Raw genomic sequence first — 72,089 nt, forward strand, 5'->3', positions numbered from 1 at the left:
ATGGGTCAATCCCCTTTAGATCAGTTACAGACCATCCAATTGCATGTTTGTGTTCTCCGAGTACACTCAAAAGTTGACTCTCCTGTTTGTCAGATAGGTCAGCTGCGATGATTACAGGTAGGGTATCTTCGGGTCCTAGAAAAGCATACTTAAGGGTTACCGGAAATGGCTTTAACTCAAGTTTGGGAGGGGACTCGATGGAGGGGCACTGTAGTGTACTAGAAAGAGTAGGAAGAGGTTCATATCGGACATGCCAAGGATGAGAATTTGTGAGAGACAGATTGTCAAGTAGGACATTGACTTCTTTTATGGCATTGTTTAAATCAAGATTATTAATGTCAAAATGGGCTAGACATGCTTCCAGAGGATCATCTGCCAGAATATAGGAAAGGGCATCTTCTACAAGATCGTCCATTCTGTCTACTAGAAAACACTCATCTTTCCTTGCAGGTTGATCGGAGGCATGGAATACATTCAGTTTGACTTTCATGTTCCCAAAGGATATATCCATCACCCCCGTTCTACAGTTAATACATGCATTGGCTGTAGCTAGAAAGGGACGACCAAGAATCATGGGGATCTGTTTCTTGAGATTGGGCACAGGTTCCATATCAAGGACGATGAAATCGACTGGGAAATAAAATTTGTCGACCTTGACTAGGACATCTTCAATTGTTCCTCGTGGTATTTTAACAGATCGATCAGCCAACTGTAGGGACACCGAGGTAGGCTTCAATTCACCTAATCCAAACTTTTCGTAGACTGAATAAGGAAGGAGGTTAACACTCGCCCCTAGATCTAATAATGCTCGATCAATAGGATTGTCTCCCACCACACAAGAGATGGTAGGGGCACCAGGATCTTTGAACTTAGGAGGGGTTTTGTGCTGAAGGATGGAGCTCACTTGTTCAGTCAAGAAGACCTTTTTAGGCACATGTGTCATAGATTTTCGTTTCTGTGTACAAAGGTCTTTAAGAAATTTGGCATAAGATGGAACTTGTTTTATAGCATCAAGGAGAGGGAGGTTGATTTTGACTTGTTTGAATACCTCCATTATTTCTTCCAACGAAGTTCCTTTCTTGCCAAAGGCAGAAGGTGTATTCAGACACTGGGGGAAAGGAGCCTTCAGTGTAAACGGTGTGGTCGATACTGGACTAGATGACGACACAGACGAGTTCGCGTTCTCTTTAGGCACAGTCATATTCTTATCCTCATTTTCTTTATGTTCTTTTTCTCCAACCTTATTATCTACTATGCGTCCACTTCTTAAGGTGGTCATAGCATTGGCTTGTTCATGGTGAACATCATTCGGTTGAGTCTCTTGAGCCATGTATTGCCCTCTCGGGTTACTCACTGGTTGGCTTGGAAGCTTGCCTTCCTCTCTTTTATTTAGTGCACTCGCTAACTGCCCTAGCTGGGTTTCTAATTTAGCAATAGACTGGGTATGGGAGTGCAACAATTGTGAATTGGCTTCGAGTCCTTGAAGAGCAGTTAAAACCTTTTGCTCAAAAGCCATATCTCTTTGGGGTGCTGGAGGAGGGATATGTTGAAATTGTGAATAGTGAGTAGGAGGGCGGTTTGGGTGAACATTCTGGAATGGTTGAAAGTTTTGGGAATAAGGTTGGGAAGTATTGGAAGTCTGCTGCTTCCAAGAGAAGTTTGGATGGTTGCGCCACCCCGGGTTATAAGTATTGGAAAATGGGTCATTACCCGGTCGGGATTGCGTTTGGGCAGCATTTACTTGTTCTTGCACAAATTCAGAAAATTGAGCTGCCGAAGGGCATTCATGAATAGGGTGAGTCGGGCTAGAATAAAGAGCACAAACTTGTGCTTGGAGAAAGTTTGAAAATTGTTCTCTAGACATTAGCTGGTCCAACTTGCGGGATAGTGCATCTACTTTGTCAGATAGACCTATGGACTGGCTAACTTCATATATGGTTCCTTTTCTTTGAGAACTCGGGGGTGCTTGACGAGCGGAGGAGGCATGGTGGAGGGAATTTTCATTAAGGTTCTCAAACAATTGCCATGCCTCATGTTCACTTTTAAGCATGAAGGTACCCCCACAAGAAGCATCAACCATCTGACGGTTTCGTTCAGACAACCCGTCATAGAAACATTGCACTAATTGCCATTTGGGTATTTGATGATGCGGGCATTTTCGGAGTAAATTTCTAAATTTTTCCCAAGTTTCATGGAATTCTTCCCCATCAGATTGGGAGAAGCTCGTGATAGCATGCCTAAATTGGTTTGTTCTTCCTATGGAAAAATATTTCTTTAGAAATTCATGTTGCATTTGAGCCCATGAAAGAATGGAATTGGCTTCTAATGAATGGAGCCATTGTTTACCTCTATCCTTAAGGGAAAAAGGAAATAGCCTAAGTTTCAGAGCATCATCAGTGAAGTTCTGAATTTTGACAGTGGTACAAATCTCAAGAAACTCATCTAAATGTTTGTATGGGTCTTCATTATTGAGTCCATAAAAAGAGGGAAGCATTTGGATGACACTAGACTTAATTTCAAATTGCATAGCAGCAGTGGTATCAGGTAGTCGGATACAAGATGGAGAGGTATAAATGGAAGGAGTGAAGTACTCCTTTAACAGTTTGGGTTGCTCTTCAGCCATCTCGACAAGTGGTGTGGATCCTATGGTTCTATAGGTCCGGATTTCGGCTCGAAGGGTCCTAATAGAACGCTCTATTTCAGGGTCAAAAGGTACTAATTCGGGAGATTTGGAACGACACCCTAGCATACACTAAGACTCCTTTGATCAGTACAGTCAAGCATGCACTAAAAAGAAAAACACAATTCCTTATGTTCACCCTAAAATCACTAGACAGCTCCTAACTGGTTTGAAGAGGGCACCTAAGCCTCCAATCCGGTCTAATGACTGAGCTGACCAGGTAAGCTCCCAGGTAAGTGGGGGGGTCACGATGCGTTGCAAAGGTCCCACTTAAAAACCACTTGCCTCGAACAGATGAACTGTCTTCCTTAAAGGGACAAAGCTTGCCTAGACATCAACTGAGCCATAGAGCGAAATTGATGCAACTTTCGGTGATTTTCGTCCTATTGAGCTCGAATGTCCCTAGGGGCCAATGTCTAATTGATTTTAATTAATGTGATAGCTATGTGAGAATTGATTCACCTAATTTGGGCAAGAATCTGGTGATGAAATCCAGTTCTTATCTTGTTGGGGTGATTGCCCTTACTATGTGCGGATTAATTGGTGTATGTGTATCAAGCATGCATTCACACTTTTGCTGAATTTAAAATCAAACAATCACCACACAAGGAAATTTAAATAAGAAAGGTTTAGATGTTACCAAAGAAAATTTCTCCAGCAAAAATTTTTTACTCTTAAAGTAAACCTCTACAGCATTCTTTTTCCAGTAGTACCCTTTTGATCGTCCCAAATTTTCTCTTTGATTCCTGATCAAATAAAAATCAAAAATTAGTAAAAGAGAGAAAGGAGATAAGAGAAATAACAAAAAAAATAGAAAATATTTTTATTTAATTTTAAATATATATTTTTTTTGAAAGTTTTTTTTTTATGAAAAGAAAAACAACTATGCTAACAATCCCTGTCAACGGCGCCAAAAATTGATAGTCAACTTTAAAGACCACGCAATAGCACGTATCTAGTAGGATAGTGATTACGGGTATCGATCCACAGGGATTGGGGTATAGTTATTTTTCTTAAAAATAAAAATATTTGAAACGAAGAGAATTTTTGAAGACTATTAAACTAAGCAACTGAATAAAAAAATGCAATTAAAATGATATCAATTTGGGAGAACCTAGGGCAAGGAATTCACCACTAACATCGGAACAAGGGTTATTTATATTTTAATTTATTCTTGGATTAACATGTAAATTGGCTACAAGCCTAATAAGCATTCGAATAAAATTTCACAGAAGTAATTTAGGCATAATCCATCTTTAGTTTAGCATGAAATGTCTACCCTAATCTAAGGTGGTAGCGCATCGCATCTTCCTTAAGTATGAACTATCTTATTTTTACTTCAATGATCATGAAGAGCAGTTGTATAAACTTCATATTTAAAATCACAGAAATTAAATATGAGATGAAATAAAATATTCATTAGAAGCAGAATAAGGTTTATACAACTCCAAGAATAGAAATTAAAAATATAAAAACCCTTGGCCCTTTGTTAGGGCTACATCCGGCCCTGGAGAAGAGATCAGCCCTGCATGGAGTTGGAGACGGCAGCAGCAGCACAGCAGCAGGCTCCCATCTCTTCCTTCATGATTTCTTTCTTTGAAATATTCCCAAAATAACAAAACTCTTCTCTCTCCTCTTATTTTTTATTCTCTCATGTTCCCGTGGCTCACTCCCTCCCCTGTTTCCTCTTCTTCTTCCCGTGGGACTTGCCTCCGAGAGATTGATCGATACCCCAATGAAGAGGAGTCTTCTCCTTGTATAGCCTCACGAAGCTCTCTTGCGGATGGAGTCGAATCGCGGATTACTCGGACGCGTCATGGGTGCTGACTTCGCTGAGATTTGGAGCTGATCCGAAAGTTGGTATGCTGTTGGGATTTGATTCCGAAGCAGAGGAAGGTGAGCTGGTAGTTGATCCGGAAGTCTGTTGTTTGATCTTCGGCTGCAGGGGGTGACGAGGACGTGGACCAAGATGCAAGGAATGCTGAGATTATTCTGTGCATAAGAGAAACTGATCCGTGATCCTTGCTTAGTTGGTTGCTCTCGGAGATGAAGATGAGGTGCCTCTGTTCCGCTGAAGCAGGGGATGTTATTTGGATAAGGATGAGTGAGCCGGATGCGCGGAAGAAGATGAGAGAGTTTGATCTGAAGATCATGGGATCTAGCTTCGGAATGAACATCTAAACTTTATCCTATGGATGACAGGATTAATCCGGAATGAGAAGAAGCTCGGGAATGGCTGGATTTGGCTGTAACAGAGGATTTAAAGCTGTGAACGGCTTGATACGGGATAAAGGCTGGCTATGGAAGTTTGAATCATGGAACATCCGGACGCTGGAGAATGGGAAGACGTTGGAACTGCTGGGATACGAGTGAATCTGTGAAGAAGAACGGTTGGGATGCTGGGTTTATCCGTGGGAAGCTTGAATTCTGTTCGTGGGTCACGGGAGGATGAACTCGAATTGATTGGGAACAGGGATTTGGAAGATGCTGCCGTTGGCTTGGTTCGGGAGGAATCAAACGTTGGCATGCATCGCTGATGGTTGATAACAGGGAGATATGAATCTAGTTGGGATTGGTCGGTTGAAGGTCCTGGTTGGATGCGGGATCACGAATGTGATGCGGAGGGATAACGAGATGAAGCTATATCTACAATCGGCTGGGAGCATGAACAGAGGAGTTTGTTCGGATACGGGAGAAGAGAATGAGGCTTGGTTTTAGATGAATGTCTTGAATGCATGGGAGCTGGGAAGGAGTGGTTCCGGAGGTTAAGGCATTGAAGATTTGCTGGGAACCACCGCACGGGATGCTAAAGTTGGGATGAGGATGTGGACATGGAAAGAATGGGATTGGGTTAGGATCTAGCGGAAGAACATGGCTAAACTATGAATGGGTGTGGTCGGCTGGGTGAGGGGTTGAGCTTATTTTAATGTGATTTGGCTAGGAAGATGGAATTAACCTCATATGGCTGGGAACACGGTTGGGGTGTGGGCTTAGGCAATCCCTCAATTGGATTTGACTTGACCTGCATATATAAAACTTAATAAATAATCCAATCAAACTTTGATAGTTCATAAAAATGCAATGGTGAAGGTAACACATTTTTTAGTTACATTTACAAAATATGTGAATTAAAATAATAATAAGTGCTATGAATAGGATATTAATTTATGCATTATTTAGCACTTATCAGGCATTTTCTGGTCAAGAGGATGAATTATGCGGTAACCATAGTCCATAGGTTTTAGAATGTTGCTTTGCATCTATTCGGCCTATCCGGTCATCAAGTCCCATTGCTAGATGGTTACTTCGATTAGTGCAGGAAGTGTTCTTGTACTACCGGCTTTGGTTTGAACCTGTGAGGTCACACGCTTAGAAGTTTCTGGATTGATCAAATGGTTGATTGACGATTGAGAATCGTCTAGTGGTAAAATAGTCAATGTGATTGACTGATTGCCCTAAGCAATTGTTGCTTGGAGAAGTTAATTGGTGATTGGATCACTGATTAGACTCAATTTGATTGAGTAATAGAGATTGGGCTTGACCAAATTCAAATATGATTTGGAATTGGTAAAACCGTAATTGACACTAAAATTAGTTTGGTGAAAATGTCTAATTTGCCCCAACCAAATCAGATTTGGCTTGAGTCAAATTGGATTGAAATCAATTATGATCCTAGTATGACTAGGACTCGCTTTTCTTTGTGGGACCCACATACTGTATGTGCTAGGACTCGCTTTTCTTTGTGGGACCCACATACTGTATGTGGGATCTACATCCTGCCTAGGTGGGACCCACATACTGTATGTGGAACCCACGTCCTGCATTTATGGGACCCACATATATATGTGGGACCCACATCCCGACCACCTCACCCCTTTGCATGTGTGACATGTGGCGGAGCAGGATACCTCTTTTGCTTGCATGTGTGACATGTGGCGGGCCTGGACACCTCACACTCCTCCTGATGTCATCCATGACCTCATCTGCCTCGTGAGGTCATCCATGACATCGCCTTCCAGGCCACCTCATCTCTTTGCATGCGTGACACGTGGCGTAGCAGGACACCTCTTTTTCTTGCATGTGTGACATATATCCTGGCAGGACACCTCATCGGACACCTCATAGGGACACTTCACCTTCTTCTTGGCCTATAAATAAGCCATCCCTCTTCCTTCTTCTTATGATCAAGAGCACTAGAGAAAAAGAGTGAGAGGAGAGAGAAGCTCTAAAGGTGAAAGCCCAAAAAGGAGTTCTTGTGCTATGAAGGTCCATCTTCTTCCTTCTCTCTCTTTCAGCCAACCTTCTGCCTCTCTGCGAGCTAGCACTCTTCGGAAAGCTGATCATTCCGGAGCTTCGTGTGGACGAGTCTTCGAAGCCGGACGCTTGTGCGGCTGCGAAGCATCCTTGAAGGAACCTCCTTCTAAAGGTAAGAGATCTGATCTCTTTTACGGTTGAGATATGATCTCAATCTTCAAATCACAAGAAGTTGTGATTTATGCATATTTATTTGAATCACACAATCCTCGGGATCTGAGGGCTTTGTGATATTTGGTGTCAAAGCAAAGGATTAGTGGAGACTATCCGATTTCCGGGAACTCTCACGCGTGATTGTGTGACGAAGCGTGGCTCTCCACCCGGGGGCTCATATGATGAGTGCTTTGATAGGCACGCGCGGGTGTCACCCTATGTATTGGGACTGAGCCCGCGCCACATGTGATGTGCAGTTGAAGACTATTTTCGACTGGTATCAGAGTCAAAATATCTAAAATATCAAGCATGTTTTGGGTTAAAATGTTTAACCCGTTCTTTCTGCATAAAATTTTCTGAAATTCATGCTTAGCCCTCTGCACGCACACCATCTCATATAACCCCCACTGGTAGGATGCCAACATATAACCGCTACTAGTAGGGTATCGATATACCAATGCATAACCCCTACTAGCAGGGTGTCGATATATCAGTATATAATTTCTAATGGCAGGGTATCGATATATAGTTAGATTGCGAAATTATTTTGATTCAAACTCTCTTTTTGTAAATTAGTTGCATGATCTAAATTTAAAAATACATAAAACCATCCAATATCAAATTTAATTAGATATAATCCATAATAAAATCAATATCTTCGATCATGCATCAATTAATAATCCATAATAGAAGATGTTCAACAAATAAATACTATGCTTTAAGTTCATGAATCACAAATAATACAATCAATCAAATGAGTTCAATATTTCCGACCATGCATCGTTATAATATTTTAAAATAAAGTAAATTTAGAAATAAAATATTATTTGTCAAATTCATGCATCATGAATAGTATGATTCAAATTTATTAATATAATAATTTTATAATTTGCTGATAAATCTAGAAAAATAGTCACATTACTTAACCTTTCGAGCGCAATCCAATTCAGATCCAATTAATTTCAAAAACTTCTCTGAGAGCCTAATCTTCAAAAATTATATTTTTAATTAAAATTTCAGCATAATTATTCTAAAAATAAAAAGTCTAAATTTCAACACCCTCATATGTCTGAGCAAGTGGAAGTATCCGACATCCCGGTCGGTCTAATCAAGACGAAACTCAATTGATCATGTTCAGACAGGATATAGGTGTTTGATCAATAAAAATTAGGGATGGCCAAATCTAACGGAGTCAAGCAAGGGCCAGGATTGGGTGGCACACCGCCTGATGACCCTAGATCAGAATCCTTTACTAGAGCTAATCCAAAAGTTACTAAGAGACATCCTTAATTGATCCAACAATCCAAGGGAGAAAGTAGAAAGAGACAATCTAGGTAGAGAGAAACAAGAGAGAAAAAGAAAGGGGAAGAGAGAAAAAAAGAGTGAAAGAGAGAATAGGGCCTCTCTATCTAACCAAAAAAGAGGAATGGAGGGAGAAAGGGTTGGCTATGGTGGTGCCTAGGGTCATGAACCCCCAGCAGACCAACAGGCGACCGATGGCGGCGGATGGCCGACATCATCAAAACCAATCAAAATAGGGTTCTAATCCATTAACCATGAAATAGAGATATCCCGGCATCAGGAACTCCGTCCATGGTCGTAAGCCACCGAGTGGAAGCAGAGGGAGACCCCAGCGACAAACATCGGTGGCGAAAACAACTGAAATCGAAAGAAAATAGGGTTGATTTTCGAAAACGAGAAAAAACAGAGTGTTTTCGACTAGAATCGAAGTTCTAAGGAGTCCGGAAGAAAGAGAGGAAGGATCAATCAAGGGTGGAAGGTTCGTTACTAGTTTTTCGGCAGCTTTTGTCCGCACAACGGTACGAACGATGATCGGCACTCAGAGAGAAATATCGAAGAAATCTCTAGCAAAGAACTCCAATCAAGGCTGCAAACTCTGGTGGGGTGGAAGAGAGACCAGGGAGGAGCTCTAAATAGCTTTGGTTATGATCGGAATCCAACTTGGAGTCCGATTCCATTTGATGAACACGAGAGGAAGAAAACTCCCATCAAGAGTCTTTTCCCTCTTCGCACGTGCGCCACACATATGTCAAATTTTTATTTATTTATTTATTTATTTTTTTGGGCCAAATTCTCTGGGCAATCAAGTGGACCGGGCCAATTACTGGGTATTACCATTTGTGCATCAATTGCGACAATGTGAAGATTAGGATTGAGAATTCTTTAGCTTCATCCCCGTTTTGTTGTTTATTTAAAGGCAGCTTGTTTTGGTTTTCTTATTTTTGAAATTTTGTTTGCTGATTTTGAGGAGCTGAAGGCTGTAATTGCTTAAGGAAAATGGGCAAGGGGTCCATGGTCAGCTAGGTAAAAAGTTGCACCTATCAATATTATCCTTTCTCTTTACTAGCTTGGGAAAAAGAAGAAGATAATTGTCATAATACTAATCCGAGCTATAATGCCTGGTATATTTTAGTCATACCGATGAGTTGAAGGTGAAAGAAGAGACAGGCGCACGATTAAGATGCTTCCCATTTGAGCAGAGCCCCTGGGCATGCAGAAGACATACTTCATGACTGGTAATCCGGCAGATGAAATTGCAATTTTTGCGAAATCTTACTTAGTTCTTTGTCTTCACCCTTTTGCAAATCACTAGTTCGAGAGAATATCTTCCTCTTGTTTCACTAATGTATTCATGTAACAATACGCATTTATATCTCTGACCCTTGCTTTTTAAAATTATATAAACTATAGGGTCATATTATTATGTTCTTATGCGTTGCTTCTTGTAATTTATGATGATTCTATATCTCGGGGTTAAAAGGTTGGCACATTAATGACTGGTTGTTAGCATCTAATCATTTGTACATTGTTCTATCGGGTAACATTTTAAGAATGCTTGATAGTCTATGATAAGGCTTATCTTGCGTTGGGCAACATGACAATAACCCAGAAATTTATGACTAAGTCGTTTACTTGTATCTATCGGTTCGGTGATCCTTTTTTTTTCGAGGAATATATTGGTTCGGGTGATCAGAAAAATGCAACGGTAGTGACTATTTTAATCATGCAAATAGGTTGATAACAGAATAAACCAAGAAAGCTTTACTGGAAGATAGAGCAGATCTCTTCAAGGAATCTCTCCCCTGTGCTGTGCCAGAAACTTATTTTGTTATGGATTCTATCATCAATCATAGCCACATATACTGTTGCAGGAGTACGTAGAAATGCAGGTTGACAATTACTTAAAGCAAGCATGCCTGAAATCTAACACCATTGCTGTTGCCTCCTTTTTTTTCATAAGCCATTGCCGGTACCGCTGCTCCTCTGTATCTCAGCATAATTGGATTTATACTTTTTATTTCTCGCCGAGACTTGGGTGTAATTTGCCCGCTGTTCCAAACCGGGCATTATACACGGTATCCCGGGGTCTGCATTAGCCAAGCCAACAATATGCTTGCTCTGCCCACGCTAATCGATACTCGTTATGGGATGCCTTATTACTAATTTTTCAACAAGGAGTTTACTTCTGAGCTAAAACTTCTTCGAAATAAACATTGCTCCAGAAGCCTGCGACAGATGAAAGATGCTGATCTTACATTTGATAACATTAGTTGATGGCGGACAGTATCTTCAGTTCTTTGTTCTTATTAGTTCTTGTTGATCTTGTTCATTAGCTGCAGCAACCAAAGAAAAGATGAGGTAAGCTTCGGATAATCTCGAGCAACGGTCAATATTACGATAGTGTTTTTTATTAAATGACCGAACTTGAAATTATCTAGCTGAGATAGACCATGGATTGGTAAAAAAGGGTAGCCAACCCCTGACCACGTCTTCTATCATTGAAATTTAAGCGTGCTCTATTTAGATGATGCGATCCGAAAGTGAGGGAAGCCTCCGGAAGAAGTTGATGGCCGTCGGAGGCTTGCAATCCCGAAACATGGGGTGCCTCAGATAGTAGAACCCCACAACTGCTGCCACCAACTTGACCGGAACCAAGTAGAGTACCATCGACACCAAGAAACACAGAGCCACGAAGATCCCTGTTGCCCGCGGGTCTCGCCATGTCACCAGCGCCTGCACACGCTCCGCCTGCGCAGCCACGTCCCCGAGCATCGTCTGCACCCTTGCCGCCACCCCGCGCAGCCGGTCATACCTCGCCCTCACCACCTCCGTCCCTCTGACGCTCGGCACCGGGTCCATCTCCTCATCGATCTCCTCCCTGTCCGCGCCCTCTGCCTGAGAAGACCGCACGCACGGGTGCGGCGCCGGGCCCCGTGCCCGCCACCGGTACCTCCATGCGCCCACGGCGAACGCATGGAGCGCCAGCGTCGGCCCCGCCAGCTCCGGGTACCAAACCAGCAGCACCAGCACCCCGTGCGCCAGCATCGTCGAGGTCGGGTTCCGCCATGTCCGCGTGTCCTCCACCCATCGCGCCGTGTCGGCGACCCAGCCCAGCGCCACCACTATCCGGTGCCAGTTGGCCCGCACCTTCCGCATGCTGAAACCCCGGGGCTCCGCCGCGTCCAGCATCCACATCACCACCTCCCTCTTCAGCGACGGCTCCGACCGGGATAGGTGGCCGGCGATGATGCTGGCTGCAGCCAGCCGCAGCGGCTCCCGCTGCGGCCCCCTGATCGGGCGGAGATGGTGGATCAGGGGCTGCATCGGCTGCCCGTACATGTGGAGGAGGTCCAGCGTGGATCGGGCCGGAGTGAACCGCACGGCGAGCTCGATCTCCCCCATCCGCTTCACCCCGGAGGGGAGGACGAGGAGAAGCGGGTAGGAGCCGCGGTAGGCCCGGTCGGTCTCTAGCGTGGAGATCCGAATCCGGATCTTCCCCATCGGGCGGCATGCGGCGTCCATGGAGCCATCGAAGACGGCCACGGTGAGGACGGTGCACGGGTCGTAGACCGGCCACGTGTACTGCTCATTCCAGGCTGGGTCGAAGCTGTCGGCCATGGTGCGGGTGCGGGCCCACTTGGGTCCATATTTGGCGACCGCGAAGGCGTCGGTGGAGCCCTTCCCGTCGACGGTCCGCATGGGGAGGAGCCCCCGGCACCCGATGATCCCAAGCTCCACCAACCCGACCGGTGGCCGCCACAGCTGCCTCGCCGAAGGCCGGAAGTCGCTGCTTGAATGCGGGGGCTCGTCCGCCACGTGGTAACCCCCGTCGAGACAGACCCGCACGTGCAGCCGGCTGCTGGTCATGTGGCGGCTCTTCCTCCCCTTCCTTGTCACCTCGACTGGGAGGACGTCCAGCCACCGGGAGGCAACCTTCCGGTCATCGACGCGGCGCTCGACCGATGAAAGCGGGATCTCGGCGGTCCCGACGACGACTGTGTCCTTCCCGTGGCGGATCTCGAGAGAGAGCACTAGCTTTTGGTCCTCCCCCAATGGTTCGGCCGCCACGAAGATTAAGTCCTCGTTCCACGACGGCGCGCCGTTGCGACTGACGGCGTTTCGGGTCCTGAGCACCTGAAAAGCTAAACTCACCCGGACAGAGATCCCGGATTCCTTGGGTTGCACCGTCAGGGTGTCTTGGGCCTCGATGACGGTGGCCCGGAGGTACCAGAGCTTCGGGGAGACGTAGACCTTCGACCGGGAGCTGGCGTGGCTGGCTGGCGTGTCGGCCTTCCACGAGCTGGCGAACGACTCGTCGGCCTGGGTGCCTGTCCACGTGGCGACCATTAGGTCCGCGCCGCGGACTCGGCCGCCCTCGAGGCGGTACCATTGTGGGGCCAGTGGGCTATCCGGTGGGTCCCGCATGGGCACCTCGGACACGTCGAAGCAGATGCCGCCGAGGAAGTGCTTGTCGTCATCGGCGTTGAGGCCGGATTCAGGCGGAAGGTCCCACACAGAGACCTCCAAAGTGGAGGAGTCAGCCAAGGGGTCGCGAGCGAAGGCAAACGTCTGCTCCCACTCGAAGAAGGCCGCCCTCCGCGCCGTCCTGGTGCTGACGTGCCGGCCGAAGGCCGCCACCCTGACGTGGGGCTTAGCGCCGCCTGGAAGCGACCGGGCACGGACGACACGGACGAACAGGTATTGCATCTTGTCCACCAGATCAAAGGTGGAGCGTTCCCTGGCCTCCAGCGGTGGCTCTACTTGCCGTGGCTGCGGGACCCACTTGAGAATGGCTTCTTTTTCTGCATCCGCTGCTGGTGGCGGGGGTGGTTGGGCTTCAGCACCAGATTCTGGTGGAGATGGCGAGTCGGCTTCTTGTGTCTGTGAGGCCTGATCAGTTGCTTCCGCATGCTCCATGCCATTCTCCGATGATGTTGCTGGAGTGTCCGATTCTGTTGGCGTATCGGCATTGGCATTAGTTTCTGGGGAGGCCGGTGGCGGCGGAACTTCAGGTCCTGGCTTAACGTCCTCAGAGGATTGCTCTGCAGGAGGTGCCGGCTCGGTCTCCTTCGGAGGTTCCGCCGGTGCTCCAGTCTGTGCAGCTTCTGGAGCATTGGCCTCCGGCACCGGAGGTGCTGGATCTCCACCTTCTGCCAGCGGCGGAGCTGCCGGCTCACCAGTATTTGCAGCGGCATCTGGTGGAGGTGGGGACGGATCAGGGAGGAGTTCATCGACATAATAAATTCTCAGGCCGATGTCGCCTCGGATCCAGCCGAAGAAGCTCTTCTTCTCCAACGGGAAGTGTATGAGGGCCTCCTCACCCTTCTTCACAAACTGCCGGGGGTCTAGCCGGACCCGCCCGAGGAAATTGTTCCTCCGGCTGGGCCCCACTTTCTGATCGTGGTACACGATGGCCTCCAACGGCTCACTGGCCACGTCGAGGGCACCGGTGACATTGAACCCCAGCACCTCATTCCATACAGGGTTGAGGTCGCGCAGGATTGTCCGAGTCTTCTTCCGCTGCCCATCAAAGTCTATCGTGACAAACGGGCTCGAAGTCCCCATCCCATCCTTGGGAAGGAGGTTGCGAGCCTCCACAACCTCGACTATGAGCTTCCGGGCCATGGCGGCCATGGTGATGTGGCTTTCTGGCTGGTGGTGTGGCTTCTCAAAGAGTTGGGGTGGCTTTGTCACTCATATATATTAGGTTGCGGGCTTCTTTGCAGTGTGGTAGCGTTGGAGAGCGCTGGAGGTGGAGGTAATTGATATGGGTGATGCTGAGGGAATTAAAGAGAGTGGTAGTGGAATTCTTAGCTGTGCAAAGTATAGTGTTAAAAACAGTAAGCAAGGGGAAAAGAAGTTCTCAACTTCATGTGCAAGCAGGCTTTTTAATTTTGGTTTCCCATGACTTTCCTCCACTGCTTTCTTTTTATTTTGGGTATCATCCTCCACTGCTTTCTTATCACCGCACTTTATGTTAGAGATTCCCAATCTTCTCTGTGTCCGTGCTTGAGCCACCCCTCATCTTTAGGCACAGTGTTTCAAATTATCAAATGCAGAAAGAGGTGCCATCTCTTGCAGCCATGATTCAAAAACCATGCAAAAAGTCTTTAAAGTTGCTTGAATGCTCACCGACCAGGCAAAAGAGGTCTTGCCCTCATTCTGCTTACCTACCCTCTCAAGTGCGTTGCCCATGTCTAGTACTTAATTTAATATTACTGTAAATATTAGTTACATTTTTTGGTAAGATAATGTATTATTTGATTCATAAGTGCTTACAGCTCTATATGAGCTTTCAGTGGTGCTTCACTAAGCTTAGATTAGTTACTCTTTATTAAATCTAAAAATAGTGCTTGCTTTCTGTCTTTAGTCTTCTAGCTTTTGAATTTCAGGGACCTTCGGTAAGTAAAACTATTTCAAATATATGGAGCAACAAACATGTTACTTTGGAAGGAAGGAATTGGGAATTACAGGTGCTTTAGTTGAAATAAAGAAGCTCCCTGCTTTTATATAGGAGGGCATGGATTTTGTGCTACGACCAATTGGATCCATGTAGACTATTTTGGATCCAATGGTTTCGATGAAACCGATCTTTTAGAAGCTTCTAACCGCACCCTACCATCATAACGCTTCTCCTCTCTCCCATCACAACGCCTCTCCTCTCCCCCTTCAAGTTCGAGCCCTCTTTCATTAAAAAAAATATTGATGAAAACTCAAGTGGATCCAGTTCCATCTTCCTCAGCGAAGGTTGGAGCGAATCTTATCGCCTCTCATCCCCTTAAATCTTCCTCAAGCCACAGCATTCATAAAGGAGGCACCACAACCTTTTCCCACCTTTGCCATCACGTCGATGAAGGTCAGAGCCATATTCATCTGTATCATTCATGACATCGCTATTCCTTCCAAATTTGCTGGCGATGCTTCAGATAGATTCATAAGTTTTTTACCATAGAGAAACTATTTGTGGAAATGCCTAAGAGGGATTACATTTTTTTTTTTTCTATTTGGACGTTGGAAGATGGAAATGGGAATGTAAAAACGAGGTGGTAATAAAGACACATAGACATAAGAAAACTCACTTTGTTTCTATGTTTTTTCTCAAATTGCAGATGATGCTATCGAGCAATAGGAAGGTGGCGCCATCGAGTAATAGCAAGATGGCACCATCGGGCTCATAGGGGATCGCTAGGTTGAGATTGCCTCCTTGCTAAAGGAGTATGATGCGAGGTGGAGGTCGGACTTCTTCTGGATATTGTAGTCAATGAGGATCTGACCATCCTCAATCTATTCTCGAGCGAGGGGGATGTGTTGCGTGACTCTTCAATCAACAACCTCTTCACCTGATCTGTCTGGTTTGTAGAGGTAGTAACGTTTGAGTTAGTAATTTTGTGTAGTCCTTCAGCTATCAAGGTGATGCCATTTTGTAATTACAGTAATAAATGGAAACAACTTTGGCCTATATTGTCACCTCATTTTTGGTCAAGCGAAAATGTTTGTCGAACCACCAAATAGCATAGGTCGGTTCTGCATGAAATCATTCTGATCAACCCTTAGGTTGGTGACTTTAGGGGGTTAAAGAATTGAGTTGTCTTTAGTAGAATTTAAAGGCCTTGTTCCCCATTCTCAATTGTGCTCAGATGAAGCCAAAGACTTGCACTTGTTCAAAGGAACATCTCAGGAGCGGATGAATTCTTAGCAGGTTATGGGGGCCTAGCCCCCCATTATCAGCCATGCAGGGACGATGCTTTGGACTTGAAAATCTTTTGAAAAAGCTTTTGTAGATTTGGTGAGCTAATAGCGGGTCATAGAGGCCTCGTCCCCTAAGTTGCTAAGAGTTGCATTGCAGTCAACAAAAGCCTATAGCATTCACTTGATGGGGAAATTTAGTCAACTTCATAATGGTGTGGAAGTCATCATCTCCACCTAGGTTGTCTCGACCTTGAGAGATTGGTTGGCTCATTAGATCTTCTGTATAAGGGCCGAGTCAGGATAGAGGTGTTGCCTCCTCGAAGCCACAAAATGGCTAGCCCAACTTGCACATCGGGCCATCCTGACCTTAAGGAGTCGTTTAGTTCACCAAGTCATCATCATGAGGCCAGTTCAGAATGAAGGTGTTGCTTTCTTAGGTTCGTAAAATGGCTCGTCCAACCTAGGCATTCAGGTTGTTCCGACCTTGAGGGGTCGATTACCTCACCAAGTCTTCGATGCAAGGCCCGATCTAGGATGTGAAAGTGGGTCCTTGGTTCTTCGGTGTTAAGCATGCTGATTTTTTTTTTAAAAAAAAAAACCATTGCTGAACCTGATCGGGTTGCCTACGTACCCCTTCATAAGGGGGATCAAGCCATACGTAGTTCTTTTTAAGTTTTAAAACGCAGCGAAAAAATCGAATCAAACAATTTAATTCATGCATGCTTACAAGATCAAATCTAGAAATTAGCACATTAAGAACACATAGGATTATGCCGGAATCGTTTAAACAATTATGTTAAAACTTTCATGCATGATTAACTATCAAATCTGAAACTTAAAACTCCATTCCAATTAATCTCCGAATATCCATTGAATGGATTCTGGAGATATCTCCATGAGGAGCCCCAAAAGAGGGTAAAACCTCGGAGAATCGGACCTAGATCTTGACACCATAATAAAAGATTAATGTAGGATTAATACCTTTTATGATGGATGAAACTTGTAGATCTGATCCTCTACTTCGCAGCCACGCACACGAATGGCCTCTACGAGAAGTCCACGCGAAGTTCCTGAAGAGATCCAATCCTGCGGAAGTGCTAGCTTGCGCAGAATTTTTTGAGGCTGAAATTTGATCTTCCCAACGCTATCAACTTTTGATCCGCCTTCTTGGAAGAACTTGGAGGGAAGATTTAAAGGGATTGAAGAGGACTTAGATCTGATCTAAAGACTCTTATCAGGGGCTCCTAAAATTAATGGCGCGATGGACTTAGAGGAGGAAGAAGTCAGCTAGATTGAATGCAAAATTTTTTCATGCATGAACTAGGGTTCCTCTCTTTTCTTTTCCCTTTTTTCTTCTTCTTTTTCTCTTTTTTTTCCTTGAATTCGACCACCAGCTGATGGAGGTCCTTTTATTGTTGCTATCCCTTCTAACTTCATGCCAACCATCCCATATTTGTGGAGGATTTTGTGGGATTTTGAATTTTGAATTCAAAATTCAAGCTCATATGCCATTACATGATGAAGCTTGATCTAATCTAAACCATTCATCATGTTGCCACTTTCCTCTTTCAATTTCGAAATTCCCATGCCCCCAATCAGATTAGAGGGTCACGTGGTGATTTTGTGGTGATTAAATTCGAAATTCAACCTTAATTAGAAGTGAGATAAAGATAAGGATGACATATGCCATGAAGAGAGAGAATTTGATCTTATCCAATTCTTTTCATGAATTTATCTCTCCATTTCGACCCATCTAATGATGAAAGAGGTCTCTGATGTTGCCAAGTGTCCCATGGCACCATTAAATAAATTAAATTAATTTTTAATCATATTAAAAATCAATTTATGGCGCCATGCATGGATATGTGACAAGTGGATTTCAAGATCCGAACAGTTTCAGATCAAACCCATTTAGTTTAATTAAATCCTAACAATTAGAATGATCCAATTACCATGGGTTGATCCTAATCCAATTAGGTCAATCCCTAATTAAGCACAAATTTAATCTAATTTAATTTGGTCAACCTAAGTCCTCTTGATTCAGACCTAATCCAATCGGGTCAAAAACCCTGATTGAGCCCAGAATTGAATCTAATTCAATTTGGCTCATCCTTAGTCTAATTACTCAATCCAATTGAGTTCATTAGCAATCTAATTACTAATTAATCCTCCGATAATTACTTTAATTATTTTATAAGATAATTTGCCAATCGAATTGACCAAATTACCCCTGAATGATTCTTAATCATTCATCAGCCTTCTTGATCAATCAGGAATCTTCTATGCGTGTGACCTCATAGGTTCGAACCTAAGCCGGTAGTATAGGAACGACTTCCTACACTAATCAATGTGACCATCTAGCAATGGTACCCGACGTCCGGATAGGCCGAATATATGCGAAGCAAATATTCTGGAACCCTGAACTATGGTTACTGTATAATTCAATCCCTTTGACTCCTAATGCCGGGATGACTTAGAGCTCACTATCAACCCTATAATTAGTACATCCATTATGTGATTAACTTTAGATATCCCGTGACTCCTCACTGGGATTACCCTGGCCAAGGTTTTGCTAAATTAATCACAAGATATTATCTCCTGTTTCCAGGAGGGGTCAATTCCATCTCGACTCACAACTGACTACGCAAGTACTTGACTGCACCCAGTGACCTTTCATCACTGAATTAGAAATTCAGGTAGTCTGGTACCAAAGTACCATGAGTTGCTTGCTAGTCACAAGTTGCGGTCTCAGGTCAGAGGGCCAAACTTATACCCATATCCACTCCGAACATCTCTTGACAGTAGAGCGTTCCGGAATTGGTCACGTTCAGTGAAATATACTCCTACACTTCACCTGTGTGGCACACCAGTGTCTCCACACTCCTTGGTTAAGAGGACAACCAACGTATATGTCACACAACGATCTAATCTCGATAATGCTGTCGTCCTTGTAACAACATATCATTTGGTCGCGAACTAGTTTAAGGACTCGAAGATAAATCCTCCTTTATCATTAATAAGTCCTAAGGACTTCATCATATAAGAGTCCATTTGAAGATGTAAAATGATGAATAATGCCAAAAAATACTTTATTGATTTGTCAATTCATTTACAAAATTCAATCATCAACATGCTGACGATTGACATTTAGGAAACAATTCCCAACAACTCCCACTTAGCCTAAAGCCAATCGGCACAGTATCTAATACCCATCTTCGACTTGTGTTCGTTGAACTCTTTGATGCCGAGAACTTTGGTAAATGGGTCAGTCATATTTTTTTTGTATCAATTTTCTGTAGAATCTGCCACTGTGTGCTGCTTGGAACTCTTCCAGCAGATAGCACCACCTTTAAGAGTAAAGATATAACCCGACACGCTCTTGCTATCATCTCGATCTGATTGAAAACTTGAATCGGTATATCCCTCAAGTTTTAAGTCAGAATCATCGTAGACAAGCCACTGGTCTTTAGTATTTCTCAAATACTTAAGGATGGTTTTTACAACCTTCCAGTGGTTGCTACCTAGATCAGACTGGTGTCTGCTCACTACTCCTAGTGAGTATGCCACGTCTGGTCTAGTACATATCATGGCATACATTATAGATCTCACTGCCGAAGCATATGGAATTCTATCCATACTCTCTCTTTCTTGAGGGGTTGTCGGACAATCCCTTTTAGAGAGATCAATTTCATGGCCCATCGAAAGATAGCCTTTCTTAGAATTAATCATATTGAACCTCTTCAGTATAGTATCAATGTATGTGGATTGGGATAATCCAAGCAATCTTCTATATCTATCTCTATAGATCTTCATCCCTAGGATGTAAGATGCTTCTCCCAAATCCTTCATGGTAAATTGAGATGATAGCCAAACCTTTATTCCTTGTAATGCAGAAATGTCATTCCCGATTAAAAGAATGTCATCCACATATGAAACAAGAAATATGATCACTGAACCATTTGCCTATTTATAAATTCAAGGTTCCTCTTCATTCTTAATGAAGCCATATGATTTGATCACCTTATCAAATCGTATATTCCAACTCCGTGAAGCTTGCTTTAATCAATAAATGGATTTTTAAAGCTTGCACACCTTAGACTCATCTGCAGATATAAAACCTTCAGGTTGCATCATATACACCTTCTCTTCTAAATCTCTATTTAGAAAAGCGGTTTTAACATCCATCTGACAGATCTCATAATCTACGTGTGCTGCTATCGCAAGCATAATCCGAATGAATTTGAGCATTGCCACAGGAGAAAACGTCTCGTCATAGTCAATACCATAATGTTGACGATATCCCTTGGCAACTAGACGGGCTTTATAGGTCTCTACTTTTCCGTCTGCGCCCCGTTTTCTTTTGAAAATCTACTTACACCCTATGGGTTTAATCCCTTCGGGTGGGTCAACTAATGTCCATACATCATTGACCTTCATGGATTCCATTTCGGATTGCATGGCTCCAAGCCATGTATTAGAGTCATGCCTCTGCATAGCATCCATATAGGTGATCGAATCCTCATCATTTTCATCAAGCTCGACAGGATCCCCGTTCCGGACCAAGAAACCGTAGTATCTGTCCGGCTGACGTGGTACTCTACCTGATCGCCTTAATGGTGCATCTAAGATGGGTTCTGGATCTGATCTAATCAAATCCGACTCAATTGGTTTAGTGGATGGTGTCGGGTCTTCTACATGTTGAACTTCCCTAAGTTCAACATTAGAGCTTTTAGTTCCTTCACTAAGGAATTCTTTCTCTAAGAAAACAGCTCTATTGCTTACGAATAATTTTTGTTCTTCAGCAAAGTAGAAGTAATATCCTTTAGTTTCTTTAGGATAACCAACAAAAAAACATCTGTCAGACTTGGGTTCAAGTTTGTCTGTTTTCAAACGTTTAACATATGCCGGACACCCCCAAATCCTAAGGTGAGAGAGCATTGGCTTACGTCCAGTCCACATTTCATGTAGTGTTTTATTTACAGACTTACTTGGAACCTTATTTAGAATGTAGCAGGCTGACTCAAGTGCATATCCCCAAAAGGATATGGGCAGACTCGCAAACCCCATCATGGATCGAACCATGTCTCACAGAGTTCGATTTCTTCTTTCTGATACACCGTTATACTGTGGTGTACCAGGAGGAGTCCATTGGGAGAGAATCCCATTCTCTCCTAAATATGTCAAAAACTCATTGGAAAGGTATTCGCCTCCTCGATCTGATCGAAGAGTTTTAATACTCTTTCCAGTTTGTTTTTCTACTTTATTACGATACAATTTGAACATTTCAAATGCTTCAGATTTATGTCTCATTAAATAGACATAACCATACCTAGAAAGGTCGTCTGTAAACGTAATGAAATATGAATACCCACCTCTAGCATCTGTGCTCATTGGCCCACATACATCAGAATGTACAAGGGTCAATAAATCACTGGCTCGTTCACCTTTTCCGGTAAAAGGTGATTTGGTCATCTTACCAAGAAGACATGACTCACAGGTTGTCAATGATTCACAATCATTAACATTGAGGATTCCCTTTTTACTTAACCTGTTTATCCTGTTCTTGTTAATATGACCTAGCCTATGATGCCAAAGTTAGACATCCGTGACATTATCTATTCTAGGATGCTTACTTGACGTGTACATTACATTAACAGGTTGTGATAACAAGTAGATGCCATTGCTCAATTGTCCATTCATTACAGTAACACCATTCATAATTATATCACAAGAATATTTCTTTATTGAAATTTTATAACCGTTCATGGCCAAAAGGCCTACGGAAATTACATTCAATAAGAATGTAGGACAATAGTGACAATCACTCAAGACAACTATATGAGAATTGAAAATAAGTTTGAGATTTCCTAAAGCTAGAACTGAAACAGATCTTCCATCTCCAACATTCAAGAATCTCTCGATGTTTTCAAATCTCTCATTGACCTGAAGTCCTTGCAACGAATTGCATATATTAAACGGACTTCAGTATCTAATACCCAGGTCGAATTAACACATATAGAGAAATTACAAGGTGTTATCATATAAATACCTTGATCAGCAACTGATTTCCCTTTTCTCTTGCTTAGCCTGTTCGGGTCAAGTGAGGTAAGGTACTGAGGACAATTTCTCTTCCAATGCCCCTGCTTCTTACAATAGAAGCATTTTGCCTGACTTTGGTCATCCTTAATCCTTTTGGTCTGACTATGCTGAGTTTTCAGCTTTCTATACCAATTATTGAAGTTGGGACCAGTCAACTTGTCATTATCCAATAATGAGCGAAGTGACAAACTTGTGGCCATTTCTACATAAAAGAAAATTTGGCTATTAGTATATGAATTGACTAAACACAGTAGACTTGGACTTTAGTCTAAAGATACTCCCACTATTTTATACAAATTGGTAGCTTCTACCTCCAATTCGAAAAATTACTCCTAATTCTTTAGTAGGCACTAGAACCCAATAGATCGCATATAGGCCCGAGTGTGGCTCGGCTAACCCATATGCACCTATTGGTAGGTTCTAAACCAGTTGCTTCACCAAGCAACTTCTAGTGATAATTTTGCCCTAGGTTCTTCGGCAGGCGTGTGGCGCCTCCACCGAATATCCTAGTCAGGTCCAACCATTAAATGATAGGATTAAGTCTAATCAACTAATAGACGACCAAGCCCGAGTGTGGCTCAGCTCACCTGACCGCCTATTGAAGGTACACTTAACTCATCATATATTGAATGACAATTCCAATGCTTGATAAGTACCAGGTGTGTCGCGCCTCCAATAATTATCAAAACATTGGACCCATTATCACCCAACTTAATGGAAGGCTATGACCTAGTTATCCCCATAACCATTTCATTTTAAGGACCTAATAATTTTAGAGGATTTCTTAATTAGGATAGATAAGAAGATCCGGTTAGTCTAATTTCTCCCACTGACTTCACCAAATCAGATTAGGCTCAAACCGGTTAAGGAGGCACCTAAATCAGTCAAACTGATTTTCCTTATAGGCATGGGCTAACTCGAATCATTAAGTGATCCAATCAAAATGTGATTGACCATGTCGGCCAAGTAAGTGAGATCGGTGGAAGGGATATGCCATTAACTCGACAAAGACGAATCAGTGCGAGTAGCTCCCAATTAAAAATCACCGGTCAAAACTGCCAAACTTACCTTAGACACCGACTGGTTAATCAATTTCGATTTGATTACTCGAATGACTCGGGCTACACCTCTGAGCCTAAATCAAGTTCCATCTTGGTCTAATCAAAGACATGGACTTGATCCATCTACAACTATTGTAAACTGACCTAGAATTTTCTTGACCTAATCTAATTACTACTTAATTAGATTTGATCAATTAATTCTATTTGTCCATATATGATTCTAACCTTAGGTCTAACCCAATCCTAGAAACTTGATTCAAGCTAACCCATATGCCCAAATAATTATGCAATGTCAATTAATTGAGTTACAATTCTATTTCATAACACTTAATTCTCAATTAAGTTTAGACTTATGAAAGTTTTGATCATTGCATATTTCTTTTTAATTACATATTAATTACAATCTTTCAGTTCTTAAAACATATTTTCAGATCTGAGTTTTTGTAATTAATCACATGTAATCAGATTTAATTCATGTTTAAGTCATTATATTTAATGTTCATGCATCACATATACATAACAAAGAACCAACAAACAAGAAAGCATGTCAAAACTAAATATTATCCTTGTCTATATAACTTTAGGCATGTTAACGGGCCGAGCTGCTCAGGCTCGGCTCGATAAAAGCTCGGCTCCAACTCGGCTCGTTAGTTAAACGAGCCCGAGCTCAAACTCAAAATGAGCCTGTTTAAAGCCAAGCCCGAGCAACTCATGAGCCCAAATGAGGGCTCAGTCTAATTAACAGATTAATTGGATTCAGACTCAATTAAACTTGGACTCAACCCAATTAAATTTTATTTAGCTTAATCAATTTAAATCCCAATCTGATTAAATCCAGTTGGATTTAGATCAGATCCAACCCGAGCTAACCCAAATTCATTTAATTTCTTTTAATCGAATTGGATTGGTTCAGGTTCGGACTCAACCCGTTAACCTGAACCCAACCCGTTAACTCATTCCCTCCTTTTTCTTTTTCTTTTCTTCTCCTTTCTCTAGAACCTTCTCGACTCCCTTTCTCCCCCTTTCTTTCCCGACTCCTCCTTCCCATTCTAACACGACAAAGGAGGGGAGGAGAAGCCCTCCTCCATTGGCGAAGCAAGGGAGGAGTTCCTTGCATGGGAGGGCTGGGCCACGGCCGGCGGCACCCGTGGCCGACGCCCGTGCTGGTGGCGCTCGCGGCCGAAGCCGGTGGCCGCTGCACGCAACAACGAACTGATAAATCCTTTCTTCTCTTTTCTTTTTTTTTCTTTCTTTCTTCTTTTCTTCTTCTTTTCTTTCTTTCCTTCCTTCTTTCTTCTCTTCTTTTCTTTCATTCTTTTCTTTTTTCTTCTCTCCCTCGCCTGCCCCATCCCCGAACTCAGACTCGGACTTGAGCTTGTAATTGAAACAAGCTTTACGAGCTCATGTCCGAACCTTTGCTATGCCAAGCAAGCCCGAGCTTGAGCCCAATACATAGCTCGATATCGAGCCCGAGCCCGAGATTCTGTGAGGCTCGGGCTCGACTCGGCTCGTTAACAAGCCTATATAACTTCTATAAATGATAACTTCCACAAATGTACCATTCTTCCGAATAGACGCTAAACTTACTCATTAACAATACACTTCAACAAAAGTTCTACAAATTTGGATATGCATTGGGCACCACTTTATAATGGAGAATTTACTCAAAATTACTATACTATAATAAAAGTTCTGCCTATTTGGGTCAACATGCTGGGCATAACCTTCTAATTAAGAAGTTGATGAAGATAGACAAAATATCTTTCAGACTACACGTGGTTGTAGGTTAAAGGAGAGCAGTAACCATTAGAAAGCCAAATTAGAAAGCCATTCCTAAAGGCCTCCGAGATGGGGTTTGGGCATGTCTAACTGAAATATAAAAACAGCTATGTCCTGACCTGGAGGATTCTTCAAAGTCCGAATAACAAACAAACGCAGTAAAGAATGCAGAAATTACACAGATATCACTAGTCAAGCCTTTTCACTATAGAAATGAATCAGAATATTTAATGCCTTATTTTAGGGACCTAGATGGAATCCCTGGCAGTTCCAATAAACCAACCAAATCTCTGGTACATCTGAAATAGGATAAAAAAAAAAGAATTATACCTGACAAGAAGCAACAACATTGCCAGATATTACAGTGGTTTTTTTGCCTTTTTCTTTTTTGAACAATACTAGAAGTCTACTTGGCACATTGCTGGCATAGATCTGAACACTGTGAATATATCCCGCAATCAGATTTTACATCTCAACCAAACCCCAAGAAATAAAACCTACACTCAATGTAGAAACTAAACTAAAATCCCGAACCTTACACAAAATCATTTAAATTCAAATTCTCTGAATATGAATTCTTAATGTCTCCTTGGTTAGCTCTATATGATTATGGAACCCATATAATATAACACATACATAAACTTCAGAGCCATGCACCTGGATTACAGGATTCCTCACCTATCATAACCTTTGATGTTGAAAAAATAATCTCCCTATGCTGCAACTCCTGCACATGTTGTCACCAACAATTAAACATTAGCAAATTAAGAATATTCATTATACATATGAAGAACCAAAGGGCAGAAATTGAAACTCCAGTGCATCAGAGCAGGAAAAGAAAATCTTTTACATTTTCACACTAATTCCGCTCCATTCCTGATGAGGACATATCTAACATGGAACACATGCACGCAAGAATTTCAGTTTTCTGCCAACATAAATTTCCACATATTAGAATCTATGAGAATGACAAAAGAATCTGTAAAAGAAATTATCATGCATACACTCAAGTGACAAGAGAGGAAAGGCCTTGATGCAATGGTATGGTTTCTCCTTGTGATGTGGGTATCACAAATTCAAAACATGAAAATAGCCTCACCACACACAAGGTTAGGTGCACGTTTGACCCTTCCCAAACTCCACAGGGGTAGGAGTTGTTACACCTTTGTTTTAGACTCATGCGACAAGAGACAAAAATCTTGACACTATTACTTGCTTATTCTTAAGCCAATATTTTGCTTCTATATAGTCAGCCATTGGGCATTTCTTTGTGCATTATGTTTTACACAAGTTATCTGAAACACTATAGTGCATAAAAAGCAACTAACAAAATTCCATGCAAATGGCAATATAATTGAAACATACTGCAAAACCAAAAGAGGATTAAATCAAAATCAAACATACATTTGCCAACTTTTTCAATAATAATCCCATCTTAGAAAAAAAGTTTCAGGACATAATGATTAAACTGTTCGAGTCAAATACAGAATATCAAACCAAATTCGAGGGCATACATCAATGCCTCTTCTGTAGAATAGACAGCCCCACAGTCTTGGTGCACACTAGGGCTGAGGTGGATTGGATTAACTTGCTTCTGATCAGGATCATAGCAGAAAATAAATAGGTCCAACCTGAATTGAAGTCATTTGGATTAGACCTGAATGGATATGTGAACCCAAGGACCTGAAAATTACACCACGCTTTTCACACCCCTCAAATTTAAGAAACTAATTTGCTATTACCAATAACTTTTCAGTAGTTAATCAACCGAACTATGTTGCTTATGACAATTTATGTCAACTTAATTGTTAATTGTGTCAAATTTTGTCACATTGTTTTACCATTATTTTCTTGCATGATATGTTTAGCATAAAATTAACTGATTGTTTTAATGGCTGTGTTTGGATTATTCATGACCTAGTTTGATCCTACTCGGGAGAAAGAAAAATTCTCTCAGCTCTCTCAACTCAAATCTCTCAAAAAAAATTTAGAAAAATGTGAAAAAATTGGCGAAAGTAGAGTTCAGGTCCTTTTTTCTTTCAGTGATGATCAATTGATGATTCAATTAATGAATAAAAATTAATATACATAGCCTCTATAATATAACAGAAGTGAGGTATGCTTTTGAACAATTTGAGTCAGATTTCTTTTCTAGTTCGAACAGGACTATCTTTTCAAAAATAAACATCACTAGCAAAAATAAGCACGGAAAAAAACTAAAGTCCTCTAAGAGATAGATCTCGACTCTTATATTAACTTTGCTTGCTGACACTCTGTCTAATTTTTCTCAGATTGGGAGATATGCCGAGTCAATATCTTTCTCAAAAAGAAAAGTTTCAACTTGACCAGCCCATTTCAGAGGCTAAACAATAGAATTTTGGCCCATTTGAATCTTTCTTAAGGGTTCGCTCTACGTTGTCGATCTCAAAAAATTATCTAATTAAGAAAAAAAAAATCATCTTAATTGGGCATCATATGACCAAATTATGATGTCTGAAAATTAGCATGCGATTCGGATTTCTAATATGGCGTATCTCGCTCCTCGACCTTATCCAGCTGCACTCGTAAAAAAATAGTGAAAGTAGGATCTAGATCCACTTTTCTTTTATTAATGATCAATTGATGATTAAATTGATGATTTAAAACAAAGGAATATAGCCTCTATTTTTAGTAATAGTAGAGAGATCCGTCGTTGCATAATTCGAATCGGATTTCTCTTCTAGTCTGAATAAGATTAGCTTTCCAAAATTAAATATGACTAATAGAAATAAACATAAAAAAACTAAAATCTTGCGGAAGATGGATCCCGACTCCTATATCAATTTTTTCTTTCGTCACTCTACCTCTCTGCTTAATTCTTCTAGGATAGAGAGACAAGCCCGATCAAAATCTTTCCCAAAAGGAAAATTTTGACTTGACCAACTTCTAGGATAGAATTTCGGCCTGCTTGGAATGTTTTTAGGGGTTGGCTCTACTTCGTAAATCTCAAAAAGTTACCCAATTTGAGAAAAAAAGATTATATTGATCAAACATCATATGACCAAGTTATAGCCTCCAAAAATTTGGTATGCAATTTGGCTTTCCATTGTGGCAGATCTCACTTCTAGACCCTATCTAGCCCTACCCATAGTGGCCCATATGCTCCACATTGGGTCTAATGATCCTTCTCGATTATAGTTCAACCTCATAAATCTGATGGATTAGTAATTAAATCCTAAACCCTACCTGGACTTGTAACCCGGATGATATGAACTGGATCTCAAATGTGCTTAACTCCAAATCAGAAAGACCTACTTGGCAGCCCTAATGCCAGCAGCTTAATGTTGTTATACTAACATAATAGAAGCTAATCCTTTGAGCCTCCTTGAAGTGTCTATTTATAAGTCAGATATATGTGCCCTTAAAACAACCTTGGCTAGATGTAGCTGAGAATGTTGAGAAAGATATCTAGTTCCAAAAAACAAAGCAGCAGCAAAGGAAAGCTAGCATTTCCTTGCAGATTAACTCGACAATAACTCCACTTCCAGGACCTTAAATTTACGCCCTTAAATTCTTCATATCTATTTTTAAGGTGTGCAAGGTGTGCTTCAAACAACTGTTGCATGCACCAAGTGAAACACTTGGACATAGACAGCATTTCATTCGCCGGTTTATTTTTGGTCATTGCTATCATAAACATAACATCATGCAGCTTAGCCCATGCATGATGTAGGGCGGCTGCAAATAGATTAAAATCAAGCTAATAGGCACTTTTTAATTGGGCAGCACTCACCTAGGAACAAAGTCAGGTCAAACAGATTTTGAAGTTCAACTCAGGAACCAGTCAAGCATGAACATTATGTGCTCGCAAGAATAAATACAGTCCGTCTCAGCTCAGTGAGCAGCTCCTTCAAGCTGGCTTAGATCTCATGCGAGCCAAACTCGAACACCTTATATTAACCTCTATTTGAGCGCAATCAGCCCTTTCATATAACAAGCCTAGAATAAATAGTCTACTACTCAGCTCATCTCAGCTTCTCTCCACCCCTTACATGCCCAGCAAGACCAAGTGCAAAAGCTAGAATGCACCCTGGTCCTAAATATATAAAAATTACTAAAGTGGGAGGGCACCAATGTGAGTTTAAAAGTAGAATGTTTATTGAAGCTGCAATAAAGAAAGCTGGTTTGCATAACCACCAGCTAGCAGTTAAACTCAGAATACCTAGTTAATTGGAACATATTTCATACACGTTGTTTATATTTCCTCAGGAAATAGATAGAATATCCCATAGTTCTTATCCAATGGGTAAAACAGTTTATTCCAATTGTTCGGTATGAGAACTTTTATGATTATTTATAATCTTGAAATTCTAAACCTTGCCTATGTAGTTACAAATTATACAAACACATAGATAGAAAATTATGAAAAACAATTGAAAAACTCTTTGCAGTTATATGTAGCATCTCATCTTTATCTACTTGACTGATCTAAGGTTTGCTCAAGCTTAAATTTCGCACCATGTCAAACTAGGAATGGACTTGGTCAATTTAGATTATGAAATGTTATGCCTGGTGACACTTCATTGCCACCTGCTTCATTGCCACCTGTAATATACTTTTATCTGAAATCATTATAATTATTAACCAGTGTGGAGTTTCTTGTGCAAAATTTACATTTTTATTACCTTATGCCATGTCATCTGCTCAAAAACATGTACATTGCTACATTTTGACAAGCTAAATTATAAAAATTTGAAACATAAATAATACCATTTTCATAAATTAGTTTCCATTTGGAATACCATAACAGTTCAGGAAATATGTTGTTTTGCAGAATGCACATATCCTAGTTACATGACTTAAATATCTGGTAATCATTCTTGCTTGGTATTGCTTGACCAGTTGACTATATATGGTTACAAGCAGTCCTCATGCAATCAGACAATCCTAAAGGACAGATGTGGCATTGGATAGATGAGTATCCTTTTACTATCTTTGGCCATTGTCACCATATTGCTAGATCTCCTTCTACTCCATATGAAAACAAAAGCAGCCTTGCTGCATTGAGCAAACTCTTTTTATTTTGCATCTATATTCATCATTCTGTAATTTCTATCATGTCCAATATATATTGTGGCTTACTAGCACAATAGCCATGCATCTAGTCATGGATAGATGAAAGGTGAAAATGTTCGGAGATGACCTGCTCATGTGCATCACGTTCCAGAGGTGGACCAATAGAGCCTTCAAATTAGCTCGTCAATGGAAGTCATGATAATGAATATGAAGCCATTTCTATTTCAAAGGATAAAATCATGGATTGTGAGATCAATAGATGACATAGAACTATAGCTAATATGATTGTTTATGTTCATGTATATATTTTGCACAAACATCAATTTTGATTCACCCCACTGCCTTAAGCTCTGGGAGAGGAAAGCAAGACCTCAAGCACTTCCTTATTCCCACAACCTTCCCAACCACTTTAAAAGATCCACAGACATCAAAAGATGAAAAGTACCTTTTTCTGTTATATAAAGAGGGAAATAATGCGTCTTACAGGAATTTGGATTGAGTTAAAGAAATTTCTTACCTATATTTGGCTGTCTACTGGTAACATTAGAGCCACCCATATAACCTATAGAGTCCTTGCCTGTGATATCTGAAGCGACATTGTCAAGCCCATAACCAAATGGGCCAGTACCATCAAATTCCGAGGATGCCGATCTCCAAGTTGGGTCTCCATAAACTGAACTACCACCATATAGCTCTGCATAGTTTCCTTCATATCCACTGGATATTGCAGTAAGGGAAGTGTTACCAGATCCAGTTCCACCACTCCTTCCAAAACTGCTCGCCAAACCAAAGCTATTCTCACCATTTCCATAACTCGAACTCCTACTATTATAGCCGGTTTCGACCCCCCCAACTTGAGATGAAATAGGCGAAGAAGATCCACCCAAGTTCAGGCTACTATTGCCAAAGCCACTGAGACTCCCGCTTCCTAAGGTCATGTAGGCATTAGAACTTGCAGAGTTTGTAGTGTAGTTAAGGCCACCATTACCCCATACATTACAAGCCATTGAACTAAAAACTGACCCAGAATTACCACTACCTCCACTGTACCCAATAGAACGGTTGTACCTACTTGAATTCCTGCAATAATAAAGGTTCAACCCTCGACCATATCCAAGATTGTTGCTGAATCTTGAACTTCCTCCAAAACTTGTGCCGAAACCAGGCTCAAAATTCATCCCCATTCCAAAATCAGGACTAAAAGAAGGGAACCCAATCTTTGCACTTGCTGGTGGTCCCAATCTACCATCTATTCTCATTCCATAGCCACCTATTGAGCTTGGATTGTAACCCTGACCATACCCATTAAGAAAGCTACTGACCCTATTCAGGCCATAGTTATATCCACCAACTGGCGACCGCATGTTGGGCCCCGGGGACAATTCTTTAGGAACAGCTCTCTTGACCTCAACCATCTTACCATTCAGCTCATGAAAGGTATTAAGCAATACCTTATCCACAGCATCCTCGAGTCATAAGTGATGAATCCAAAACCCCTTGGCCTCTGAGTGTTGTGATCATACATCACGACAACATCAATGATATTCCCAAACTGATCAAAGTACTTTTTGAAGTCACTCTATTATAGTTGATGGGAGGCCTCCCACAAATATCTTCTTGGTGCGGCCAGGACCAGAAAAACCATAAATAGTAGTGCTGCTTTTGTTGTTGGAAATTGGACCCGGGGACGGCCGTCGGCTGAGAAGGAGGAGCTCCGGCGTAAGATGGCGGGCGGCGGCTTGTCGGCGGGCGGCGTCCTTCGGGGAACCTGCAAAAAGCCGGTGGCCGGGGTTTCCGGCGTCGGCCCTCCGATGCCTAAGTCAGAGGGGGCAAATGTATGAGGAGGGAGAAAATATGTCTCCAGAGTTTCAGAGTCCCAACCCCCTCTAAGATGGAGGGGTTCCTCTTTTATAGAGGGGTACAGGATTACCTGTGATGTGACGGGGCGAATGGGTTACCGTCATGATTGGCATGTCGTATGAATTAATGCACGATCGTGTGAATTAATGCATTGTCGTAGGAGATCAGGCCGGAGCCAATGAGTCGTCGTGGCTGATCGGACGTAGCCGAGCGGGTCAGCTGTTTGCTGTGGAGGGCTTGAGATCCGTAGATAGCATGCGCATTAATTGTTGAGTGAGCCGGAGATCAGCAGAGGCCATGCGCATTGATTGTTGAGTGAGCCGGAGATCAGCAGAGACCATGCGCATTGATTGTTGAGTGAGCCGGAGATCAGCAGAGGCCATGTGCATTAATTGTTGGCAGCGGTAGCAGGGCATGGTCCCCGGTCGAGTTACAGAAGGATGTGACCGCGGCGGGTGGATGGTGAGGCTGGGCTTCCGAGGTCGAGAATGTTGAGGTCGGGCGCCAGGTTGAGAGCTCTGAGGTCGAGCGCCTGGTCGGGCGTCCCGAGGTCGGGCGCCTCTGGTCGAGCGCCTGGTCGGGCGTCCCGAGGTCGGGCGCCTCTGAGGTCGAGCGCCTAGTCGGGCGCCTCTGATCACGTGCTGGTGATGTGCTCACGTGCTTTGGGGCAATTTATATTCCCCCAACACTACCCCCGACTTCCGAGTTCGAGCCATTTGCGAGCTCGAGCTTGGGAAGTAGTTGCCTGATGAGAGTACAATTTTCATACCAGCTTAATTAATATTATAGCTAATAATTATTGATAAATTTGATTAATTAGTGTTTTATTTGTGTTTGAGTGCAAGTAATCCAAGAGATCCAATAATATTGGGTTTGAGCCCAAATCAGCAACTCCCGATTTCCCTCTTCATCGAAGAACAACAGCATCTCATCCGTAGAATCTTCCCAGCAACCGAAAAGAAATCAAATAAACCGGTCCTCTGCTGTACTTCTTCAAAATCGGAAAAATCAGAGTCCAACCGAAGCATTGTTTCAGCTGCTTCATCGTCCCAAACAGCATCCCAACAGCCATCACGAAGCATCCAACCGGTTGATCTCCTTTTCCCAGCGAAAAACAGAGTACCTGCCGTTTCGTCCAAGGGAGTCCAAACGCCTTTCCACAGCAGCTCAACCGCCCGATTTCCTCCAACCAAAAGGACGTCTCAGATGTTTCTCCGTGATAACAGGGAAGTCCAGCCGAATCAAAACCTTCCCATGACCGAGTCCATCGCGAAGCACCCAACAATCTCGGTTCGACTTCCATCGCGAAAACTGGGAGCAAATTAAAATTGTTTCAACGACCGGTTTGATCTTCATTGATTCCCAGCGTCTCTTCAGCATTGGGAAAATCCTATAAAAGGGGGAGGCATTCGGGAGGAGAGGGGGGAAGAAGATTCATTCGGGAACCATTCCAGAGAAGAGAATCTGAACTCGGGAGGAGAAGAGGCATTCATCCATCATTCGGAGCATTCAGCACTCAGCAGAATTCAATCACTTGGAGATATCTGAATTCGGGGTGGATCATCCATCATTCGGGAGGAGAAGATCAATTGATTATTCGGAGCCCTTCCGGGAACAGAGGAGAAAGCATTCATTGTTCCTTCGGGTCAGTCTTCATTCGGTGAGAAGAGAAGAAGAAGAGGAGAAGGCCCAGCCTGTTTGCGGGAAGAAGAAAAAAAGAGAACATCTGTTTTTTTTTTTGAAGGGAGAATGATATTTTTATTCCTTGATAATTCTTTTATGTCTCCTATCATGAGTAGCTAATCTCTCTTAGCTAAGGCTAGGGAATAGCTTAGTTTTTTTTTTCATGTATTCTTTTAATCATCAATTAAATTTTAATATCATTTATGTGCAGTGAATGTTTAGGAATTACTTTAAACTTATACATTTGTTTGATCTGTTATTTCCCCCAGGGTATAGCAGATGCTTAGAAATCCCTGTAGTCTAAAGTAAAATTAATGCAATACTGTCCATAAAGATCCATTTATTTATGATTTTCACCGCTTTATTTTCCAGTTAGGTCTTCACTCAGATCTAACTGAGGTAATAGGTGATTAAAAGAAATGCATGAAGAAGTGCTAAGCTGAATCCCGATGCCTTAGTTATCCCAAGCTGAATATAAATTAGCCTTTAGTTTTTTGTTCATAGTCAAATCCCTGTGGATACGATCTCGGACTCACCGAGAATATTACTTCGCTACACCCTATACTTGGGGTATCCTACTTTTAAGTTTTGTTTTAAAAAAAGAGCAAGATTAAAGTCGTAGCAAGTTTTTAGCGCCGTTGCCGGGGATTTGCAACGTGCGAACAAGAACAAGACTGCAAATTTTATTTTATTTTTTAGTTTTTCAATTTTTCTGTTTTTTTAACAAGGCTGAAATTTTAAATCTTTTCAGGTTCAAAGACAACACGAAGTGGAGATCAACAGCAAAATTTTTGGATTCCCGGAGTGAACGAACTCCGGTAGTAAGTGTTGAAATCAATTTTCTAATTTCAGTCGTGTTATTTTTATTTTAAATTTCTTAGATTAGAATTTAAATCTTACTTAGTTCAATTTAAAATTTCAAAATTAAATATATATAAAAAATTATTTGAATTTCGAATTCTAAATTTAAATTTCAGTTCTCAGAAATTCAAAAATTCAAATTTTAAATTTATAAAATTTATAAGATAATAATAGTTTAATTTGCTTGATCAACTGTTCAGTGTAACTTAATGACATGACAGAAAATATTAAAAATCTTCTTGATTGTTGCATATAGTATAAAGCATTTGCATAAAACATTCTAAGGGTTGAACCCATTAACAAGATAAGGTCGGGATTTCATCACTCGTCCTTAGCCCAAAAATCACTCCCCTGCATAAATATCCCAAGCCTAATTAAAATGAATTAGACGTTAACCCCTAAGGACACTCGAGCTCAATAGGACGAAGACCACTGAAAGTTGCACCAGTTTCGCTCTGTGATCCAGTCGATGTCTAGGTAAGCTTTGTCCCTCTAAGTGACTGAAGGGAGACAGACTCTGTTCGAGGCAAGTGGGTCTTAAGAGGGACCTTTGCTATACGCATCGTGACCCCTCCACTTACCTGGGAGCTTACCTGGTCGACTAGGTTATTAGACCGGATTGGAGGCTTAAGTGTACTCTTCAAACCAGTTAGAAGCTGTCTAAAAATTTTTAGAAAAACATTAGAAATAAGGATGCTATGCTTTGATACTGTTTGATTATGAATAATTTTAGTAGCAGGGTGTCAATATTCATAGCTTTAGGTAATATTCATACTCATCCAAAACTCTAAAAATATATATATATACAAAATAAATAAATAAATAAATAATAATAATAATAATAATAATAACTGGTTAATTGGTCAGTATATGCGGTTGTGGCAAAGGGATAAAACGAAAAGATTATTTCGAGCTGAATCAAGGGATAAAAGTTCAATTAATCAAATGGAGGATAGTCAGAGTAATCATGGAGATAATGAATATCAAGATAACCTACCTAGTAGAACGCTTCGCGATTATCTACAACCTACTAGGACCAGTACTCCATCTTACATGGTTATTCCTACTGCTGCGAGAGCCTTTGACATGAAACCAGGAATAATCCAATTACTCCCAAAGTTTCATGGACTTGACTCCGAAAGTCCCTACTTGCACCTAAAAGAATTTGATGAAGTGTGTTCAACACTTCAATTTAATAATATCAATGAAGAGGTAGTGAAGCTTAAGTTATTTCCTTTTTCTTTAAAGGAAAAAAGCTAAGTCATGGTTACATTCTTTAAGACCTAGGACCATAGCCACCTGGCAAGAGATGACAAGGGAATTTTTAAAGAAATTCTTTCCAACACATAAAACGAACACACTTAGAAGAAATATCATGAACTTCGCTCAAAAAGATGGAGAAACATTTTTCCAGTGTTGGGAAAGATTTAAGGACCTTCTGCTTGCTTGCCCACATCATGGATACGAAATTTGGAGAGTCATCAGTTTCTTTTATGATGGTTTGACCTCCAATATGAGACAATTCGTGGAAATGATGTATAATGGTGAATTTATGAATTAGGAACTAGAGGAAGCCTGGGACTATTTTGATCTGTTGGCAAAAAATGCACAGGCTTGGGATACAATAGATAAGAACAAGAAACCTAAAATACCGACTAATACTAAAGGAAGAATGTATCATGTTAAAGAAGAAAATGATGTAAATTTAAAGATTGCTAATCTAACTAGGAAGGTTGAAGCCATTGAAGTAAGCAGAGCCAATACAGGAAAGGCACCTACTATAGATGAAAGTATTTGTGAAATCTGTGAGAGTAATGCACACTTAACCAAGGATTGTCCTACAATCCCCGCCTTCCAAGAAGTGTTGCATGATCAAGCGAATTTCACAAATGCTTATAAGAGACCATTTCCTGAAACATATAATCCTAACTGGCGAAACCATCCGAATTTTAGTTGGAGAAATGGACCCACTGCAAATGAATCTCAAGGGAATTCCATACCCTATGTGCCACCCCATAAGAGATCTCTTGAGGATACTTTGCAGGCATTCATGCAAGGGCAGACCCAGATAAATCAGAATACCATGCAGTCACTTCAAGAACTTAAAAATTCTGTAGGTAGAATTGAGGCTCAACTCAATGTTAGGGAAAAAGGAACATTTCGAGCCCAACCTCAATCTAACCCAAAGGGTCAACATGAGGTCCATGAAGCAAGTTCATCCCAACCTAAATTTGAACAAGCTAAGTCTATCACAACCCTTCGTAGCGGAAAAATAATTAACAAAGAAATTCCAACGAAGGATGACAGACCTGAAAAATCCATTGAGAAAAGGGATGAAAATAATACTAACAAGATGATCCAATACCTCATATAAAATAGTTGCTCCATTCCCTCAGCGCTTGCTTGCGGCTAAAAAAGGAGTACCTGATCAAGAAATTTTGGATATCTTTAAACAAGTAAAGATTAACATTCCTCTATTAGATGCCATTAAGCAGATCCCATCTTATGCAAAATTTTTAAAAGATCTTTGTACCATAAAACGAAAACTGTATGTACAAAAGAAAGCCTTTCTAACAGAACAAGTGAGTGCTATCCTCAAACACAGCACCCCACCTAAATATAAAGATCCTGGTTGTCCTACCATATCTTGCATCATAGGAAACTATAGGATACAACGAGCCCTTCTTGATTTAGGTGCAAGTGTTAACTTACTGCCTTATTCAGTTTATGAACAGTTAGGACTAGGTGAACTAAAACCCACCAAGGTTACTCTCCAACTTGCTGATCGATCTATCAAAATACCTAGAGGAGTCGTCGAGGATGTACTTGTTCAAATTGATAAATTTTATTTTCCAGTCGACTTTATAGTATTAGATACCCAGCCTGTCATGAATTGTACCACTCCAATACCTGTCATCTTGGGACGACCATTTCTAGCTACTTCTAATGCTTTGATCAACTGTCGAAATGGAATAATGAAAATGTCATTCGGGAATATGACTATAGATTTTAATATATTTAACATTTGCAAACAACCCGAAAATGACGATGAAAATGATGAAATTTATGGAGTTAATCTGATCGACTCCATTATAGAAGATGCTCTTATCCCATCTCTTTCTTCCAATCCATTAGAAACATGCCTGACTCAATGTGGAAATACAGATGCAAACCAAGACTTTAGAGAAATCAATGCTATATTAGATTCAGCTCCTTTGTTGGATACAGATAGGTGGAAATCTCGTTTTGAAGAATTACCTCCATGCAACAATAGTCCTCTACCATCTAGTGTTCAAGCACCCAAACTTGAGCTAAAACCTTTACCATCTGAGCTGAAGTATGCATACCTTAGTCAAGAAGAGACCTTTCCTGTGATCATATCATCCCAACTCGAACAAAATCAGGAATTAAAATTGTTAGAAATTCTCAAGGAACATAAAGGAGCAATAGGATGGACAATTGCAGATATTAAGGGAATCAGTCCCTCAATTTGCACCCATAGAATTCATCTAGAAGCTGATGCCAAACCTTTTTGTCAACCTCAACGTCGATTAAACCCAAACATGAAAGATGTAGTTAGGGCAGAAGTTTTAAAACTTCTGGATGCGGGTATAATATACCCAATTTCAGATAGTAAATGGGTAAGTCCAACCCAAGTGGTCCCGAAAAAATCTGGTGTCACTGTAGTCAAAAATGCCAACAATGAATTAGTTCCAACTAGAGCCCCCACTAGTTGGCGTGTATGCATTGACTACAGAAAACTTAATTCTGTCACTAGGAAGGATCATTTTCCTCTACCTTTTATTGATCAAATCTTAGAAAGGTTGGCAGGCCACAAATTTTATTGCCTCCTAGATGGCTATTCAGGATACAACCAAATTGCAATTGATCCTGAAGATCAAGAAAAGACCACGTTTACATGTCCTTTTGGCACTTTTGCTTACAAGAGAATGCCATTTGGATTGTGTAATGCTCCTGCAACCTTCCAAAGATGCATGCTCAGTATTTTTTCTGACATGGTTGAGCGCTTTTTGGAAGTATTCATGGATGATTTCTCTATTTTCGGCTCCTCTTTTGAAAACTGTGTAGACCATTTAAGGCTAGTCTTAATGCAGTGTGAAGAAGAATCTAATCTTAAACGGGAAGAAGTGCCATTTCATGGTAACTAGGGGAATTGTGCTCGGGCATATCATTTCATCTGAAGGAATCGAAGTGGACAAGGCTAAAATCGATTTAATCACTAACTTGCCCAACCCAAAAACTGTCAAAGATATACGGTCATTTCTGGGTCATGCAGGGTTTTATAGGAGATTCATTAAAGATTTTAGCTCAATATCAACGCCCCTATGTAATCTTCTTCAAAAGGAAAGCGAATTTAATTGGTCTAAAGAATGTCAAAAAGCTTTTGATACGCTTAAAAGCTTGCTGACGTCTGCTCCCATCATACAACCACCCGACTGGTCACTTCCTTTTGAAATCATGTGTGATGCTAGTGAATATGCAGTTGGGGTAGTTTTAGGGCAAAGAAAGGACAATAAGCCTTATGTTATCTACTATGCAAGCAAGACTTTAAATAGTGCCCAAATGAATTATACTACTACGGAAAAGGAACTGCTTGCCGTAGTATTTGCGCTCGACAAATTTAGGTCTTACTTGATTGGATCCAAAATCATTATCTACACTGACCACGCTGCCCTTAAGTACCTTCTTTCAAAAAAAGATGCTAAGGCGCGTTTGCTTAGATGGATCCTTCTACTTCAAGAGTTTTTTCTAGAAATAAAAGATAAAAAGAGGGTAGAAAATGTAGTAGATGATCACTTGTCCCGTCTGACTCTTCCAGATTCCTTAGACAATTCACCCATAAAAGACACTTTCCCTGATGAGCAACTGTTTGAGATCACATCTTCACCCTGGTTTGCAGACATTGCAAATTTTCTAGTCACATGTGAACTACCAAGTCATTGGAATAAACAGGACAAACGAAAATTTCTGACCGAAATAAAAAATTTCTTCTGGGATGATCCTTATCTTTTCAAATACTGCCCAGACCAAATTATTAGGAGATGTGTACCTAATGACGAAATTATTAGCGTCGTCTCCTTTTGTCATTCAGAAGCTTGCGGTGGTCATTTCTCTACTAAGAAAACGGCTGCAAAAATTTTACAGTGCGGTTTCTATTGGCCCACCTTGTTCAGAGATTCCCATAACTTTTGCAAAGCTTGCGAGCGTTGTCAAAAGTTAGGTGGAATAACTCGTAGGAATATGATGCCCCTCAACCCAATTTTAATTATCGAAATATTTGATTGTTGGGAAATCAATTTTATGGGGCCATTTCCTTCTTCATTTGGAAATTTATACATCTTAGTAGCTGTAGAGTATGTCTCCAAATAGATAGAGGCAATTCCTTGCAAGAATAATGGCCATAAAACTGTTCTAAAATTTTTAAAGAAAAACATTCTTTCCAGATTTGGAACGCCTCGAGCCATCATCAGTGATGGAGGTTCACACTTCTGTAATAAGCCTTTTGAGGCTTTAATGCGAAAATATGGGATTACACATAAAGTCGCCACCCCTTATCATCCACAAACAAGTGGACAAGTTGAGGTATCCAATCGAACAATCAAGAATATTCTGAAAAAAACGGTTAACCCAAATCGCAAAGACTGGTCTTTGCGTTTAACTGATGCACTTTGGGCTTATCATACTGCTTTTAAAAGTCCGATTGGTATGTCTCCGTACCGTCTTATTTTTGGCAAACCTTGTCACTTGCCTGTGAAATTGGAGCATAGGGCATACTGGGCTATTAAGAGATTTAATTTTGATATGGATAAGGCTAGTTCACTACACAAACTTCAACTTAATGAACTAGAGGAAATCAGGAATGAAGCATATGAGAATGCTCAAATTTATAAGGACAAAATGAAAGTCTTTCATGATAGAAATATTATGAGAAAAATATTTGAGCCTCCCCAGAAAATCCTATTGTATAATTAAAGACTTCATTTATTTCCAGGAAAATTGAGATCTAGGTGGACCCGCCCGTTTATAGTTAAAACTGTTTATCCGTATGGAACCGTTGAGATAGAGAATCCAATGACCGGTAATATTTTTAAAGTAAATGGCCAACGTTTGAAATTATTTTTGGATAACTTTACCCCAGAGGCTGAATCGACCAATCTGGGAGATCCTGTTTATCAGGATCGATCTCTATATCTGCTAGAGATCCTCATTCATGTTAAAAATATATATATATATATTATATACATGTTTATATTACTAATATGCAAGTTTGGGGTTATTATCCCCAATTTGCATCCACCCTCATCGGAACAACCCATCAGGTATCCTCTCATTTATTTGTTCCATTACTGCTTTTCATTTTGCAACATTGGGGACAATGTTACATTTAAGTTGGGGGGGGGGGGGAGATTACTGTATATCATACTAATTGTCATATCTTTGAAGAAAAAAAAGGGGGTTAAGATTTCAGATTTTTAACTCCAATTCTAATCTTTTTAGCTTGGAATTGCTTGGACAATAGTGTCGACTAAAAAATGATAGCAGTTCTAGTTTGAGTCTTCATTTTCCTCTCTCTTCTTCTAACATGATAGAAGATGATCCAACACTTACACGAAAACATATAAATTATGGGGTGTTAAAACTTATGACTAAGATGAATACTGTTGATCTTTTGGGATAATTTAGAGTTATGTGTATGATGAACACCTATAAAAAAATAAAAAAAAATAAAAAAAATATATATAATAATATAAATAAAAATAAAATGAGTTTATTTAAGTCTTCTCACTGAGTAACCGGGCATCTTGCCTACAAAGCAGCGATATTCGCGTAAAAAGGTGAGAATGACTAAGATAAGACTCTGAGTGACTAGTTCGGCCTTGGAGCCTGGTTGACCTGAGTTATTAAGCCTGTTAGGGTGTCTCTATACCTAGTGCCCTGAGCCATCTGGATTGGGAGTCACTAGTCCAACACTCGCTACATGGGTTAACTAGAAAGCTTAATAAGGCTAGACATTGCACAAGTCACTCGTCTCAGTATTTATTGATATTAAAAAAAAGAAAAAAAAAAGAAGAAGAAGAGAAAAGGGTGTTCATTACCACTTAACTTTAGAAAGTCTTAGAAAATTAAAGTGCTCATGTTAGAAGTAAGTAAATGCCACTCATTTATTTGATTCTATCTTGCACCTCACTACCTTCTTGATGTGTTAGCAGACAATGGGGTATTCTGAAACTTGGGTTAGAAACTGTTAGAGTTATGATAGTTGATAATTGTCCTTGCAATTCTAGGTTAATACATTTATTTCGAGTTAAAAGTTTGAAATCTATAACTATGAAGTTTGTGGGTAACTTCCCTGAAAACCTTCATGAGATAACACTCGTCCACTAGGGTAACCTAGGGGTTTAACGGCTTGTTGCACGTGCTAAGTGCAATCGTAATGCTCTACGAAAGTGAGTATTTATTTTAATTCATGCATATTGACATATATTAATAAATGATACTTTTGCACCCTCATTTTATCATTTTCACACTTAATTGCTAGAGACTAGCAATAAGCTAGTTGGGGGGTGTGATGAGAGCACAAAAGTACAATTTTCATACCAGCTTAATTAATATTATAGCTAATAATTATTGATAAATTTGATTAATTAGTGTTTTATTTGTGTTTTTTTTTTTTGTAAGTAATCCAAGAGACCCAATAATATTGGGTTTGAGCCCAAATCAGCAACTCCCGATTTCCCTCTTCACCGAAGAACAACAGCATCTCATCCGTAGAATCTTCCCAGGAACCGAAAAGAAATCAAATAAACCGGTCCTCTGCTGTACTTCTTCAAAACCGGAAAAATTAGAGTCCAACCGAAGCATTGTTTCAGCTGCTTCATCGTCCCAAACAGCATCCCAACAGCCATCACGAAGCATCCAGCCGGTTGATCTCCTTTTCCCAGCGAAAAACAGAGTACCAGCCGTTTCGTCCAAGGGAGTCCAAACGCCTTTCCACAGCAGCTCAACCGCCCGATTTCCTCCAACCAAAAGGACGTCTCAGATGTTTCTCCGTGATAACAAGGAAGTCCAGCCGAATTAAAACCTTCCCATGACCGAGTCCATCGCGAAGCACCCAGCAATCTCGGTTCGACTTCCATCGCGAAAACAGGGAGCAAATTAAAATCATTCCAACGGCCGGTTTGATCTTCATTGATTCTCAGCGTCTCTTCAGCGTTGGGAAAATCCTATAAAAGGGGGAGGCATTCGGGAGGAGAGGGGGGAAGAAGATTCATTCGGGAACCATTCCAAAGAAGAGAATCTGAATTCGGGAGGAGAAGAGGCATTCATCCATCATTCGAGCATTCAGCACTCAGCAGAATTCAATCACTTGGAGAAATCTGAATTCGGGGTGGATCATCCATCATTCGGGAGGAGAAGATCAATTGATTATTCGGAGCCCTTCCGGGAACAGAGGAGAAAGCAATCATTGTTCCTCGGGTCAGTCTTCATTCGGCGAGAAGAGAAGAAGAAGAGGAGAAGGCCCAGCCTGTTTGCGGGAAGAAGAAAAAAACAGAACATCTGTTTTTTTTTTTTGAAGGGAGAATGATATTTTTATTCCTTGATAATTCTTTTATGTCTCCTATCATGAGTAGCTAATCTCTCTTAGCTAAGGCTAGGGAATAGCTTAGTATTTTTTTTCATGTATTCTTTTAATCATCAATTAAATTTTAATATCATTTATGTGCAGTGAATGTTTAGGAATTACTTTAAACTTATACATTTGTTTGATCTGTTATTTCCCCCAGGGTATAGCAGATGCTTAGAAATCCCTGTAGTCTAAAGTAAAATTAATGCAATACTGTCCATAAAGATCCATTTATTTATGATTTTCACCGCTTTATTTTCCAGTTAGGTCTTCACTCAGATCTAACTGAGGTAATAGGTGAATAAAAGAAATGCATGAAGAAGTGCTAAGCTGAATCCCGATGCCTTAGTTATCCCAAGCTGAATATAAATTAGCCTTTAGTTTTTTGTTCATAGTCAAATCCCTGTGGATACGATCTCGGACTCACCAAGAATATTACTTTGCTACACCCTATACTTGGGGTATCCTACTTTTAAGTTTTGTTTTAAAAAAAGAGCAAGATTAAAGTCGCAGCATTACCTTTATTGCAGTGGTGGGGGCCAGGTAACCTTAAATTATTCCGGCGTTCCACGCGCTTCGGGGCACTTTTAATGAGAGGAGATGGGGCGACACCCTTTCGCCCTTCGAGGCCGCCTCGCGTGGTGGGCTCATGATGGAGCTCCGAGATTCGATGGGACGCTGCCTTGATTCTGTATTCGAAGCGTCGATCCAGATTAAATATGTCGCTTCGGTTTTCGGGGCCGACACGTAACACAATCTGGACAGAAGGCGGGATCCAGTCCCGCCGATCTGGGCCGTCGGGAGGGTCTATATAAACCCCTTAGCTTAGCCCTAGAAAGGTCTTGCTTGGCCGCTTGTTGTTGCTGCTTCCCCTTCTTCCTCCGTTTCTTTTCTCCTTTTCCAGCTGTGACCGAGCCTTCCCGGCGGTGCCCTGAGGCGATTTCCGGCGACCCCTCCGTAGGTCATTTTTCCACGTTGGCTCGGGGATTCTCCTTCTTCTTCTTCTTTTCTTTCTTCGTTCTTTGTTTTCTTCTCCGCCCTTCTTTTTGAAATGGGACTTGGTCCAAATGAGGTCGGGTCTAACCTGACTGAGGAGGAGCTAGAACTGGTCCGTTCCCGGTTCTTTTTCCAGCCCGGGGGACCGGGTGACGAGACCTCCTCCAGGTCGGATCGGGGTGTACGTTGAGACACTCTGGACCGGCCTGCGGTTCCCTCTTCACGAGTTCGTGAACGATTTGCTGGTGGAGTACCAGCTCGTCCCAGCACAACTCGCTCCGAACTCATGGAGGACCATCGTCGGATTCCTATCCCTTTGCCTTGCGCACGGAATTCCGATCTTGGTGAGTGTCTTCCGCCGATGCTTCTTGTTGAAGTCGAACCCAGCGGACGGAGAGTGGCTTTACTTCGCCTTTCGGGGCGGTATGTCACTCTTCCGAGGTGCCCCTTCCTCTATTCATGAGTGGAAGGGGAGATTTTTCTTCCTTTCGTCCGAGGTCTCGTGGGGATTTGACCCGAGGTGGGGGCATCCCCGGCTGAAGGCCCTCAACAGGCTCACCCAGCTTTCGGCGGATGAGCAAAGGATTTTTGACGCTCAGCGTAGTCTCGGGAGGGATATCATTGTGACCGACCTCCTGAGCGAGGAGGCCTTGGTGAACGTTGGCTTGAGCTCGGCGTGCCCCGAGGGTAAGAGCAGTCACACTGCTCCTCCTTCATTTTGCTGTCTTTTGCCTTATTTGCTTTTTTCCTTCTTTTCTTAGCGCTGATCTAACACTTAGAATTTTTCTTCTTTTCAGACATTTCCAACATGGTGACAAGCAATACATCCCTTTTCGCCCGACTGAAGAGGAGGGCAGTCGAGGCTGGCGGGGCTCTTCCCAAGCCTAAAAAGAAGGCCAGGTCGGCCTCCACTTTTGCTCCTGCCGAGGCGAGGGGCTCTGGGGCCGGAACATCCAGGTCTGTCCGGAAAAGGGCCCCAGCCACCGAGCACGCGAGCTCGGATTCCGGGGGGGCATCGGACTCGGCGCCTCCAGCTTGCCCCGCCCCCATCTCTCAACGGGCAAGTCGACCAATCGTCCGTCTGCAGCACTCGAGCCCCGAGCCGAGCAGAGGCCCTGGGGTCCCGAGCATGTCCCGCCCCGCTGTCGTGAGTTCGGGTGGGCCGAGTTCGTCAAGGGCCGGAGATCGCTCCGGGAGGGGGTCTAATGACCCGGAGTCCCCGATCCGTGAGGGCAGTTCGGCCCTCCGAGATAGCGATGTCGCGCGCGCAGTATTTCGCCGCGCGTTGCTCCCGGCCGACCGGGCTGAGTTCGAAGCCATCGAGCTCGGGGATATCGTCGATCAGACGTACTGTAATGCTGCCTGGGTAAGTCGCTTTCTTTTTTTTTTTTGCTTTGGTTATTGGTATTTCCTCCACTTTTACTTATCGTTGTTTCTCTTGCAGCATCTCCACGAGATCGATACACTGGTATTCATAGCCTCTGGATGCCAGAATGAGGCTCGGCGATTCCAGAGGCAACTGGAGATGGCCGAGAAAAGGCTCGCCGACTCTGAGGCCGCACGGGCAGAGGCCATCGCGCGGATGGAGGCTGCCGAAGCCGAGCGGCGATCGGCAGTCGATCAACTTGAGGAGGAGAGGGCCGCGCACACTTTAGTGAGGTCAGAGTTGTGCGCCTCCGAGGCGCGTCTGGCCGAAGCCCGTGCCGAGGTCGCCGGCCACAAGTACGAGGGCGGGGTTCTCCGCCTAAAAGTCGAGCAGCTCGAGGCTCGAGAGAAGAGGGCGCTGGAGCAGGCCCAAAACGCAGTGGAACTCTTCAAGGAGTCGGAGGAGTTCCGCGACATGTTGGAGGAGGAGGCCATGGATGGGTTTCTCCGCGGCTTCGAAAATTTTTGGAGGCAGATACACAGGTTCTGCCCCCAGCTCGACCTCGGGGGTATTCGGCCTAGGTCGGGGATCGGCGAAGAGAGCGAGTTCGATCTTCCCGCATCCCTTGAGGCCGAGGAGGAGGTCGCCGAGGCCGGGACCGGCACGGCCGAGCAAGCAGCTCGAGATACTCCTTCTGGGGAAGTTGCCGGGGGCGTTCCCGAGGCCACTGGCGAAGCCCTATCTGAGGCTGTCGCGGAGGGTCCCGAGCCAACCCCTGCCGAAGACCCCCCAGTGATCGTTGTGGATGACCCCGATGTTGGCGCCGATGAAGCCGCAGCCTCCTAGAGCTTAGCCTCCTCTTTTTCTTTGTTCTCTCTTTTTTGTAAACAAGGTCGGCCATTGAAGTCATTGTACGGCCGGACCTTGATTTTGTACTTAGCCTTTGGGCCTTTATCAATGAAGAGCTTTTTTCTAAATTTGTGCTTGTCTCTTTTTTGCATAGTAGGTAAACTTTTACCTTGGCTGCTTAAGTTGAATTCCTCTCCCACGAATTTCTCTAGGTCTTCAATCTCGGCTAAATCCATAGACCTAGATTCCGGTAGCATTCGCTAGATTGTCAGGCTTAGCTCTGATAGGAATCGCGTTAAGGCTCCGGGTTTAGACTTTAGAAAAATTCGCTAAGTCCTTGAGCTCAGGCTCCGAAGAAGTCCCGCTAATCCTTTAGGCTTAGCTTCCGGAAATTTGGCCAAGTCCTTGGGCTCGGCTTCTAGAACAAGCTTGTCAAAGCAATTGAAAAACTCTTTATCTTTATCTACTTGACTGACATGAAAAACAATTGAAAAACTCTTTGCAGTTATATGTAGCATCTCATCTTTATCAACTTGACTGATCTAAGGTTTGCTCAAGCTTAAATTTTGCACCATGTCAAACTAGGAATGGACTTCGTCAGTTTAGATTATGAAATGTTATGCCTGGTGACACTTCATTGCCACCTGTAATATACTTTTATCTGAAATCATTATAATTATTAACCAGTGTGGAGTTTCTTGTGCAAAATTTACATTTTTATTACCTTATGCCATGTCATCTGCTCAAAAACATGTACATTGCTACATTTTGACAAGCTAAATTATAAAAATTTGAAACATAAATAATACCATTTTCATAAATTAGTTTCCATTTGGAATACCATAACAGTTCAGGAAATATGTTGTTTTGCAGAATGCACATATCCTAGTTACATGACTTAAATATCTGGTAATCATTCTTGCTTGGTATTGCTTGACCAGTTGACTATATATGGTTACAAGCAGTCCTCATGCAATCAGACAATCCTAAAGGACAGATGTGGCATTGGATAGATGAGTATCCTTTTACTATCTTTGGCCATTGTCACCATATTGCTAGATCTCCTTCTACTCCATATGAAAACAAAAGCAGCCTTGCTGCATTGAGCAAACTCTTTTTATTTTGCATCTATATTCATCATTCTGTAATTTCTATCATGTCCAATATATATTGTGGCTTACTAGCACAATAGCCATGCATCTAGTCATGGATAGATGAAAGGTGAAAATGTTCTGAGATGACCTGCTCATGTGCATCACGTTCCAGAGGTGGACCAATAGAGCCTTCAAATTAGCTCGTCAATGGAAGTCATGATAATGAATATGAAGCCATTTCTATTTCAAAGGATAAAATCATGGATTGTGAGATCAATAGATGACATAGAACTATAGCTAATATGATTGTTTATGTTCATGTGTATATTTTGCACAAACATCAATTTTGATTCACCCCACTGCCTTAAGCTCTGGGAGAGGAAAGCAAGACCTCAAGCACTTCCTCATTCCCACAACCTTCCCAACCACTTTAAAAGATCCACAGACATCAAAAGATGAAAAGTACCTTTTTTTGTTATATAAAGAGGGAAATAATGCGTCTTACAGGAATTTGGATTAAGTTAAAGAAATTTCTTACCTCTATTTGGCTGTCTACTGGTAACATTAGAGCCACCCATATAACCTATAGAGTCCTTGCCTGTGATATCTGAAGCGACATTGTCAAGCCCATAACCAAATGGGCCAGTACCATCAAATTCCGAGGATGCCGATCTCCAAGTTGGGTCTCCATAAACTGAACTACCACCATATAGCTCTGCATAGTTTCCTTCATATCCACTGGATATTGCAGTAAGGGAAGTGTTACCAGCTCCAGTTCCACCACTCCTTCCAAAACTGCTCGCCAAACCAAAGCTATTCTCACCATTTCCATAACTCGAACCCCTACTATTATAGCCGGTTCCGACCCCCCCAACTTCAGATGAAATAGGCGAAGAAGATCCACCCCAGTTCAGGCTACTATTGCCAAAGCCACTGAGACTCCCGCTTCCTAAGGTCATGTAGGCATTAGAACTTGCAGAGTTTGTAGTGTAGTTAAGGCCACCATTACCCCATACATTACAAGCCATTGAACTAAAAACTGACCCAGAATTACCACTACCTCCACTGTACCCAATAGAACGGTTGTACCTACTTGAATTCCTGCTATAATAAGGGTTCAACCCTCGACCATATCCAAGATTGTTGCTGAATCTTGAACTTCCTCCAAAACTTGTGCCGAAACCAGGCTCAAAATTCATCCCCATTCCAAAATCAGGACTAAAAGAAGGGAACCCATTCTTTGCACTTGCTGGTGGTCCCAATCTACCATCTATTCTCATTCCATAGCCACCTATTGAGCTTGGATTGTAACCCTGACCATACCCATTAAGAAAGCTACTGACCCTATTCAGGCCATAGTTATATCCACCAACTGGCGACCGCATGTTGGGCCCCGGGGACAATTCTTTAGGAACAGCTCTCTTGACCTCAACCATCTTACCATTTAGCTCATGAAAGGTATTAAGCAATACCTTATCCACAGCATCCTCTGAGTCATAAGTGATGAATCCAAAACCCCTTGGCCTCTGAGTGTTGTGATCATACATCACGACAACATCAATGATATTCCCAAACTGATCAAAGTACTTTTTGAAGTCACTCTCTGTTATAGTTGATGGGAGGCCTCCCACGAATATCTTCTTGGTGCGGCCAGGACCAAAAGAACCATAAATAGTAGTGTTGCTTCTATTAAGGATGTGCTGATCATCCCTGGGAACAGCTTTTTTTGCCTCCACCTAAGGATTATTCATTGACCCAATAGTAGTTATAACGTAGACAAATTTGTTTCTCAACAATTCTCTTAATTCATGACATTCCAAATCCATAACCATAATTCACTACCAGCATTACCTCAAACCAAATGAATCAACAACAGTTAATATGAATCAAGAAAAGAAGATCGGAAGTTACCATCCGGCCATCAATCATGTGCTTCTCCATGATGACTCTCTCAGCCACAGCTGGGTCTGCAAACACCACAAACCCGAACCCACGGGCCCGGCCAGTGGTCCGGTCCTTCATGATCAGAGCCTCAACCACTTCCCCATAAGTCTTGAAGTACTCCCGGAGGTGGTCTTCATTCGTATCCCACGAGATCCCGCCGATGAAGAGTTTGCCAAGATCTGACTCCATTCTCTCTTCTGCAATTCGCACCACACAATCCATCATCATCATCCCATGTACCATAAACCCAATTCAGAAAGAATCTACTTTATCCACTAATCAAAAAGATTCAAACACACACAATTCAATGTACATCCAATCGTTCTCTAACAGATCCGGGCTAAAACATTCTACTTGAAGGGGGAGGAAAAAGGATTTTTGTACAAAATTATATTTACATATACCTAGTTTTTGATTAAATTTGGCGAATTATTGAGTGAGAAACAAAAATATCAGATGATCCACGAGACAGATCCAGTAATAAATATTTGAGCTTAAGATTCCAAAAGAGAAAAGAAAGAATAAATCCAGCAATAAACGCAAGATAGGCAAAGAATTCTTCTGATTTCGTTCGAGGAGACCACATACCCCTGGAGGATCCCATCCGAATCGAATCGAAGACTCCAAGTCTCGATCGGATAACGAAAGATCGGTGGCAGAGAAAGGAGGGGGAGGAATCGAGGAAGGGCTCACCGATCCGAGGCGAACTGGGATCAGTGAAACCGGGACGACTTCGATCGGCCTCTGATCCTAAGATCTGGCAGTCTTCGGCATGAGAAGAACAGCAGCTGGCCTCCTCATCCTTGCCCTCTCCTCACCACCCCTCCTTATTTTTATATTATATTATATTATATATATATATATATACGTTTTTTTATATATATAAATCTTTTCCCCTCTTTTCAAACTACTTTACCTCTTCCTTTTCTACCTCCAATGCCGCTTCATTCATTCGACAATGGAAGGAAGGAAGAAGAAATGATTTAATATATTTTTGTCTATGTGTAAAGAAGAAAGGAAGACAATACAAATAGGGAAGAAGGGGTGAGAAGGGGTGGGAGATAAGGGAATGAGAAGGGAAGGTCAGTACGATGATGCTGCGTGCGTTGGATTTTAAACATTTAAGTATTATATTTTCTAATATATATCAAACAAAATATGTTACAAAGTTTTGGGGAAAAAAATGTTGACTATAAATTTAAGCCAACCTCCATATCCGCCTGACATTCCCGATTGTTCTTATCTGGCAACTAAATATTAGTTAATTTATAACGATAGGCTTATTAGATATTAGTCATTCATTTAATAAATTAAATATAAGTATTTTAAAGAAATTATTATTATTAATTTATAATATTATAATATTTCTGAGAATTTTTATTAATGGGATAAGAGAAGAGGAAATGCCAGGCCTTTTGAAATTCTTACAAGCGTCTGGGTTTATTGTTGTCAATGCAATAGAGGACATTCTTGCAATTTGAATGGTAGGGACGAAGGCCCGCAAGCAATAAAAATAGGAGTCCACCAAGTGGAAGCATCCTGGCCTGACACATGCTTGCTTACCATAAGATGGGAGATGGTCCAGTGGTGTCGGACCATGTTTCATCCAAACCATCGTTTTTTGGATCTCGAAAATGAATTTGCCCACTTCGATTCATACATTGGATATTGGTTCTATAACCTCCCAATGACCCATTGATCTTAATCTATTAATTGAAACCAATCTTCTTTTAATTGAAACCGATCTAAAAGAAGTCTTGTTGAGTGAGGTAGAACCCAAACAAAATAATTGGTCCAAGGGTAAATATAGATATCAGCTCCAACCAAAAGAAACTATAGAAAAGGAACTAAACTATAGAAAAGGAACTTGGAAGATTACTTTTTGTATTTTGACTCGGATTAGGATATAATTCTCTGATGATATCTTTTGATACTCTCATCATTTTGTTCTTACAAGCTTTGTAGTTAGTTGTTGTGGCTAGAGGGGTATGCCCTCCTAGCCTTTGATTTTTGGGGTATGCCCCTATGCATTTGTACGTCATTTCTTCAATTTGATATATACACACTTACCTTTATCCAAAAAAAAAATCTCAATCGGCAAAAATTCTCGGAGAAGCTTCTTTTTCTTATTTTTGTGAATATAGCTTTATCTTGCTTTCTTAAAAGCTTGTATTTACACATTCATTTTATATTTGGGTGATTGATTCAATCAAGGGATTGAATCAGAAGGTCTAAGGTTGTAGTTGGTGATCCTTTGTGAAAATCAGCCGGATTGTTTGTGAGCCCGAGTAAAACAAACGAAGTGATTCATTATGAGCCGTTAAAACAACAAGTTTGGTTGTGAGCTTGTAAAACAACCGTGCTGTAATTCTAGGATTATAGTGAAAATCTCAAGTAAAACTTGAGGAGTGGATGTAGGAGTAAGGTTAGCTCTGAACCACTATAAATCTTGTGTCTTTGTGTCGTGCCTTCCATTGTCTCACTGTCTTCATTCCTTAAACATTCCAGACTTACACTTTAGATTAATTACAAGTTAAAATTTCACATCTTTAATTAACATCCAATTCACCCCCCTCCCCCTCTTGGGCTGTTTGCTGGGCAACAACCTACCGGAAGGAGAGAAGATTCCAGCACCCATCAAGGGTGTTCTCACTGAATTCGAGGATGTGATGCCCCTCAAGTTACCCAAGTGATTGCCGCCAAAAAGAGAAATCGATCATCAGATTAATTTGGTGCATGGAGCACATCCACCAGCTCAAGCACCATATAGAATGGCCCCACCTGAACTCCAGGAGCTGAGGAGGCAGCTAACGGAGTTGGTGGACAGCGGGTTCATTCGACCTTCGAAGAGTCCGTATGGAGCACCGATACTTTTCCAAAAAAAGGACGATGGTTCGTTGAGATTCTGCATCGACTACAGGGACCTCAACAAGCTCACGGTGAAGAACAAGTACCCCATTCCATGGATTGACGATTTGTTCGACCAACTTAGTAAGGCACAATGGATTTCCAAATTGGATCTCCGCAGCGGGTACTATCAAGTCTGCATGGTGGAGGAGGACATGGAGAAGACTGCATGTGTGACAAGGTACGGAAGCTCTAGTACCTTGTCATGCCTTTTCTCACCAATGCACCAGCAACGTTCTATGCTTTGATGCAGCATGTACTCCATGACTTCACTGATAAATTCGTGGTAGTATACTTGGATGACATTGTTGTGTGCAGCCGGACGTTGGATGAGCATGTGGCGCACCTGAGGTAAGTCTTCTCCACCTTACGGCAGCACCAACTCTTTGTAAAATGGGAGAAGTGTGTGTTTGCACAGTGGAGGGTGCCGTTCCTTGGGCACATCATTGGGGATGTAAGGCTCATGATGGATCCCTCGAAAATTTCAGCTATAGCCAAGTAGGCGGTACCTACACGAGTTACACACTTGTGCTCTTTTCTTGGCATGGCAAATTATTATAGGAGGTTTCATCATTGGATATTCGAAGTTATGCGCCCCACTGATGGATTTGTTAAAGAAGGATCGACCATGGCGGTGGTCAAACCAATGTCAGGAGGCATTTGATCGTCTCAAGCAGGCGGTCATGGTGGAGCCGGTCCTCGAGCTACCGAACTTTTCTACTTCTTTTGAAGTCCACACCGACGCATCGGATTTTGCCATTGGAGGGGTGCTCATGCAGGAAGGGCACCCAGTGGCCTACGAGAGTTGGAAGTTGAACGACACCGAGCGTAGGTATACAGTTCATGAAAAGAAGATGACAGTAATTGTGCACTGTCTTCGAACCTGGCGTCATTACCTACTCGGATCTAAGTTTGTGGTGCGCACGGATAACGTGGCCATAAGCTACTTTCAGACCCAGCCAAAGCTCACCCCCAAGCAGGCGAGATGGCAGCAATTTCTCTTTGAATTCGATTTCGACATCGAGTACAAGCCAGGCCGAACTAATTCGGTCCTTGATGCCTCAAGTAGGAAGGTACAATTGGCTGCGATTTCTTCCTTTTCTGGACCAGCAAGTAACCTAATGGAGAGGGTCAAGACCAAGATGGAGAAGGATCCATGGGCCACTTCCATGGGTGAACTCATCAAAGACGGCAAGGCGCGCCATTTCTGGACCGAAGGAGGGCTGATTTTGACACGAGGGCGACGTGTCTATGTGCCTTCAGGTGGAGGGCTGAGGCGCGAGGTGTTGCGAGAACAACATGATTCTATGTGGACGGGACACCAGGGGGTGCATCGGACCCAAGCTCTCGTAGAACATAACTACTATTGGCTGAAGATGCGGGATGACATCGAGGAGTATGTTCGCACTTGTCTGCTATGCCAACAAGACAAGGTTGAACATCGACGGCCTGTGGGGTTGTTGGAACCATTACCTATATCAGTGCATCAGTGGGAGAGTGTCTCCATGGACTTCATCATCGGGCTACATCTGGTGGATGGGAACAGCTCTATCATGGTAGTGGTGGATCGCTTCTCGAAGTACGAAGTCTTCATTCCAGCACCTATTACTTGCCATGCGGAGGACGTGGCACGGTTGTTCTTCACATATGTGGTGAAATATTGGGGGATACCGCGGAGTATCATTTGTGATCGTGATGCTCGCTTCATGGGGAGATTCTGAACGTAGTTATTTCGGATATCGGATACTTGGAACGGAGCTGAAGATGTCCACGATCTTCCACCCTCAGACCGACGGCCAAACAGAGCGAACCAATGCATTATTGGAGATGTATTTGAGGCACTATGTGAGTGCCAACCAATGAGATTGGGTGCGACTCTTGGACCAAGCCCAATTCAGCTACAACTTACAGCGATCGGAGTTGACGGGTAAATCACCGTTTGAGGTGATTATAGGGCTGCAACCAGACACTCCGGGAAGTATCGCAGCGGACTACATGGGACGTAGTCCGACCGCGTATAGGTTCGTGCGGGATCTGAAGGAGGATACAGATTTGGTTTAGGTCTCCTTGTTGATGGCGGCCAAACGGATGAAGAAGTGGGCTGACATAAAGCGACGGGCAGCCGAATTTCAGGTTGGTGATCGGGTATTGGTGAAGCTTTACCATCACATGAAATTGAAGTCGGGCTACCACAAAGCACTCATGAGGAGGTATGAAGGTCCCTTCTGTTGCCCAGAGATGGTCACCCAAGAGGGGGGTGAATTGGGTGTTTTAAAAACTTTTGACTAATTAAAAAATAAAACACACGAATATATGCACTAACGTAAAGAAGGAAGAATGAGAAAGGTCAATCGCAAACACAAGGTTTTATAGTGGTTCGGAGCTTCCACTGCTCCTACATCCACTCCCCAAATCACCTTTGGAAATTTCCACTATAATCCACGATTACAGTACGGTAGTTTTGCGAGTTCACTACCCAACTCGTTGTTTTACACCGGGCTCACAACAAACCCAAAACCCCCAATTTCACTTAGGCTTGGGACGCCTTTCCCTTGTTCCAAGTCCCTTGACTGGAACAAGCACCACAATGAAAGAGTTTACAAAAGAAAATAAAAGCTCTAAAAAGCAAATATAACAATTATGAACAATTGAATCCGGAAGAATCGTTTTGCCGTTGGAAGCGTGGGAGATATTGATTCTTCCGATGTGGAGCGCGTAGGATTGAGTGTGAGCTTTGAATCCCAAGTGCACGAGAGTGGTTGAGCTTGAAATCACTTGGGAAGCTTGAAAACACTTGATTTCTTCACTTGAATGCACTCACTCCCTTGAACTTTTCTTTCTTACTTCTCTCTTGAATGATCTAGCTTTGGGTTGGTAAGAGTTGTTGAGAAGCACTTAAGAGGTCCCTTTTATAGCCCAAAAAGCAAATATAGCCGTTAGAGACAAAGAAAGAAGGATTTGAAATTCAAACCAAACCTGAAAAGCTGTCAGTCGCGTTCCAGTCGCTCCGGGGACGTCTCCGCTTCAACGGGAGACGTCTCGGCTACAAGATTTTACTTTTTCCATTGTCTGGGGTCGACTCGGCACTTTCAGGGGACGTCTCGGCTTGTTTGCACTTTTTGAATGGGGACGACTCCGCTGATCTGGGGACGACTCCGCTTCTTTATCTCCGAAGAACATGTCCTCTGGAATTTCCTGAGAGAGTCGACTCCGCTCCTTCAGGGGACGTCTCGGGTTGTCTGCACTTTATGCATGGGGACGACTCCGCTGTCTCAGGGTCGACTCCGCTTCCTTATTACCAAAAAAACTATTCTCTGGAAAACCCTGAGAGAGCCGTCTCCGCTATCTTGGGGATGACTCGGGAAGTCTCCTTTTTACTTGCGGGGACGACTCGGCTTACTGTGGGGACGTCTCGCGCATATCTCTTGAAAACTGCCTTTCTGCCGCCACTGAGAGAGTCGACTCCGCTACTGAGAGAGTCGACTCCGCTAACGCGGGGACGACTCGGCAGGTGTCGGGGACGTCTCCAAGTGTGCCGGTTCTTCCTGTTTGTGCCAGAGACGTCTCTGAAACTATCTGGAGACGTCTCGGCTGTCCCTGATCTGTTTTCTTTAACTCAAAATATTCTTCAATAAATTCATAAAAATTATGGGAACTTGCCTAGACATTTCTTAACAATATTCTTAATAAAACACATGAATTCCTCAATTAAATTGTTAAGATATAATGGAATTTTACTCTAGTGTTTTATATTCATCAAAATCTATTAGGGGGTCAACAATCTCCCCCTTTTTGATGATGACAAAACACTGAGTATATGCAAAATTTGAGATTTAAACATATACACAGTATTTGATCAGATGTACAAGTATAATGTTTTGATTAGAACTAGATACAATGTGCATCACTCAAAGTATTCAATTTTCAGTTCTTTCCTTGTGCATAAGATTGATCTTTATAGTTCTTAAATGATTTTAGCATATCAACTGAATTTGAATCAAGTTAAAATGAAGTATTGATGCTGAGGATAATTGAAAGCTAGATTCTTTTTGACTCCCCCTTTCTTTTCCAGAAGGGCAATTATCTTAAGGTCAATATTCTTCAATTTTATCTTTTCTAAATCAACTTTGGAGTATGATTATAAATTTTGCATTCCATATTCAATATCCATATATATAACTGCTCCCCCCTTTCAATATCTCTACATTCAATATCTACTCCCCCTTTTTGTCATCAACAATGAAGGGGACAAATTATCTCTATATTCAATATATTCAGTGTTCATTTTACTCCCCCTGTTTCAGATGCTTTAATACGTTGTGCCAAATCTGAATACTTAATGTATGTTATGAGATTCTTATGACACATCAAGAGGCACATTCACATTCATAGAAACACATACATAGAGTTGGCAATGTACACAGTTTTCAAAAGGGATTGTATTCATGTATCATTGTGAACCTTTGAAGTCAGTACATAGTCAAAAAGAAGAAATCATTACAAGTATTGATTTCTAATACAAAAGTGTTTCAAAATAGCCAAGGATTTACAAAAAGAAGATCCTATAAGATATCCATCATCGGCGACGTTGCTCATGGCCCCTACCAGCTGTATTTTGTTCATAAACTTTACAAGCTGCATCTATGAATGTATTGATGGAATCCATGAGGGTCTTAAATTGATCTCCCTGTGACTTGTGGAAACCTGCCACAAGTGCCTCAAACTCTATAGTTGCCATTTCAATTCTTCCTCTGAGTTGGGCAACTAAGGTGCTCACATTGCCATCTGGTTTTGTTAGCTCTTTAAGACTCTTGGAAATGCTCTTCAAGCTGTCCTTGAGCTCTAATGATCTGATGGTTTGGGTGGCACCCACACCAATTATTTCTTGTGTTGTAGCTTCAATTTGACTTCTAATATCCTTCATCTCTTGTAGAGCCCTTCATGTGAAGCTCTGATGGGGGCCAACTCTGTGGAGATCATGGATCTCATCTCCTCCCTCATCTGCTGGCAAATGGCAGATGCTAAGGTGCGCATCTGATCCTCTGACAGAAAGGAGGGCCCACTAACTGGAGGAGGTGGTGGCATGGATGTGGAAGGTCCAGCTGAGCTGGAGGAAATATCAGGGATATCCATGTGGCTAGGTGGAGGAGAGTGATGGTCAGACTCATGATGTGGGATCTCAGGCTCTAGGATTTGGGTTTTTCTCTTTGGTACCTTGACCCACGATCCATCTATCTTATGAAATTCCATTCTTCTCATTGTGCCCTCATTGTAATAGTCGGTGTTTCTCAAGGGCTTTGCAGGTTCATTTGTTGGAATGGGAACCTTGAAGTGTTTAAAGATTAAGGTAAAGATCATGCCATAGGGTATACTAAACCCAGAATACCTATGACATAGGGCAATGTAATTTAGCATGAGTCAAGGGAGGTTTAGAGGGATCCCTAGTAGGATGTGGTGCATTATAACTAAGTCTCGCTCCGAAACAAAATCGAAGCGACCGGTTTTAGGAAATAGGACCCGGTTGACAATACTTAAGAGAAGTCTCATCTCTGCATTTAGGTCCTGGGAATTGACAACATCAAGAGGGCCGCAGTCCTCTCTTCCTAAAAGTAAATTTAGGGCTGACTCCCTTTGGGGATGTGAGGTTGGAGCCTCACCGTCCCTAGGAATTTGTAGGACAGTGGATAGGACATCTTCATTGACTTCTACTAATGTCCCTTGGACATATCCAGTGTACCCTAGGTCCCCTAAGGCCATATTGCTAAAAAGTTCTCTAACTAGGCCGGGGTAGGTCAAGGTATTTAGGGTACAAAGGTGCTCCCACCCTTGGGCTCGGAGTCTCTCTCCAATAGAGAACCCCTCATGATCTAAAAAGGAGAAATCTATGTACCTTCCTGTCGTGACTGTGCGATTTGCACAGGAAATAGTCGTGGTTGGCGGAGCAACCGGAGGAGACGGCGCGGAGGGTTCTTCCCGTCGTTCCTCACCGTCGGCCGCTACCCTAGGTCGCCTTCCACGGGTCGTCCTAGCCTTCTTTGGTGCCATGGATGCTAGGGTTTGTGATGTAGAGCAAATGGAGGCTAGGATTTGAGGTGGAGAGCAAATGGAGGCTAGGGTTTTTCGTTCTGGTCGGGAATGAAGGAGAAAGCTTGAGTCGGCTCGAGCGATTTCGACCTATTTAAAAAGCCCTCATTCGGTCCCCGAGACGTCTCCGCGACTAAGGTGAGACGTCTCCCCTGGGGGGACGTCTCTGCGATTTGCCAGAGACGTCTCCGGCACTGAAAAATTTCAGACTGTATTCTATCTTCTCCCAATTTCTGTTAAATCATCCTAATCAACATGATCTCTTTTGATAAACTTAGAGTGAATTTGTTTGTGATCCTCCCCCTTAATGATACATCCTATAATAATTTGATAATGATTTTTGAATTATTAATATTGAAATGAGGAGTGTTTGACCAAATTTCGAATACCTATGAAATAGGCTCTGAAAATATCTCCATGAAGAGTCCAAGGGAGGGTAACCATCCTCCGGAAAGTCAAACAGTTCGTCATTTAGCTTACATGAATTCATGTTTTCACTTATGTTTACCTTGAGGTTGATTACTAGTTTGCGCAGCAAACAATGCAATACAAGTTCAATTCATTTGCTAGGATCATACAAGCTCAAAGCATTCCTTAAGAAATTGAATCTTTCTTTACAAAGGGGCTTTGTAAAGATATCAGCTAATTGATTTTTAGTACATACATATTCAATCATCACATCATTTTTTAGCACATGATCCCTAATAAAATGATGCCTAATCTCTATATGCTTTGACTTAGAGTGTTGGACAGGATTTTTTGTTAAGTTAATTGCACTTGTATTATCACACTTAATTGGTATATTATCCATTTTGATACTGAAGTCTTCAAGTTGTTGCTTAATCCAAAGAACTTGGGCACAACAGCTTCCAGCTGCAATGTACTCAGCCTCAGCTGTGGACAAGGCAACTGAATTTTGTTTCTTGCTAAACCAAGAAACTAAATTAGCACCCAAGAATTGACATGTGCCACTTGTGCTTTTTCTGTCGAGTTTGCACCCGGCAAAATCAGCATCGGAATAAGCAATTAAATTTATGTCAGATTGTTTAGAATACCATAAGCCTACATTAGATGTCCCTACTAGATATCTAAAAATTCTCTTAACAGCTTGCAAGTGTGATTCCTTAGGACATGCTTGGTATCTAGCACACATACAAACACTAAATAATATATCTGGTCTACTAGCAGTAAGGTAAAGTAAAGAGCCTATCATACCTCTGTATAATTTGCAGTCTATACTTTTACCTTTTTTATCTTTGTCAAGCTTGCAACTTGAGCCCATGGGTGTGCTGATTTCTTTTGCATCCTTCATCTTGAATTTCTCCAACATTTCTTTGATATACTTGGTCTGACTGATGAAGATGCCTTCCTCTGATTGTTTTATTTGCAGCCCAAGGAAGAAATTGAGCTCACCCATCATGCTCATTTCAAATTCTCCCTGCATAAGCTTGGCAAACTCTTGACAAAGACTATCATTAGTAGCACCAAAAATTATATCATCCACATAAATTTGTACAAGCAATAAGTCACTTCCTTTTCTTTTAATAAAGAGGGTTTTGTCTACATTTCCTCTCTTAAATTTGTTCTCAATTAGGAAATTACTTAATCTTTCATACCATGCCCTAGGAGCTTGCTTAAGTCCATACAATGCTTTATGCAATTTATACACATAATCTGGATGTAAGTGATTTTCAAAACCTGGAGGTTGTCCTACATAAACTTCCTCCATTATATAGCCATTTAAGAATGCACTTTTTACATCCATTTGATAGAGTTTAAAATCCATGAAGCATGCATATGCTAAAAGCAGTCTAATAGCCTCTAACCTAGCAACAGGAGCAAAAGTTTCATCAAAATCTATTCCTTCCTCCTGATTATATCCTTTGGCCACTAGCCTAGCTTTGTTTCTTATTACTATCCCATCTTCATCTAGTTTATTTCTATATACCCATTTGGTGCCTATAATTGAAACATTAGGGGGTCTTTTCATTAGAGTTCAAACTTCATTTCTTTCGAATTGGTTTAATTCCTCTTGCATAGCATTCATCCAATTATCATCTTTTTCAGCTTCTTCTAGTGATTTAGGCTCTATTTGTGAAACGAAAGCAAGATAATTACTAGTGCTTCTTAAAGAGGATCTAGTTCTTATACCTTGTGACGGATCACCAAGGATTAGATCCTTTGGATGACCATGTGCATACCTCCATTCTTTAGGAAGATCTTGATTTCTTGATGGAGGTTGATCTTCTTCATCTCGCTGATTTGTATCTTCTTTGATCTCATCCTCATGTTGTTTGTCTTGAGTGGAGAGTTCCTTCATTTGGTCTTCAAGTATACCTACATCACCATCTTCTTCTTTTCTAGAAGAATCTCCATTAGTTTCATCAAAGACAACATGAATGGATTCTTCAACAACGAGAGTTCTCTTGTTGAAGACCCTGTATGCTCTACTAGATGAGGAGTAACCTAAGAAGATCCCCTCATCTGATTTAGCACTAAATTTACTGAGATTGTCCTTTCCATTGTTCAAAATAAAGCATCGACAACCGAAAACATGAAAATAACTTATATTTGGTTTCTTACCTTTTATCAACTCATACGGTGTTTTCTTTAAGATGGATCTAACTAAAGCACGATTTAAGATATAACATGAAGTATTTATTGCTTCAGCCCAAAAATACTTTGGTAGATCTGATTCGCACAACATGGTACGAGCCATATCTGCTAGTGTGCGATTCTTCCTTTCTACCACCCCATTTTCTTGGGGTGTCCTAGGTGCCGAGAAGTTGTGATTGATACCATTTTCTTCACAAAATTTTTCAAAATACTGATTTTCAAACTCGGTACCATGATCACTCCTAATTGCTTTTAGTTTAAGATTGAGTTCATTTGAAACCCTATTATGAAACTTGATAAAAGCAGGAAAGGACTCATCTTTGTGTGCAAGAAATGAAACCCATGTAAAACGTGAAAAATCATCAACAATTACAAGACCAAATTTCTTACCCCCTAGACTAGCAGTTCTAGTGGGTCCAAACAAATCCATGTGAATTAGTTCTAAGGGTTTTGATGTTGAAACTATGTTCTTAGACTTGAAAGAACTTCTTGTTTGTTTCCCTAATTGACATGCAGCACAGATTTTATTCTTTTCAAAGTCTATTTTTGGTAGACCTTTGACTAGATCCTTTGTAATTAATTTTGAGATTAAATCCATGCTAGCATGCCCTAACCTACGATGCCATAACCAACTAGTCTCATTGACTTTGGGATTCATGGCTACAAGACATTGGCCATCCTTCATGGTGAGATCATCAAGATCTACCATGTAAACATTTCCATGCCTATGTCCTGTGAGTATGATCTCATTGTCAAATGGACTACTAATTATGCATAGTGACGATTCAAATGATACTTTAAAGCCCTTGTCACAAAATTGACTTATACTTAACAAATTATGTTTTAGTCCATTAACTAACAATACATTATCAATAAATGAGGAGGGTGATATGGAGATTTTACCAACACCAATAATTCGGCCTTTAGCATTGTCTCCAAATGTGACTACTCCTCCTTCTTTTGATTCCAAGGTGACGAAGAGACTCTTGTCACCGGTCATATGCCTTGAGCAACCACTATCAAGATACCACATTCTCTTTTTATTCCCGGCTGCAAGGCATACCTGCAAAATGATCATGTGAAGCTCTTAGGTACCCAAGTTTTCTTGGGTCCTTCGTGGTTAGTGTAGTTGGTTCCCTTAGGCACCCATACTTTAGTTATGCTTTTAGCTTTTACAAATGTATTCTTGTTAGTTTGGATTTTTCTTTGAATACAAGAGTAGGCTTTATGTCCATTCTTTCCACAAAGAAAGCATGTTGGTTTTTCAGTTTTTACGTCTTTTGCTTTTACAAAGAAATTCTTTAGATACTTTTGTTGCTCATTAGTTTTATATCCTAATCCGGCTTTATTAAAAACAGCTCTTTGATTTGAAAGAATAAGATTTAATTTTTCAGAGCTTTGTGTAAATTTTTCAACAATTGGTTTGTATTTATGTACCTCATTCTTAAGATTCAAATTTTCTTTGACTAGTTCTTCCTTATCCTTTTTAAGAGATTCAACATTTTGTGCAAGTGAGGTATTATTATCGAGTAGGGATTTTACTTTTAGATTTAATTTCTTAATTAGTGTTTTTGCCTTTTCATTTTCAATGCTCAGTTTTGAATTTTTGATTTCTAGGTTAGTAGTGTCAATATTTTTAATGCTCTCCTTTTCAATTAATAAGTTTTCAATATTTTCCTTTAGTTTTTGATTGGAGGCTTATAATTCTTTATTCTTTGCTCCTAACATACTACAATCACCCATAAGTTCTTGAAAAGCCTCATATAATTCTTCTAAAGTAAAATTTATGGTTGGGTTTTGACATACCTCGTCGTCTTCGAACGCCATGAAGCATAGATTGGCGGTCTCTTCCTTCTCTTCCTCGGAGGATGATGTGTCACTATCATCCCATGTTGCCTTCAATGCCTTCTTCTTCTTCTTTACAAAATACTTCTTTTGTTGAGGGCATTCGGAACGAATATGTCCCAGTCTCTTGCAATCATAGCATACGATTGGGTCTCTTTCTTTTTCCTTTTCTTTTTCCCAATCATTTCTCCCTCCAAATTTCTTTCTTGGGAAGGGTTTCTTTCTTCTCATGAATTTTTTAAACTTCCTTACTATTAAACCCAAGTCCTCATCTTGACTTTCTTCTTCACTCTCACTGCTCTCTTCTTCACATACACTTGAGGTAGCCTTGAGTGCGATTGTCTTTTTCTTTGGCAACTCTTCTTCATGCTGCTTCATCGTGAGCTCATGCGTCATCAATGAGCCCAAGAGTTGTTCTAGCCCCAAAGTGTTGAGGTCTTTGGCTTCTACAATCGCCGTGACCTTTGCTTCCCATGCTTTTGGCAGTGACCTGAGAATTTTACTCACAAGTTCGGGGTTAGTGTAAGATTTGCCCAAGCTTTTTAGGCCATTAATAATTTCGGTAAAACATGTAAACATGCATGTGATGGTTTCATTAGGTTCCATCTTAAACAATTCATATTTGTGAACTAGAATGTTCACTTTGGATTCTTTGACTTGATTTGTACCCTCGTGTGTAACTTCAAGCCTATCCCATATTTCCTTAGCGGAACTACATGTAGAGACTTTATTGAACTCATTTACATCTAAAGAACAAAATAGTGAGTTCATGGCTCTAGAATTGAGTTGAGCCATCCTATCATCATTCTCATCCCAATCCTCCTCAGGTTTGGGAACTCGAATGCCATTAACCACATGTGATGGTTCTTGTGGTCCCTTGACTATAACCCTCCACAAGGCATAGTCTTGTGCTTGAATGAAGATTCTCATTCTAGTCTTCCAATAGGTATAATTTGTCCCATTGAAGAGTGGAGGTCTATTGGTTGCTTGCCCCTCGGCAGGAACATTGTTAAAGGGTGTTGCCATCTAGATCTTTGGCTAAGACGGTTAGGTCTTTCAAGAAATACACAGAGCACCCGCTTTGATACCACTTGTTGCCCAGAGATGGTCACCCAAGAGGGGGGTGAATTGGGTGTTTTAAAAACTTTTGACTAATTAAAAAATAAAACACACGAATATATGCACTAACGTAAAGAAGGAAGAATGAGAAAGGTCAATCGCAAACACAAGGTTTTATAGTGGTTCGGAGCTTCCACTGCTCCTACATCCATTCCCCAAATCACCTTTGGGAATTTCCACTATAATCCACGATTACAGTACGGTAGTTTTGCGAGTTCACTACCCAACTCGTTGTTTTACACCGGGCTCACAACAAACCCAAAACCCCCAATTTCACTTAGGCTTGGGACGCCTTTCCCTTGTTCCAAGTCCCTTGACTGGAACAAGTACCACAATGAAAGAGTTTATAAAAGAAAATAAAAGCTCTAAAAAGCAAATATAACAATTATGAACAATTGAACCCGGAAGAATCGTTTTGCCGTTGGAAGCGTGGGAGATATTGATTCTTCCGATGTGGAGCGCGTAGGATTGAGTGTGAGCTTTGAATCCCAAGTGCACGAGAGTGGTTGAGCTTGAAATCACTTGGGAAGCTTGAAAACACTTGATTTCTTCACTTGAATGCACTCACTCCCTTGAACTTTTCTTTCTTACTTCTCTCTTGAATGATCTAGCTTTGGGTTGGTGAAGAGTTGTTGAGAAGCACTTAAGAGGTCCCTTTTATAGCCCAAAAAGCAAATATAGCCGTTAGAGACAAAGAAAGAAGGATTTGAAATTCAAACCAAACCTGAAAAGCTGTCAGTCGCAATCCAGTCGCTCCGGGGACGTCTCCGCTTCAACGGAAGACGTCTCGGCTACAAGATTTTACTTTTTCCATTGTCTGGGGTCGACTCGGCACTTTCAGGGGACGTCTCGGCTTGTTTGCACTTTTTGAATGGGGACGACTCCGCTGATCTGGGGACGACTCCGCTTCTTTATCTCCGAAGAACATGTCCTCTGGAATTTCCTGAGAGAGTCGACTCCGCTCCTTCAGGGGACGTCTCGGGTTGTCTGCACTTTATGCATGGGGACGACTCCGCTGTCTCAGGGTCGACTCCGCTTCCTTATTACCAAAAAAACTATTCTCTGGAAAATCCTGAGAGAGCCGCCTCCGCTATCTTGGGGACGACTCGGGAAGTCTCCTTTTTACTTGCGGGGACGACTCGGCTTACTGTAGGGACGTCTCGCGCATATCTCTTGAAAACTGCCTTTCTGCCGCCACTGAGAGAGTCGACTCCGCTACTGAGAGAGTCGACTCCGCTAACGCGGGGACGACTCGGCAGGTGTCGGGGACGTCTCCAAGTGTGCCGGTTCTTCCTGTTTGTGCCAGAGACGTCTTTGAAACTATCTGGAGACGTCTCGGCTGTCCCTGATCTGTTTTCTTTAACTCAAAATATTCTTCAATAAATTCATAAAAATTATGGAAACTTGCCTAGACATTTCTTAACAATATTCTTAATAAAACACATGAATTCCTCAATTAAATTGTTAAGATATAATGGAATTTTACTCTAGTGTTTTGTATTCATCAAAATCTATTAGGGGGTCAATACCTTCATCATCACACATCGAATTGGCGAGACAACGTACCGATTATCACTGCCTTCCAAGCTGAAAGTACACCCGGTGTTCCACGTGTCCTTGTTGAAACCGTTCAAAGAGGACACAACTGACCCCTCTCGGGCTCAGAGCGGGCGAGCTCCAGTGGTCGTACGAGTTCATTACACCAAGAAGGTTTCTGAAATCATGGCGGACAGGAAAAAGGGTAACCGTGTGCAATACTTAGTCCGATGGAAAGGACTATCAGATTCAGAAGCAACTTAGAAGTATGGTGACGAACTATGGCAGTTCGAGGACATCATCAATGAGTACCGCCTAGCCTCGTCCGGGGCGACTTTGGCTTAGGTGGGGGAGGGTGTCACGGCTCCTCGAATCAGGGCTGGATCGGACGCGGATCATGGTATAAACCAGATCAGGTCGCTGGACAGGTTCGAGGTCTGACCGTGCTTTCTGGAGATTTGGGCAGCTTGGGGACCAAATCTAGGCCCTAGGATCACCTAGGGAAACGTGTGCAAGATCTAGGAGGAATACCCAAGAGCATGGGGCTGGGGGCACGTGCTACAAGGCATGTATTTGCAAGAATACATGCTGGTTCATCATTAAGAGGAAAGCAGCTGCAACGAGTGATGGCTTATCTTAAAGCATGGGCTGAATCCGAAAAATTAGGATGCATAGAAATGTGTGCCACTGATGGAGGTACGTGGCATAAGTCTCCAAAAGGCAAGGGACATGTTTTAATACGTTTTCATAACTGAAAGATGGATGGTTAGAAAACGTGGCTGTAACGCTGTTTCCACGCGTTCTCATGTTGAGGAAAATTTCGGAAACTCTACAGAAGTCCGTTCAAAGTGGAAAAGGTACCATCTGGAAGGATTTTTCATTCCAAATCGCTACTCCATCTAGAAAAGCTTGATGCCACAAGCCATTTCGAAAGCGGTCTCACTAAGGGTACTCAATCCTACACATGCTACTACTAAAAAGGCGAGTGTAGTTGCCCTGGCCTTACCTACTCTACTCTTATTCAACTAGAGTGGGTCGAAGTCCTGTTTGATATCCTAGATCTCCTCATTTAATATCTTAGCCACTTTTTTATGGAGTTGATCCGAACATTGACAGGCATCTCCCATCTCCTTATTTGAACAGACTCCCGCCGTGGTTTCTCGTACGGAATCGACCCACTGCGGGTTGAGGCTTTCAATCTAGTTTCGTTGTAATCTGATTCGGTTGGGGCACGAACTTGGCCGTTTCATCTGATTGCGCAGAATTCTGCAGGAATGGAGGTTTTCCTATCTTATCTAGGATTCATCCTTATCTTGTACATGGGAAGTTGAGTTCGTGAGGGATTTGTAATTAGAGGTTGCTCCTCTATAAGAGGACCCTCAAAGGGGAGGGATTGGTATCGGGTAGAGCTCGAGAGACCAGAAGAGCTTATTGTAATCAGTTGGTGGTTATTCAATAAAGTTCTCTTCCCCTGTATTTCTCTCTCTCTCCCTCGTGGTATTTTCTGGTATCGTGTTTCGCTGCATTATTGTTGTTAGGCATGACCTAAGTCATAGAGATTAGGTTTCTATGCCAGGAAGGCTGATCAGTTATTTTCGGTAGATCGAGCCGCACGTTGTTGGGATTCGCTCTGAAATCCCTTCGTACGTGACACTTGGCACATTAAAGTTTAAGCTCATTAAGCATGCAAATGACAAAATTAAGCTTCAATCAAAAGAACTTGACTCTAAGGTATATTTAAACTCTAAATGAGTTCTTTTCTTAAGTTCTTCCAATATAATTTATTTTTAGATGTATTTTTAAAAGTTCTTTTAAATGTATCAAGCAAAGCGTATCAAGGATGTATCAAATCTTTCTTCCTTACTCACTTATGTACTAGATCAATTGAATTGAAAGCATTAGTATTCCCATTTGACCTCAATAGCTTTGTAAACATCAAAATCACACTAGGAAGAAAGATTAAAGTTTAAGCTCATTAAGCATGCAAATGACAAAATTAAGCTTCAATCAAAAGAACTTGACTCTAAGGTATATTTAAACTCTAAATGAGTTCTTTTCTTAAGTTCTTCCAATATAATTTATTTTTAGATGTATTTTTAAAAGTTCTTTTAAATGTATCAAGCAAAGCGTATCAAGGATGTATCAAATCTTTCTTCCTTACTCACTTATGTACTAGATCAATTGAATTGAAAGCATTAGTATTCCCATTTGACCTCAATAGCTTTGTAAACATCAAAATCACACTAGGAAGAAAGATTAAAGTTTAAGCTCATTAAGCATGCAAATGACAAAATTAAGCTTCAATCAAAAGAACTTGACTCTAAGGTATATTTAAACTCTAAATTAGTTCTTTTCTTAAGTTCTTCCAATATAATTTATTTTTAGATGTATTTTTAAAAGTTCTTTTAAATGTATCAAGCAAAGCGCATCAAGGATGTATCAAATCTTTCTTCCTTACTCACTTATGTACTAGATCAATTGAATTGAAAGCATTAGTATTCCCATTTGACCTCAATAGCTTTGTAAACATCAAAATCACACTAGGATCCTCAATCTCCTCCTTTTTGATCATTACAAAACATTGAGTGTAAGCAAATTAATATTCATGTGAGAAGTAAGGTTTAATGTATAGGTAATGCTTTTGGTGCAAAGGTGTCAAGATAGTCCAGTTTAGAGAATGTATCAATGAACCAAAAGTTCTTCCTATCTTATCCAAATAGATGCCAAATGAATTTTAGCTTTGCTCCCCCTTATTCTTGTATTTTACTAAAACAAAATTTTTAAAAGTTCGTGTCAAAGTAAGTGTTTCATTCTAATATCGAGGTAAGGAAAATCTCTATGATTATGTGCCAGAATTTAGATTTTCTTTTTGTCACATGTCTTCTCCCTAGTATATAATACATATCTTCCCCTTAAGTATGCAATATATACCTTTTATATTTTTTTTTAATTATATTTTCTCCCCTATATAGTTTTTCTTATAGAATTTGCTTCTAGTTTCTTCCTTATATTTTCTCTCCCTTTTTGTTATCATCAAAAAGAATGAACAACAATGAAATGGATAGCATTGTATGACAATCACAAAGATCATAACTCAAGAGAAACATTGTATTTCATCTATGCCAAAAGCATAATGTTTTAGAGAAGAAATACAAACTACCACAAAGAGTAAATACAAGTTAAAACAAATACATAATCTAGGAGACACTTTAAGAACATACTTCATGATAATGCTTTAGAGTTAATCAGCTTTAACATAATCAACATATTTCAATCTAAACTGATTTATATTCAATTCAAGGCATAAAGCATTATGAGCATATACTCAAATATTTCTCTTCTTTTTTGACAACATCAAAAAGGTTGCAAAATAATGAAACATTAAGCACAAGACAAGATTTTATTCAATGCATGTCAAATTATTGCAAGAATATGAATCATGTAACTCAAAACAATAATGTCAGGACAAGATAATGAGTATAGAATATAGCCAATTAAGATAGATTCAAAATTATGATGCGATCACAACAAATTTGATGATTTTAATATTCCTTAAAAGTTCTTTTACCTCTCTTTCAAAAAGAGTAAACCTGAAATAATTTCAGGGATGACAAATATCATCAAAATCAAGGATGAAAAGTTTAGCTTTAAGAATGAGACATTTGAGATACGAGCCAGAAGAGATCTCTAAATATAGATTCTAAAGATAGTTTTCAAATCAAGTATGGATGAAATCTTTCTCAAGTTATTTCAAGGAGTATCAAGAATGATATTCAAGGAAAGCACGAATGCAAATTCAACCTCTTTTCTCCTTTTTTTTGTGAAAGATTTTTAATAACATATGAAGGCTTTTTCATTTAAATTTTTTTTTTAACATATTAAATATAAAGCAATATGAGAGCAATCTAGTTAATTTTCAAAGTATAATATAAGAGCAGATAAAGATCAAAATTTATATACTTGAAAAACATAAGGTCATGTTGAATCATTAATTGTTAATGACTTAGGGTACCGATACCAAAATATGAATTTATGTAATGTATGATATATCTTAGAGCATGCATAAAATTTAAAGTTTTGAAATTTCTTTTAGAGCTCTCTTAAAGATTTTCTTTTACTCCTTTAAAGATCATAGCATCAAAATTAAATAAAATAAATTGGCTTAGGATTGAAATACTAAAGTGCAAACCAATAAGAGTTCATTAGTAGATTCCAAAGTAAATTTTTGATGCTAAGACAAATGGAATCCTTTTCAATTAGTTTTCAAAATAAATAATTTATTGATAAAGTATAGATGAAAATCCAACTTTTAAAAGATATTCAATGAAGCACAAAGTTTGATACTACTTGTTGGATCAAGTGCTTACTAAAGTCTTTTGCCAAATTTATATAGAGTAACTTTTAATGATTTAGCTTTAAGAATATTCAATTCTCTTTCATTTATGTAAGTCTCTTAATATCAATTCATGTTTTGTAAGTAAAATCGTAAAATTCAGAAATTAACAATAATGATCATGAATCAAAAATAAGACATTCAACGTATGCATCAAATGAATGTGACTTTTGAATAAGAAGCAGAATGCAAAGAGATTTAATATTTAAAGCTCCTCTCAAAAGATGCGTTGTTATTTAAACATTCTTTTCTTTTATTGAATTTCAGATTTTAATGATAAGTATGAATAAAACTGAAATATTATGATATCAAGAATGTAGAGTGATTTAAAGTTTTTCAAGATTTATAGCAATTACTCATTTTAATCTTTCACGAACAAGTTATGCTTCCATTTAATTTTTGAGAGTATGCACTGAAATATTAATTAGAAAATAATTCTTTTGAAGCTCAAATTTCTTTCAAAAGTGATTACATTTTCTTTTCTTTTAGAATTATTTGAGTGAGTTAAAATATTTCAAGCTTTAGGATCATTCATTCTCTTATTAAAAATAGCTTTTTCTTTTAATGATAGAAGCAATTAATTATGCAGAAAAAATATATAGAAGATCATTCAAGTGTATATTTATAAATTTTAATTTCTTAGTCATAGTTTCTCAGCAATGTGTACATGAAGCACAATAAATCTTTTTTATATCAAAATAAAATTATATATTTAGAAATATTTGTTTGCAATCAAGATTATTAAAAAATACATCATTTAGATCAATTTCAGTAAACTTATAAGATAGAAAATGATATGTTTCAGATACGTATCGAAACAAACAACCAAGGCATCAAAATTAATACTATTTTTTTTAAATCGTAGTTTTCATCTTGAAATTATATTGAGTTATTCTCCAAAATAATGCAATCATTGAAGCATATAATGAAAGTTACAAAAATGCAACAATAGAAGCATTTTTAAATTAAGTTTAAGCTTTTATACAAAATCAGATTCTGAATTTCAAAAAAAAATTCAAGAAAGCTTTCAAGATTATAATTTGAGATATGCATCTTTTGTTAGACTTATACCCTAGAAGCCAATCTGGCTGACATATTATTAATTCTAGGACATAGTTTTGTACTTGACTTTATTATTATTGAATAATAAATGGGCATCTTTTTCATTCATATTGTATATATATCTATGAGTCATCCAAGAAATTAATAAGATGATGATACATATTCTTAACAGTTGAGAATTTGAGTCATGTATCATTAGTGATTAATTTCTAAATACTCCTGATCGATGGATCATCACGAGGATGGTGATCGATCTGAAGAGATCAGCGTACAGATCACTTTCCTTATGGATGGACGAGTCTCGAGTCCACAGTGTAGGAACACTGAAGTAATAGTGCAGGTTCTTGTTAGAGAACAGGGGTACTGAGCATGACCAAGACAAGAAGTCACTTGGATGTCTATCCACTCGTCCATGACTTGATGCTGCAGTAGTGTAACTGCTCCTTTGACCTACGGTGCTTCGGTTATTCACAGTAAGGTTACTGTAGTTTGATTGCACGTATACATGGTCTCTAGCCATATGGATCCTTGTAGTATAGATTGGCTACTGGTTCATTGTAGGAGTAGGGCATGCACCTACATGAAATATATCCATCTTGGTAGATAAGGAGTATATACAGTAGAAAAGGAGTTTTTTATTCTCCTACTTAAGTTAAATAAATCTTGACATATGACAGACGATGGGGTTTGATGAGTTATCCATGAGCTCCGTTCTATAGGGATCCATAATTGTGACTTTTGAATAAGAAGCAGAATGCAAAGAGATTTAATATTTAAAGCTCCTCTCAAAAGATGCGTTGTTCTTTAAACATTCTTTTCTTTTATTGAATTTTAGATTTTAATGATAAGTATGAATAAAATTGAAATTTTGTGATATCAAGAATATAGAGTGATTTAAAGTTTTTCAAGATTTATAGCAATTACTCATTTTAATCTTTCACGAACAATTTATGCTTCCATTTGATTTTTGAGAGTATGCACTGAAATATTAATTAGAAAATAATTCTTTTGAAGCTCAAATTTCTTTCAAAAGTGATTACATTTTCTTTTCTTTTAGAATTATTTGAGTGAGTTAAAATATTTCAAGCTTTAGGA

At 40.9% G+C, this 72,089-nt stretch overlaps 2 protein-coding genes and 1 long non-coding RNA gene across 8 annotated transcripts; 1 reads left to right on the top strand and 2 right to left on the bottom strand.

The window, feature by feature from the left end:
- The first annotated feature begins 6,871 nt into the window (after positions 1-6,871).
- LOC103698600 lies at positions 6,872-9,959 on the top strand. Its single transcript, XR_005507791.1, has 3 exons — positions 6,872-7,106; positions 9,426-9,472; positions 9,582-9,959. It is a non-coding gene; the product is annotated as an uncharacterized LOC103698600 (long non-coding RNA).
- Positions 9,960-10,723: 764 nt separating this feature from the next.
- LOC103698601 (FT-interacting protein 7) lies at positions 10,724-14,857 on the bottom strand. The gene has a single exon (XM_008780632.3). It carries the CDS (start codon positions 14,081-14,083, stop codon positions 10,970-10,972), a length of 3,114 nt encoding a protein of 1,037 aa, XP_008778854.2. The 5' UTR covers positions 14,084-14,857; the 3' UTR covers positions 10,724-10,969.
- A 10,405-nt stretch (positions 14,858-25,262) lies between these two features.
- On the bottom strand, positions 25,263-50,505 carry LOC103698410 (heterogeneous nuclear ribonucleoprotein 1-like). Of its 6 annotated transcripts, none has more exons than XR_005507811.1 (6): positions 50,126-50,505; positions 49,400-49,629; positions 48,027-49,224; positions 26,592-26,708; positions 25,928-26,005; positions 25,263-25,804 (listed from the first exon to the last, which is right to left on the bottom strand). XR_005507811.1 is itself a non-coding variant. In XM_039117849.1 (4 exons), exons 1-4 carry the CDS (start codon positions 50,034-50,036, stop codon positions 25,791-25,793), a joined length of 1,458 nt encoding a protein of 485 aa, XP_038973777.1. In that variant the 5' UTR covers positions 50,037-50,502; the 3' UTR covers positions 25,263-25,790. The 6 variants fall into 6 exon arrangements, 2 of the variants coding, with proteins under 2 accessions (XP_038973777.1, XP_038973776.1); XR_005507810.1 differs by having other exon boundaries at positions 50,021-50,504; XR_005507812.1 differs by lacking the exon at positions 26,592-26,708 and adding an exon at positions 36,902-36,960 and having other exon boundaries at positions 50,021-50,502.
- Between the last annotated feature and the right edge of the window lie 21,584 nt (positions 50,506-72,089).

This window comes from Phoenix dactylifera, unplaced genomic scaffold (assembly GCF_009389715.1).
Source record: "Phoenix dactylifera cultivar Barhee BC4 unplaced genomic scaffold, palm_55x_up_171113_PBpolish2nd_filt_p 000281F, whole genome shotgun sequence".
In the NCBI taxonomy this organism is placed as follows: domain Eukaryota; kingdom Viridiplantae; phylum Streptophyta; class Magnoliopsida; order Arecales; family Arecaceae; genus Phoenix; species Phoenix dactylifera.

What these genes read in the sequence shown, in the direction of transcription:
- LOC103698410 (XM_039117848.1), bottom strand. An exon ending in ACATGATTGATGGCCGGATG is followed by an intron (nt 49,225 to 49,399) that starts GTAACTTCCGAT and finishes AATAATCCTTAG; the next exon opens with GTGGAGGCAAAAAAAGCTGT. An exon ending in CAGTAGACAGCCAAATAGAG is followed by an intron (nt 47,729 to 48,026) that starts GTAAGAAATTTC and finishes CCTTTGAAATAG; the next exon opens with AAATGGCTTCATATTCATTA.
- LOC103698601 (XM_008780632.3), bottom strand. Translation starts at nt 14,083, where the DNA reads ATGGCCGCCATGGCCCGGAAGCTCATAGTCGAGGTTGTGGAGGCTCGC.